The following is a 71,161-nucleotide window of genomic DNA, read 5'->3' on the forward strand; positions in this document are numbered from 1 at the left end:
TTAAAACTCAACATTAAAAAAACTAAGATCTTGGCACCTGGTCCCATTCAGTTTAGTTCAGTTTAGTCACTCATTTGTGTCCGACTCTTTGCAACCCCATCAATCGCAGCATGCCAGGCCTCCCTGTCTATCACCAACTCCCAGAGTTTACCCAAACTCATGCCCATTGCGTCAGTGATGCCATTCAGCCATCTCATTTTCTGTCGTCCCCTTCTCCTCCTGCCCTCAATTTTTCCCTGCAACAGGGTCTTTTCAAATGAGTCAACTCTTTGCATGAGGTGGCCAAAGTATTGGAGTTTCAGCCTCTGTCCTTCCAATGATCACCCAGGACTGATCTCCTTGCAGTCCAAGGGAATCTCAAGAGTCTTCTCCAACACCACTGTTCAGTGCTCAGCTTTCTTCACAGTCCAACTCTCACATCCATACATGACCACTGGAAAAACCATAGCCTTGACTAGATGGATTGTTGTTGGCAAAGTAATGTCTCTGCTTTTCAATATGCTTTCTAGGTTGGTCATAACTTTTCTTCCAAGGAGTAAACGTCTTTTAATTTCATGGCTGCAGTCACCATCTGCAGTGATTTTGGAGCCCCAAAAGATAAAGTCTGACTCTGTTTCCACTGTTTCCCCATCTATTTCCCATGAACTGATGGGACCGGATGCCATGATCTTCGTTTTCTGAATGTTGAGCTTTAAGCCAACTTTTTCACTCTCCTCTTTCACTTTCAGCAAGAGGCTTTTTAGTTCCTCTTCACTTTCTGCCATAAGGGTGGTGTCATCTGCATATCTGAGGTTATTAATACTTCTCCGAGCAATCTTGATTCCAGCTTGTGTTTCATCCAGCCCAGCATTTTGCATGATGTACTCTGCATATAAGTTAAATAAGCAGGGTGACAATATACAGCCTTGATGTACTCCTTTTCCTATTTGGAACCAGTCTGTTGTTCCATGTCCAGTTCTAACTGTTGCTTTCTGACCTGCATATAGGTTTCTCAAGAGGCAGGTCAGGTGGTCTGGTATTCCCATCTCTTTCAGTATTTTCCATGATTTATTGTGATCCACACAGTCAAAAGGTTTGGCATAGTCAATAAAGCAGAAATGGATGTTTTTCTGGAACTTGCTTGCTTTTTCCATGATCCAGCAGATGTTGGCAATTTGATCTCCGGTTCCTCTGCGTTTTCTAAATCCAGCTTGAACATGTGGAAGTTCACAGTTTATGTATTGCTGAAGCCTGGCTTGGAGAATTTTGAGCATTACTTTACTAGCATGTGAGATGCGTGCAATTGTGTGGTAGTTTGAGCATTCTTTGGCATTGCCTTTCTATGGGATTGGAATGAAAACTGACTTTTTCCAGTCCTGTGGCCACTGCTGAGTTTTCCAAATTTGCTGGCATATTGAGCGCAGCACTTTCACAGCATCATCTTTCAGGATTTGAAATAGCTCATCTGGAATTCCATTACCTCCATTAGCTTTGTTGGTAGTGGTGCTTTCTAAGGCCCACTTGACTTCACATTCCAGGATGTCTGGCTCTAGGTGAGTGATCACATGATTGTGATTATTTGGGTCTCGAAGCTCTTTTTTGTACAGTTCTTCTGTGTATTCTTGCCATCTCTTCTTAATATTTTCTGCTTCTGTTAGGTCCCTACCATTTCTGTCCTTTATTAAGCCCATCTTTGCATGAAATGTTCCCTTGGTATCTCTAATTTTCTTGAAGTGATCTCTAGTCTTTCCCATTCTATTGTTTTCCTCTATTTCTTTGCATTGATCGCTGAGGAATGGTTTCTTATCTCTCCTTGCTATTCTTTGGAACTCTGCATTCAGATGCTTATATCTTTCCTTTTCTCCTTTGCTTTTCGCTTCAACAATACTTCATTTAAAAAAGAGTTAAGAAAGAAAGACCAAGAGGAAGTAACCAGTAAAACTGATAAAATAAAATGACTTGAGTTTGTACTATTTTATGCAAATAAGTTGGAAAACCTGGGTGAAACTGATAGCAATACAGTACAGTACAATACAATAAAATACTTTTGATCAAAGTTGTGCTGAAGAAATAAAGCAAAGAACTACTCTCTGGAAAAAGTAATTAATAAGTTCAGATGATTTCATAGGAGAGTCAAAAGACAAAAGAGAAATTTGCGGAAATAGAAAAATATCCAGTTTTCCCTACATAGAAAATGTTACATTTGTGGCTGAATCTGAGAAAGACTGTGTAGAAAAGGAAAAGGAAACTATAGATGAACTTCCTTATAAATATTGATACAAAAATATTAATTAAAATATCAGCAAATAGAATCCAACTGCATTATGAAAGCAATCCACCATGAACAAATGGGATTATCCAGTGAATGGAAATGTGGTTCAGTTATGTGAAATCTTTCATTTAAATCACCAAATTAACAGATCAAAGGAAAAAAATAACATTTTTTCCAGTAAAAAGGCTCTTGCCACCAATTGTCCATAAAGCGCTCAAATAAGAACTGATTGTAATTGATATGTGTACTTCATTCCTAAAGCCAGCATCTTACTTAAGGGGTAAATAGTAAACAACTACCATCAAGATCAGAAATAAGGCAAGAGTGTTCATTGCCTTAGATTGTGTCTGCTCAGAACCAGATCCTGAGTCGAGAATTTGAAAGGTCAAATATTACAACAGTAGTCCATTTTCTGCAGAGTGCCTCTGAAGATCATCTCAGTTCAGTTCAGTTCAGTCACTCAGTAGTGTCCGACTCTTTGTGACCCTATGAACTGCAGCACGCCAGGTCTCCCTGTCCATCACCAATTCCTGAAGTCCACCCAAACCCATGTCCATTGAGTCGGTGATGCCATCCAACCATCTCATCCTCTGTCGTCCCCTTCTCTTCCTGCCTTCAATCTTTCCCAGCATCAGTGTCTTTTCAGATGAGTCAGCTTTTTGCATCCGGTGGCTGAAGTATTGGAGTTTCAGCTTTAATATCAGTCCTTCCAATGAATATTCAGGACTGATCTCCTTTAGGATGGACTGGTTGGATCTCCTGGCAGTCCAAAGGACTCTCAAGAGTCTTCTCCAACACCACAGTTCAAAAGCATCAATTCTTCGGCACCCAGCATTCTTTATAGTCCAACTCTCACATCCATACATGACCACTGGAAAAACCATAGCCTTGACTAGACATGGGAGGGCTTTCTAAAAATGGCTGAATCTAGAGGCCTAAGACTTCACTTTAGGCCTTTCTCTTACCTTATTTAGATCCTGCTCTTCTCCTCTTCACTGGTCTGGTTCTTTCTATTTTTGTGTTTAATATGTATTTATTTGGTTGCGTCTGGTCTTAGTTGCAGCATGTGGGATCTTTTGTTGCAGTAGACTGACTCTCTAGTTATGGCAGGCAGGCAGGCTCAGTATTTGCTCCAAGGCATGTGGGATCTTAGTTCTCTGGCCAGGAATAAAACCTGTGACCCCTGCATCTCAAGGCAGATTCTTAATCACAGAACCACGAGGGAAATCCCTGGCCTGGTTCTTTCTTCTGCAGAAGGCTCTGTTCATCTGGCTGGGAAGATGGCACAGTTCAGTTCAGTTCAGTCGCTCAGTCATGTCCGACTCTTTGCAGATGGGGAAACAGTGCAAACAGTGGCAGACTTTATTTTGGGGGGCTCCTAAATCACTGCAGATGGTGACTGTAACCATGAAATTAAAAGACGCTTACTCCTTGAAAGAAAAGTTATGACCAACCTAGATAGCATATTTAAAAGCAGAGACATTACTTTACCAACAAAGGTCCATCTAATCAAGGCTATGGTTTTTCAGTGTTCATGTATGGATGTGAGAGTTGGACAGTGAAGAAGGCTGAGCGCTGAAGAATTGATGCTTTTGAACTGTGGTGTTGGAGAAGACTCTTGAGAGTCCCTTGGACTGGAAAGAGATCCAACCAGTCCATACTGAAGGAGATCAGCCCTGAGATTTCTTTGGAAGGAATGATGCTGAAGCTGAAACTCCAGTACTTTGGCCACCTCATGCGAAGAAGATCATCTAGACAGATAGCATCTCCCAAGAGGAATAGAAAGCAGGTATGCTGAATATGAGAGGTAATTTAGATAGACAGCCTAAAGGCTGTTATTTGCATCATTCCCTTGTCCATTCTTCTGGATGTAAATATGGTCCCAGGCACATAGGTTTGTAAGTGAACTCTGACATAACCATGTCACAAACAACACTACCTTGAGATCTGCCTCTTAGTTTTTAGTGGAACAGCATTATCAGATCATTCACAGAAGGAAGAGTCTCCTTCCTCAAACATTATCATGCAGTTTGGGGATCCAGAGGTGTGGGATGGTCATGATCAATTAACTTTCCCCAATAATGGGAAAGCAGGGAGCGCTTCACTGGTGACTCAGATGGTAAAGAATCTGCCTGCAATGCAAGAGACCCAGGTTTGATCCCCGGGTCAGGAAGATCCCCTGGAGAAGAGAAAGGCAACTCACTCCAGTATCCTTGCCTGGAGAACTCCATGGACAGAGGTATAGTCCATGGGGTCTCAAAGAGTCAGGACCTGACTGACCAAATAACACTTTTACTTTTTCACTTTCAAGAGCAAAAATGGCCATGGTGGTGGCATTAACTCTTTCCTCTTGTAGTAAACGTGAAATTATAGATATGTGGTTATTACTGTATTAGTTATCTTCCCTGTGTAACAAATTAGGCCAAATTAGCAACTTAGACAACAACACTTATTATCTTACAGTTTCTGATTGTCGGTGGGGTGAGGGCAAGAAGGTGGTCAGGAATCAGGAGATGGCTTAACTAGGTGCATCTAGCTCAGATTGTCTCACAGGTTGTGATGAAGGTGTTGGCCAGAACAGTAGTCATCTGAAAATTCATTTGGAGGAGGATTTGCTTCCAAGCTCACTCACATGGCTGGTGACAAGCCTCAGAAGATCCACTTCCAGGCTCACTCAGAGATACAATTTCCTTGCCATGTGGATCTCTCCACAGGGCCACCAATAACATGACTGGCTTACCTCAAAACCTCAGAAAGAGTGAGAAAGACAGCAAAACAAAATGGGCAAGTTGGAAGGCACAGTCTACTGGTAATTTAACCTTCAAAGTTACATTGCACCATTTTTGAAGCTTTCTACTCATTAGAAGTGAATTATTAGGTTGAACCCAGACTCAGGGCTTCCCTGTTGGCTCAGCGGTAAAGAATACATTGCCTTCTCCATAACACACAGTTAGAAGTATTTAAACAGTGAAGCCCAACATGAGTCCCCAGGCAGAATGCAGGAACTGAACAGAGAAGTGGACTTTGAGATATTAAGTATGCTATTGGTGTGAAGAGTTCTTCAAAAAGCAAAATAAATTATGAGTGCTAGAATTTGAATCATGACTCCGGTTTACTATTTTTGTAACCTTCTATATACCCTAATTTAATGTATAAAATATAGATGTAATAATGGTAGCTAAGTTCAGAGGGTTGTGAAAATTGAAAGAGATTTTTGAAAAATGTTTAGCCGAGTGCTTGGAATATAATAAATCTAACTAATCTTGGGCCTTCTGTTTTCCTTTCAGAATGCACTCTATTCTAACCCTTTAAGTATCCTCTGAGGACTTGAAGAAACAAAGACTCTTTAACCATTAGGCATCTGTCTCTCCCTGAAATCTGGAACACTCTAGGGACCAGAGCACAGACAAAAGTCTGTCTCTGGAGGAGTTACAGTGTTTGGCTGCTGGGCAGAGGCCACGGGAAACTGGGGTGTCCAGGGGAAAAGCAGGATGATAGAGAATCTAAACTGGGAAGAGGGCCCCGTTTAGGCCCCCTCTTGACCATGGGAGTCAAGAGACCCCCGTGGGAGGTCTTTGAAAGAGACAGCACTCCTCACTATGCCTCTGTGTTATTCATATTTGATCTTGTGTTGCTTCTCCTGATGGCTCCTGTATAAATCCCCTTTCTTTTGAATGAAAGAAATATGGACCACTATAGGAAGTCAAATAGAGCAAACTCCAGGGATGTGAGTAACTAACCTGGGAACTGGGTGTTGGGCTTGACAAAGTCTCAAAGCAGGGTCACCCTAGAAAGGAGGATATAAGCCTTCAGTGTGTTAGTCACTCAGTTGTGTTTGACTCTTTGCAAACCCATGGATTGTAGCTCGCCAGGTTCCTCTGTCCATGAGATTCTCTAGGCAATAATATTGGAATGGGTTGCCATTTCCTTCTTTAAGGGATCTTCTTGACACAGGAAGAGAACTCAGATCTCCTGCATTGTAGGCGGATTCTTTACGAGAAGACCATGAGCCCTCATCCCAACTAAAAAGGGCTGGTCAGTGGGTACTGCTCATACCAAGATCACATCTGGAAGTGACAGGACAATTAGGGAAGGAAAAGGAACAGGAATACATGACTATTTTGGTTCAAAGCCGAGAGAGGAAGGGGTAAGTCTAACCTTGAGGTGATGGAGAGAAGGTTTTCAGGGACTGAGGGGTTTGAGAGAGTAGAAACTGAGAAGTAGGGCTGATTTTGGTCACATGCTATGATTTTGGTCACATGCATGTGCTTTTGGTCACATGCTATGATTTTGGCCACATGCATGTGCTTTTGGTCACATGCTATGATTTTGGTCACATGCATGTGCTTTTGGTCATAGAGGAGAGGCATTGTTTATCATAAACACAAAGGTTCCATTCGACCGAATTATGCATTACTACTTTTAGCTTTTGATGTTTTTCAGTCGCTAAGTCCTGTCCAACTCTTTGCAACCCCATGGACTCTAACCTGCCCAGCTCCTCTGTTCATGGGATTTCCCAGGCAAGAATAGTGGAATGGATTGCCATTTCCTTCTCCTGGGGATCTTCGTGGACCAGGGATTGATCAAAGACTCTGCTCCTGCATTGGCAGGTGGATTCCTTACCACTGAGCCACCACAGAAGCATGCTTTTACCTTTAGGACAATTTTGACTTGAATTACTTCCCATCCTTTAAATAGGAATAAAAAAATCTTCATATACCCTATGATTTAGTTAAGTGACTTGTTTTAGTTTTTCTCTAGTAATTGACTTTCCAGATCTTCCGTGAATGTCTCTGCAAGGTTGAAGGCAGAGACAGGTTCTGGGCTGGAAATGTCTTAGGAGAGATCGGCTAGACCTTTCTGAAGAACAGTGTATTTCAATAACCAGAAAGCAATTGTGTCTGTATATTGATCTGGGTAGTGGCCATGAGGATGTGTTTATGTGCTGACTTTATAAAACTTTATCAACTACAAGTCTTCTGTGCATTTTACAGTATGTATATCACATGCTGTGTGCTCAGTAAGTAGCTCAGTAGTGTCTGACCCTTTCAGACCCCATGCACAATAACCCACTAGTCTCCTCTGTCCATGGGAATTTTCTGGGCAAGAATACTGGAGTGAGTTGCCATTTCCTATCCAGGGGATCTTCCCGACCCAGGGATTGAACCCACATCTCTTGCATCTCCTGCATTGGCAGGCAGATTCCTTACCATTGTGCCACCTGGGAAGCCCATGTATATCATACTTCAAAAACTTAACCAAAAATATTAGAGACCAAGCAGTGATGTTAAGTGTTTGGATAGGTCAAGTAGAGTAAAGACTGAAAAGAAAACACTGGATTGGCAACATGTCACTGATGGAGATGATTGTTGAACTTAGCAAGAAAATTTTCAGGAGCAGTAGATTGAAGAGTAAAAAAAAGGCCAGCCAAATCAATTATCCTGTCATTTGAAAGGACTAATAATGTATGTGAACATCTAGCAGTGCTAATCAAGAAGGAAAAGGAATGAGGGGGGAAAATCTTTCAAAAGAATGAAAGGTATGACTATAATTTGCCAGAGTTAGAGAGAGGAAAGATGGGCAAGCGTTAGTTCAGACTGCCCATAGAAGAAAGGAAGATTTATACAGAGCAGAGATGCAGAGAGGAAGACCTTGGATGAGAGGTGGGTTAAGGGAGGAAGAATTCTGGTTCCTCAAACTCTTTCTTTGACTATTTGAGGAAGGATGCTCAACCTTGAGTTTATAGCATCCAGGAAACATACAGAAATCTTAAGGATATCCTGAAAAACTTTTTTTTTTAAACTCTGCATTATTTTTCTACTTCAGAAAGCTTTCCCTTCTCCTCTCATGATCTATCACTGAAGATGTTTCAGTGGCTAGACACAGCAAGGTTCTCTGATCATGAAACATACCATTACATCACTCATTCTGTTTCATTATAAGGCATTTCTTATGTTCAGGGTTTTAGTTTGTCTGTTTAAACAAACACTACAGTTTGCAATCATATATATCCCAGAAATATGGCTTTTTAGAAAACTTCAGAGGACTCTCATCAAGGCTGCTGTTGGCACCTCAGTGTGGAATCAGTTAGTGGTAGACACTCTAGGGGATAAATGGAAGGGTAACATATATTTACATGTTACCTGGTTAGACTTGAGAACCAGGTAAACGTTTGTCTAATGAATTATAATTTTACTTGCTCCGTCATGTCTGACCCTTTATGACCCCATGGACTGTAGCCTGCCAAGTTCCTCTGTCTATGAGATTTACCCCTTCTCTAGGAGATCTTCCTGACCCAGGGATCAAACCTGGGTCTCCTGCTTTGCAGGTGGATTCTTTACTGTCTAAGCCATGAGGGAAGCCCAATGTTCGTTTAGTGCTTGGCTAAAAAAGAAAATGGTACAGTAGCTGATCAGATTCTGAAACCAGTACTCCATCAATCTTATCTACTTAAATCTTTAGGGAAAAGCCAGTCTGATGAGAAATCCAAGAAGGGTCAAGAATTCAAAATCATTGCAGATAGTGACTGCAGCTATGAAATTAAGACACTACGTGCTCCTTGGAAGAAAAGCTATGACAAACCTAGACAGAATATTAAAAAGCAGAGACATTACTTTGCCAACAAAGGTCCATATAGTCAAAGGTATGGTTTTTCCAATAGTCACGTATGGATGTGAGAGCTGGACCATAAAGTAGGTTGAGTGCTGAAGAACTGATGCTTTTGAACTGTGGTTCTGGAGAAGACTCTTGAGAGTCTCTTGGACTTTAAGCAGGTCAAACCGGTCAACCCTAAAGGAAATCAACCCTGAATATTCATTGGAAGGACTGATGCTGAAGTTGAAGCTCCAATACTTTGGCTACCTGATGTGAAGAGCTGACTCATTAGAAAAGACCCCGATGCTGGGAAAGATATAAAGCAGGAGGAGAAGGAGATGACAGAGGACAAGATGGTTGGATGGAATCACTGACTCAATGGACATGAGTTTGAGCAAGCTCCAGGAGTTGGTGATGGACAGGGAGGCCTGGTGTGCTGCAGTCCATGGGGTTGCAAACAGTGGGACATGACTGAGCGACTGAACAACAACAAGTGAAGGCAGTGTCCAGGGATATGGAAAGTTCTTAGCCTATATGCCCCTGACTGAGGGGAGGGATAGGAGGTGAATGATAACAATAGGCTAGTGTTCAGGGTTAGTAAATAACCACACTTCATATGAGATTGCCTGGAAAGAGTCCTCAGGCTATAAATGACTATCGTAAAGTAAACACACTCACACAATTGGTGCGGTAAACCACTAGCTTAATGTCTTGAGAAATGCAATATTAGGGCACTGAGAGGTTGAGGAAGGAAAAGCTACAAAATGTTACCTGTTCAATCTTAAGAAGTTTCACACAACAATTATTAAATATTATGAACTGAACATACAAAAGTAAAACAAAAAACCTTTCTTTTGTTTCTGTTTCATCCATCCATTCATTCAACTGTTTGCTATAATGAGTACATATATCTACTTTTAATGGATGTGTACACAACAGCTGTGGGTCACACTCTTGGCATAAGGGATAAGGTCATGAGCAAGACACACATAACTGAATATAAGAAAATCACAGGTAGAGTACTTAAAAGGTCAATTTAGGTCCCTCTGAGGTCAGCATGGATGAGTCCCTCTATGTAATTTAGGTTTGGCATGGGATGGGTCAGGAAGTAGAGAAGACTTCCCAAAGGATGTAACTCAAGATCTTTGAATAATGATAGACATTAGTAAAGCAACGAATACTGAGAATGATGGAAGGTGGAGCAGGAAAACTTTGTCACATGTCAGTTCCTTAAATCTGTGGCCCACTGAGTTGAGAATAATATCAGGCTCTTTTAACACCAGAGCTGGGAACACGTCATACAGGATTGTATCCTTTTCTTACCTAATTTTATACATTAACAGGAAAGCAGTCTCATCTGTGATGCTGGGGTCACCCTACAACCATACAGCAGAAGCCCCTGCCACCTTCATCCTGGTGGGTATCCCAGGTTTGCAGTCCTTTCATCTTTGGCTGGCTCTCTCACTGAGCACCATGTATACCACAGCCCTGTTAGGAAACACCCTCATAGTGGCCGTCATCTGGGTGGATTCCACTCTACAGGAGCCCATGTACTGCTTCCTGTGTGTTCTGGCTGCCGTGGACATGGTTATGGCCTCCTCGGTGGTGCCCAAGATGGTGAGCATCTTCTCCTCAGGAGACAACGCCATCAGCTTTAATGCTTGTTTCACTCAGATGTATTTTGTCCATGCAGCCGCAGCTGTGGAGACGGGGCTACTGCTGGCCATGGCTTTTGACCGCTATGTGGCCATCTGTAAGCCCCTACACTATAAGAGAATTCTCACACCTCGAGTGATGCTGGGAATGAGTGTGACTATCATCATCAGAGCTATTATGTCGATGACTCCACTGAGCTGGATGGTGAGTCATCTGCCCTTCTGTGGCTCCAACGTGGTTCTCCATTCCTACTGTGAGCATATGGCTGTGGCCAAGTTGGCTTGTGCTGACCCCAGGCCCAGTAGTCTTTATAGCCTGATTGTTTCCTCCATTATTGTGGGTTCTGATGTGGCCTTTATTGCTGCCTCCTATATCCTGATTCTCCAGACAGTATTCAGTTTGTCCTCGAAGAATGCTCAGTTAAAAGCATTAAGTACATGTGGCTCCCATGTGGGGATTATGGCTCTGTACTACCTGCCTGGGATGGCATCCATCTATGTGGCCTGGCTGGGGGAGGACACAGTGCCTTTGTGCACCCAAGTGCTATTAGCTGACTTCTATCTGATCATCCCACCATCTTTGAACCCCATCATCTATGGCCTAAGGATGAAGCAAATACGGACGCAAACCTGGGGTCTGCTGATTCACTGCCTCTTTAACCACTCCAACTTGGGTTCAGGAACTCAGGCCCTTGAGCAAACCAGACAACTTCAAAGATGCCCTAGCTAACCTGGACAGTTTGGTTCACCTGACACCATACAAGGTCTAAGTAAAGAAGCTGTGAAGTTTAACTTTACCTAACTATTCAATTTTAGCAAGGATGTCAATGAAATGATTTATTTTCTGATGAATATAATGGTTTGAATAAACTAGTATTTGAATCAGAGATAAGTCTGAGCAGAGAATATAGATTTGGATTTTTCCTTCCTTAGATTCTGACCTACATTTCCAATGTAATATCCTACCAGACCCTCTGCAGAAGAAACCAACTGTTGGGTGCAATGTCTGATTGATTTTCTCACAACTGTTCTCCTTATATGATTATATGCAAGCAACTGTTAATATATAGTACACTGACCTCTGGGCTATTGATTAATCCACTCAACTTGGATCATGTGCTCATACCTGGAATGGAGTCTGTCTCCAGTTAAAATGGATTCCAGCTTATCTGAGAAGATATAAACTTGGAATCACTGATGGTGGACATTTTCTAACACATGTACTTGGAAAGTGAAATCTGTTCAAAAATTGGTTCTTTGGTTCTAATTCATTTTGAACACACAAGTAAATCCCTGTTATTATGTACTATAAGATGTACCTCTATTCCCTATGTACCTAGTATTGTACAGGAAGTTGCAATGGTGTCCTAATCACCAGCTTTTTGTTTGTAAACAATGGAAGCTAAGGCAATGTGAGTTTGCTTTTATTTTCTCCTTTCAGAAAGTTTTAATTTCTATAGTCAGTATATGTTAAAGAGAAAGGGATTTCATATGTAAGAGATACATATATTTGACTCTGGTGTATTGGAAAGTCTTAATAAAATATAGTTTCCAAATAAGAGTTGATGGCAAGTTACTGTATCTGTGTCTTAAAATTTCCTTTGTACTGATGGGGAAACAATGATAATTATAAAATGCATTGAAGATTAAATTTCAAAATGAGCACATAGAACAATGCCTTGTATACATGCTGTGCATACTTTAAAATATACCCAATAATATGTAATTTCATAATTTTAAGGGGTAGTCATAGGTACTGTTGATATTGTAAACCTGAGTAGATAAGCATGTACAAAGTAACTGTTCCAAAGAGATCTGATGTTCAACCACCTAGCAGCCATCAGTTCAGTTCAGTTCAGTTCAGTCGCTCAGTCGTGTCTGACTCTTTGTGACCCCATGAATCGCAGCACGCCAGGCCTCCCTGTCCATCACCAAATCCCGGAGTTCACTCAGACTCATGTCCATTGAGTCAGTGATGCCATCCAGCCATCTCATCCTCAGTCGTCCCCTTCATCTCCTGCCCCCAATCCCTCCCAGCATCAGAGTCTTTTCCAATGAGTCAACTCTTCGCATGAGGTGGCCAAAGTACGGAGTTTCAGCTTTAGCATCATTCCTTCCAAAGAAATCCCAGGGTTGATCTCCTTCAGAATGGACTGGTTGGATCTCCTTGCAGTCCAAGGGACTCTCAAGAGTCTTCTCCAACACCACAGTTCAAAAGCATTAATTCATCGGTGCTCAGCCTTCTTCACAGTCCAACTCTCACATCCATACATGACTACTGGAAAAACCATAGCCTTGCTAGATGGACCTTAGCCGGCAAAGTAATGTCTCTGCTTTTGAATATACTATCTAGGTTAATCATAACTTTTCTTCCAAAGAGTAAGCGTCTTTTAATTTCAACCTAGCAGCCATAGATTTTCCTAATATTGCTATTATTTACTTGCTTAGAATGAATTCTATTTCTGAAAATCAAACAAGTAGGAATCAATCTCTAAAAATCAGATAAACTTATTTTGGGCCTTGTTTTCTTTTCAGAATATGCATTATATTCTTCTATTAGTTATCCTCTGAGGACATGAAACAAACGCTCTTCCACTAAGCACCTGTCTCTCCCTGCAATCTAGAAAGCTCCCTTGGGCCAGAGAACAGGGAAATATCATTCACTGGAGGAGTTATAGTGTTTGTCTGCTGGGCAGAGGTCAAGGGAAGCTGAGGTGTCCGGGGGAAAAGCAGGGTGACAGAGAATCTGAAGGGAAAGAGGGCTCCCAACGGGAGGGCTCTGAAAGTGGCAACACTCCTCGTCGTGCCTCCATGTTGTTCATGTTTGATCTTGTGTTGCTCTTCCTGAAGGGTCCTGTATAAATCCCCCTTCTTTTGGGTGAAAGAACCAGAGGAAGTCAAATAGAGAAAACTCCGGGATGTGAGTAACTAACCTGGGGACTGGGTGTTTGGCTTGATGAAGTCTCAAAGCCACGGTCACCCTAGAAAGGAGGATATAAGCAACTCCACTACAAAGGGCTGGCCAGGTCTCGTGGGTACTGCTGATACCAAGATCACATTCTGGAAATCATGGGACAACTGGGGAGATAAAAGGAACAGGATATACATGATTATTTTGGTTCAAAGCTGAGAGAGGAAGGGGTGAGTCTAACCTGGATTGAAGGCGAGAGGGTTTTCAGGGACTAACAGGGGTTGAGAGAATAGAAACTGAGCAGTAAGTCTGATTGGGAGCATGTGCTTTTGGTCATAGAGGGGAGGCATTGATTTATCATGAACACAAAGGCTCCATTTGACTGAATTATGGATCACCATTTTACCTTAAGACAATTTTCATTTGAATTATTTCCCATCCTTTAAATAGAGATAAAATTTCCTGACATATCCTATGATTTTGTTATTGAATGAAGTGTCTTGTCTAAGCTTTTCTTTAGTATTGGCTCTCCAGCTATTCAAGCGAATGTCTCTGCAGGGTTGAAGGCAGAGGCAGATTGTGGTCTGGAAATGTTTTAGGAGAGCTTGGCCAGAGCTTTCTGAAGAACAGTGCACTTCAAGAACCAGGAAGCAATTGTATTTCTTGATCTTGGTAGGTAGTGGCCATGAGGGTGTGTTCATGTCTCACAGATAAAACTTAGACTGTCCATTTTACCATATGGATGCTATATTTCAATCAAAAGTTAACCAAAAAATAAGAAGCAGGCAACAGTGTTAATGTTCTGGATAGGTCAAGTAAAATAAAGTCTGAAAACACTGTACTGGCAACATGTCAGTGATGGAGGTAATTGTTGGTCTTAGCAAATTTTTTCAGTAACGGCAGACTGAAGAGTAAGGTAGTAATAAACAGACCCACCAAACCAAATGTTCTGCCAGTGGGCCAGACCATTAATACATGTAAATCTCTAGCACTGCTAAGCAAGAAGAAAAAGGAATGAGGGAACTAAAACCTCATAGAAATGAAAAGTATGACCTGTGACAACTTGCCAAGGCTCGAGAGGAGGGATGGGCAGGCACTAGATGAGACTTCTCTCAGAAGAAAGGTAGATTTATACAGGGGGATCCAGAGAGGAAGATCGCGGATCAGAGGTAAATAGCAGGAGGAGCCATTCTGATTCCTCAGATTCTCTTCAACTCTTTAAGGAAAGATGCTCAGTCTTGGCTTTATGGCATCCAGGAAACACATAGCAGTCTTAATGATATCCTGAATAATTTTCTTTTCATGCTACACTATTATTCTACTTTAAAAAGCTTTCCTTTATCTTCTCATGATCTTCTCACTGAAGATGTCTCCCCCAGTGGTTATATGCAGTTAGGTTCTCTGACTATAAAACAGAGCTCATTAGTTTATTCAGTCTGTTCCATTATAAGGCATTTCTTATGTTTAGGGTGTTGTTTTTTTGTTTCAATAAAGACCATAATTTTCAATTATATCCCATAGTTTGGCATCTTAGAAAACTTCTGAGGACTCTCATCAAGGTTTCTGTTGGTAACTGGGTGTGGAGTCAATCAGTGGTAGGCTCTCCAGGAGGTAACTGGAAGGGACAAAGGTGTGTTGGCTGATTAGCACTGAGAACCAGGTAACTGTTGGTTTAATGCTCTGACTACTGCCATTGATGGGATTCTGAAGTCAATTCTCCCTCAATCTTACCTACTCAACTTTTTAGGGAGGAGCCAGAAGTGATGAGAAATCCAAGAACGATCAAGTGAAGACAATGTCCAAGGATCTGGAAAGTTCTTAGCCTTTTAGCCCCTGACTGAAGGAAGGGACAGGAGGAGGTGATAACTAACAACTGGCTAGTCTAGAGGCTTGGCAAATAAGCACTCTTATTTAAGGTTGCCTTCACACCTGGGAAAGAGTTCTTGGGCTTTATTTGAGTACCGTAACGTCAACATAGTCACACAATCAGTGTTGCGACCCACTAGCCTGGGGCCCTGAGAGATGTAGTATTAGGGTAGTGGGAGTTTCAGGAAGGAGAAGATGAAAAACCTTACATGTTAAATCTACGAAGTTCATTGTTTCACTCAACAATGATTATATATTAGGAACCGAACATTCAGAACTAAAAGAAACATTCTTTCCTCTGATTTTTCATTCATTCAACTTTTTGCTATTATGAGCACACATATCCTCTATTAATGGACTTGTGCACACACATCTGGGTCACACACTTGGTATAATTTATAAGTCCATGAACAAGACACACATGATTGAATACAATAAAGTCATAGGTTTGGTACTGGAATGATCAGTTTAGGTCCCTCAGAGGTAAGTATAGATGAGAGCCCATAAAAGCTTTGAAGCTACCTAATTTAGTTTTGTCATGAGATGGGGCAGGAAGTAAAGAGGACTACCCAAAGGAGGTAACTCATGGTCTTTGAACAATGATAGAAATTCATAAGGTAAAGAATACTGAGAATGATGGAAGGTGGAGCAGGAAAACTTTGTCACATGTCAGTTCCTTAAATCTGCGGCCCACTGAGTTGAGAATAATATCAGGCTCTTTTAACACCAGAGCTGGGAACACATCTTACAGGACTGTATCCTTTTCTTACCTAATTTTATACACTAACAGGAAAGCAGTCTCATCTGTGATGCTGGGGTCACCCTACAACCATACAGCAGAAGCCCCTGCCACCTTCATCCTGGTGGGTATCCCAGGTTTGCAGTCCTTTCATCTTTGGCTGGCTCTCTCACTGAGCACCATGTATACCACAGCCCTGTTAGGAAACACCCTCATAGTGGCCGTCATCTGGGTGGATTCCACTCTACAGGAGCCCATGTACTGCTTCCTGTGTGTTCTGGCTGCCATGGACATGGTTATGGCCTCCTCGGTGGTGCCCAAGATGGTGAGCATCTTCTCCTCAGGAGACAACGCCATCAGCTTTAATGCTTGTTTCACTCAGATGTATTTTGTCCATGCAGCCGCAGCTGTGGAGACGGGGCTACTGCTGGCCATGGCTTTTGACCGCTATGTGGCCATCTGTAAGCCCCTACACTATAAGAGAATTCTCACACCTCGAGTGATGCTGGGAATGAGTGTGACTATCATCATCAGAGCTATTATGTCGATGACTCCACTGAGCTGGATGGTGAGTCATCTGCCCTTCTGTGGCTCCAACGTGGTTCTCCATTCCTACTGTGAGCACATGGCTGTGGCCAAGTTGGCTTGTGCTGACCCCAGGCCCAGTAGTCTCTATAGCCTGATTGTTTCCTCCATTATTGTGGGTTCTGATGTGGCCTTTATTGCTGCCTCCTATATCCTGATTCTCCAGACAGTATTCAGTTTGTCCTCGAAGAATGCTCAGTTAAAAGCATTAAGTACATGTGGCTCCCATGTATGTGTTATGGCTCTGTACTACCTGCCTGGGATGGCATCCATCTATGTGGCCTGGCTGGGGGAGGACATAGTGCCTTTGTGCACCCAAGTGCTATTAGCCGACTTCTATCTGATCATCCCACCATCTCTGAACCCCATTATCTATGGCCTAAGGATGAAGCAAATACGGACGCAAACCTGGGGTCTGCTGATTCACTGCCTCTTTAACCACTCCAACTTGGGTTCAGGAATTCTGGCCCTTGAGCAAACCAGACAACTTCAAAGATGCCCTAGCTAACCTGGACAGTTTGGTTCGCCTGACGGCATTCAGTTCAGTTCAGTTCAGTCACTCAGTCACGTCTGACTCTTTGGGACCCCGTGAATTGCAGCACGCCATGCCTCCCTGTCCATCACCAACTCCCGGTGTTCACTCAGACTCACGTCGATCGAATCAGTGAGGCCATCCAGCCATCTCATCCTCGGTTGTCCCCTTCTCCTCCTGCCCTCATTCCCTCCCAGCATCAGGGTCTTTTCCAATGAGTCAACTCTTCGCATGAGGTGCCCAAAGTACTGGAGTTTCAGCTTTAGCATCATTCTTCCAAAGAAATCCCAGGGTTGATCTCCTTCAGAATGGACTGGGGGGATCTCCTTGCAGTCCAAGGGACTCTCAAGAGTCTTCTCCAACACCACAGTTCAAAAGCATCAATTCTTCGCTGGTCAGCCTTCTTCACAGTCCAACTCTCACATCCATACATGACCACAAGAAAAACCATAGCCTTGCTAGATGGACCTTGTTGGCAAAGTAATGCCTCTGCTTTTGAATACGCTATCTAGGTTGGTCATAACTTTCCTTCCAAGGAGTAAGCATCTTTTAATTTCATGGCTGCAGTCACCATCTGCAGTGATGTTGGAGCCCCCAAAAATAAAGTCTGACACTGTTTCCACTGTTTCCCCATCTATTTCCCAAGAACTGATGGGACCAGATGCCATGATCTTCGGTTTCTGAATGTTGAGCTTTAAGCCAACTTTTTCACTCTCCTCTTTCACTTTCGACAAGAGGCTTTTTAGTTCTTCTTCACTTTCTGCCATAAGGGTGGTGTCATCTGCATATCTGAGGTGATTGATATTTCTCCCGGCAATCTTGATTCCAGCTTGTGTTTCTTCCAGTCCAGCGTTTCTCATGATGTACTCTGCATAGAAGTTAAATAAGCAGGGTGACAATATACAGCCTTGACGTACTCCTTTTCCTATTTGGAACCAGTCTGTTGTTCCATGTCCAGTTCTAACTGTTGCTTCCTGACCTGTATACAGATTTCTCAAGAGGCAGGTCAGGTGGTCTGGTATTCCCATCTCTTTCAGAATTTTCCACAGTTTATTGTGATCCACACAGTCAAAGGCTTTGGCATAGTCAATAAAGCAGAGATAGATGTTTTTCTGGAACTCTCTTGCTTTTTCCATGATCCATCAAATGTTGGCAATTTGATCTCTGGTTCCTCTGCCTTCTAAAACCAACTTTATTGCCAGTCTATGTCTGACGCAGGATACAGCATGCTTGGGACCTGTGCATGGGGATGACCCAGAGAGATGTTATGGGGAGGGAGGTGGGAAGGAGGTTCATGTTTGGGAACGCATGTAAGAATTAAAGATTTTAAAATTTAAATAAATAAATAAATGAATAAATAAATACCTTGTTAATATGAGAAAAAAAAATAAAACCAACTTGAACATCATGAAGTTCACAGTTCACGTATTGCTGAAGCCTGGCTTGGAGAACTTTGAGCATTACTTTATTACCATGTGAGATGAGTGCAACTGTGTGGTAGTTTGAGCATTCTTTGGCATTGCCTTTCTTAGGGATTGGAATGAAAACTGACCTTTTCCGGTCCTGTGGCCACTGCTGAGTTTTCCAAATTTGCTGGCATATTGAGTGTAGCACTTTCACAGCATCACCTTTCAGGATGTGAAATAGCTCAAGTGGAATTCCATCACCTCCACTAGCTTTGTTTGTAGTGATTCTTTCTAAGACCCACTTGACTTCACATTCCAGGATGTCTGGCTCTAGATGAGTGATCACACCATCATGATTATCCGGGTCATGAAAATCTTTTTTGTACAGTTCTTCCGTGTATTCTTGCCACCTCTTCTTAATGTCTTCTGCCTCTGTTAGGTCCAGACCATTTATGTCCTTTATTGAGCCCATCTTTGCATGAAATATTCCCTTGGTATCTCTAATTTTCTTTCAGAGATCTCTAGTCTTTCCCATTCTGTTCTTTTCCTCTATTTCTTTGCATTGATCACTGAAGAAGGCTTTCTTATCTCTTCTTGCTATTCTCTGGAACTCTGCATTCAGATGCTTATATCTTTCCTTTTCTCCTTTACTTTTCACCTCTCTTCTTTTCACAGCTATTTGTAACTCCATACACAGTCTAAATAGAGAAGTTGCAAAGTTTAACTTTACCTAACTATTCAATTTCTAGCAAGGATGTCCAAGAAAAGATTTATTTTCTGATGAATATAATGGTTTGAATAAACTAGTATTTGAATCAGAGATAAGTCTGGGCAGAGAATATAGATTTGGGATTTTTCTTTCCTTAGATTCTGACCTACATTTCCAATTTCATATCCTACCAGACCCTCTGCAGGAGAAACCAACTGTTGGGTGCAATGTCTTATTTTCTCACAACTGTTTTCCTTATATCATTCTATGGAAGCAATTGTTAATATGCAATACACTGACCTCTGAGCCACTGATGAATCCACTCAACTTGGATCGTGTGCTCATACCTGAAATGGAGTCTGTCTTTAGTCAAAATGGATTCCAGCTCATTTGAGGAGATGTAAAGTTGGAATCACTGATGGTTTCCATTTTCAAACACGTGTACTTGGAAAGCGAAATCTGTTCAAAAATTGGTTCTTTGGTTCCAATTCAGTTCGAACACACAAGTACATCCCTGTTATTATGTACTATAAGATGTACCTCTATTTCCTATGTACCTAGTATTATTCAGGAAGTTGCAATGGTGTCCTAACCACCAGCTTTTTGTTTGTAAACAATGGAAGCTAAGGCAATGTGAGTTTGCTTTTATTTTCTCCTTTCAGAAAGTTTTAATTCCTATAGTCAGTATATATTAAAGTGAAAGGGATTTCCTATGTAATAGATACATATATTTGAGTCTGGTGTATTTGAACATCTTAATGAAATATAATTACCAAATAAGTGTTGATGGCAAGTTACTGTATCTGTGTCTTAATATTTCCTTTGTACTGATGGGGAAACAATGCTAATTATAAAGTGCATTGAAGATTATATTTAAAAAAGAGCAATACCTTATATACTGTGCATACTTTAAAATATACCCAATAATTTGTAATTTCATAATTTTAAGGGGTAGTCAGAGGTATTGTTGATATTGTAAACCTGAGTAGATAAGCATGTACAAAGTAACTGTTCCAAAGAGATCTGATGCTCAACCACCTAGCAGCCATAGATTTTCCTAATATTGCTATTATTTACTTGCTTAGAATGAATTCTATTTCTGAAAATCAAACAAGTAGGAATCAATCTCTAAAAATCAGATAAACTTATTTTGGGCCTTGTTTTCTTTTCAGAATATGCATTATATTCTTCTATTAGTTATCCTCTGAGGACATGAAACAAACGCTCTTCCACTAAGCACCCTGCAATCTGGAAAGCTCCCTTGGGCCAGAGAACAGGGAAAAATCATTCACTGGAGGAGTTATAGTGTTTGTCTGCTGGGCAGAGGTCAAGGGAAGCTGAGGTGTCCGGGGGAAAAGCAGGGTGACAGAGAATCTGAAGGGAAAGAGGGCTCCCAGTGGGAGGGCTCTCAGTGGCAACACTCCTCGTCGTGCCTCCATGTTGTTCATGTTTGATCTTGTGTTGCTCTTCCTGAAGGGTCCTGTATAAATCCCCCTTCTTTTGGGTGAAAGAACCAGAGGAAGTCAAATAGAGAAAACTCCAGGGATGTGAGTAACTAACCTGGGGACTGGGTGTTTGGCTTGATGAAGTCTCAAAGCCACGGTCACCCTAGAAAGGAGGATATAAGCAACTCCACTACAAAGGGCTGGCCAGGTCTCATGGGTACTGCTGATACCAAGATCACATTCTGGAAATCATGGGACAACTGGGGAGATAAAAGGAACAGGATATACATGATTATTTTGGTTCAAAGCTGAGAGAGGAAGGGGTGAGTCTAACCTTGGAATGAAGGCGAGAGGGTTTTCAGGGACTAACAGGGGTTGAGAGAATAGAAACTGAGCAGTAAGTCTGATTGGGAGCATGTGCTTTTGGTCATAGAGGGGAGGCATTGATTTATCATGAACACAAAGGCTCCATTTGACTGAATTATGGATCACCATTTTACCTTAAGACAATTTTCATTTGAATTATTTCCCATCCTTTAAATAGAGATAAAATTTCCTGACATATCCTATGATTTTGTTATTGAATGAAGTGTCTTGTCTAAGCTTTTCTTTAGTATTGGCTCTCCAGCTATTCAAGCGAATGTCTCTGCAGGGTTGAAGGCAGAGGCAGATTGTGGTCTGGAAATGTTTTAGGAGAGCTTGGCCAGAGCTTTCTGAAGAACAGTGCACTTCAAGAACCAGGAAGCAATTGTATTTCTTGATCTTGGTAGGTAGTGGCCATGAGGGTGTGTTCGTGTTCTCACAGATAAAACTTAGACTGTCCATTTTACCATATGGATGCTATATTTCAATCAAAAGTTAACCAAAAAATAAGAAGCAGGCAACAGTGTTAATGTTCTGGATAGGTCAAGTAAAATAAAGTCTGAAAACACTGTACTGGCAACATGTCAGTGATGGAGGTAATTGTTGGTCTTAGCAAATTTTTTCAGTAGCGGCAGACTGAAGAGTAAGGTAGTAATAAACAGACCCACCAAACCAAATGTTCTGCCAGTGGGCCAGACCATTAATACATGTAAATCTCCAGCACTGCTAAGCAAGAAGAAAAAGGAATGAGGGAACTAAAACCTCATAGAAATGAAAAGTATGACCTGTGACAACTTGCCAAGGCTCGAGAGGAGGGATGGGCAGGCACTAGATGAGACTTCTCTCAGAAGAAAGGTAGATTTATACAGGGGGATCCAGAGAGGAAGATCGCGGATCAGAGGTAAATAGCAGGAGGAGCCATTCTGATTCCTCAGATTCTCTTCAACTCTTTAAGGAAAGATGCTCAGTCTTGGCTTTATGGCATCCAGGAAACACATAGCAGTCTTAATGATATCCTGAATAATTTTCTTTTCATGCTACACTATTATTCTACTTTAAAAAGCTTTCCTTTATCTTCTCATGATCTTCTCACTGAAGATGTCTCCCCCAGTGGTTATATGCAGTTAGGTTCTCTGACTATAAAACAGAGCTCATTAGTTTATTCAGTCTGTTCCATTATAAGGCATTTCTTATGTTTAGGGTGTTGTTTTTTTGTTTCAATAAAGACCATAATTTTCAATTATATCCCATAAGTTTGACTTTTTAGAAAACTTCTGAGGACTCTCATCAAGGTTTCTGTTGGTAACTGGGTGTGGAGTCAATCAGTGGTAGGCTCTCCAGGGGGTAACTGGAAGGGACAAAGGTGTGTTGGCTGATTAGCACTGAGAACCAGGTAACTGTTGGTTTAATGCTCTGACTACTGCCATTGATGGGATTCTGAAGTCAGTTCTCCCTCAATCTTACCTACTCAACTTTTTAGGGAGGAGCCAGAAGTGATGAGAAATCCAAGAACGATCAAGTGAAGACAATGTCCAAGGATCTGGAAAGTTCTTACCTTTTAGCCCCTGACTGAAGGAAGGGACAGGAGGAGGTGATAACTAACGACTGGCTAGTCTGGAGGCTTGGCAAATAAGCACTCTTATTTAAGGTTGCCTGGACACCTGGGAAAGAGTTCTTGGGCTTTATGTGAGTACCGTAAAGTCAACATAGTCACACAATCAGTGTTGCGACCCACTAGCCTGAGGCTCTGAGAGATGTAGCATTAGGGTAGTGGGAGTTTCAGGAAGGAGAAGATGAAAAACATTACATGTTAAATCTATGAAGTTCATTGTTTCATTCAACAATGATTATATATTAGGAACCGAACATTCAGAACTAAAAGAAACATTCTTTCCTCTGATTTTTCATTCATTCAACTTTTTGCTATTATGAGCACACATATCCTCTCTTAATGGACTTGTGCACAACACATCTGGGTCACACACTTGGTATAATTTATAAGGCCATGAACAAGACACACATGATTGAATACAATAAAGTCACAGATTTGGTACTGGAATGATCAGTTTAGGTCCCTCAGAGGTAAGCATAGATGAGAGCTCATAAAAGCTTTGAAGCTACCTAATTTAGTTTTGTCATGAGATGGGGCAGGAAGTAAAGAGGACTTCCCAACGGAGGTAACTCAAGATCTTTGAATAGTGATAGAAATTCATAAGGTAAAGAATACTGAGAATGATGGAAGGTGGAGCAGGAAAACTTTGTCACATGTCAGTTCCTTAAATCTGTGGCCCACTGAGTTGAGAATAATATCAGGCTCTTTTAACACCAGAGCTGGGAACACATCTCACAGGATTGTATCCTTTTCTTACCTAATTTTATACACTAACAGGAAAGCAGTCTCATCTGTGATGCTGGGGTCACCCTACACCCATACAACGGAAGCCCCTGCCACCTTCATCCTGGTGGGTATCCCAGGTTTGCAGTCCTCTCATCTTTGGCTGGCTCTCTCACTGAGCACCATGTATACCACAGCCCTGTTAGGAAACACCCTCATAGTGACCGTCATCTGGGTGGATTCCACTCTACAGGAGCCCATGTACTGCTTCCTGTGTGTTCTGGCTGCCATGGACATGGTTATGGCCTCCTCGGTGGTGCCCAAGATGGTGAGCATCTTCTCCTCAGGAGACAACGCCAACAGCTTTAATGCTTGTTTCACTCAGATGTATTTTGTCCATGCAGCCACAGCTGTGGAGACGGGGCTGCTGCTGGCCATGGCTTTTGACCGCTATGTGGCCATCTGTAAGCCCCTACACTATAAGAGAATTCTCACACCTCGAGTGATGCTGGGAATGAGTGTGACCATCACCATCAGAGCGACTGTATTCATGACTCCACTGAGCTGGATGGTGAGTCATCTGCCCTTCTGTGGCTCCAACGTGGTTCTCCATTCCTACTGTGAGCACATAGCTGTGGCCAAGTTGGCTTGTGCTGACCCCAGGCCCAGTAGTCTTTATAGCCTGATTGTTTCCTCCATTATTGTGGGTTCTGATGTGGTATTTATTGCTACCTCTTATATCCTGATTCTCCAGGCAGTTTTTGATCTCTCAAAGAATGCTCAGTTGAAAGCATTAAGCACATGTGGCTCTCATGTGGGGGTTATGGCTCTGTACTACCTGCCTGGGATGGCATCAGTCAATGCGGCCTGGCTAGGGGAGGACATAGTGCCTTTGAGCACCCAAGTGCTGTTAGCTGACTTGTATCTGATTATCCCATCAACCTTGAATCCCATCATCTATGGCCTGAGGACCAAGCAAATAAGGAATCGAACATGGAGCTTGGTGATGCACTGCTTCTTTAACTTGGGTTCATGAACACTTTGTCTGTTGAGCCCCTGAAGATTCCAGCCAACTTAAAAGGCTGTCTTAGAGTTCTGTGGATGTTGTTTGGTTCACCTGGTAGCATAGAAATTCCAAGATGAAACTGTGGAGAGTATTTTTGCCTACCTTTTCAATTTCTACCACGGATGTAGATGAAATAATTTTCTGACAATGCTTTTTATGATTTTAGTCACCTAGTAACTGAATCAGAGATAAGTTTGGTAGATTATATAGAGCTGTGATTTTTTTTACTTAGATTCTGACCAACATTTTCAACTTAGTATGTGACTGGACCCTCTGCAGAAGAAACCAACTGTTGAGACCCCCATACCTGACTGGTTTCCTCACAATTGTTCATCTTGTGTGATTATGTGGAAGCAACCATTAATATATAGGCCACTAACCTCTGGCCATTGATGAATCCACTCAACATGGGTCACATGCTCACACCTGGACCAGAGTCCATCTCTAGTGAAAATGGGCTTGATTTCATCTGAGTGGATATAAATATGGGATCCCTGATGGTGGCCATTTTCTAACATGAACTTGGAAAGAGAAATCTGTTCCACAGCAAGAGAAGCAGATGAGCAAAATGAGATGAGGAAACTGAGTCTCTGGTTATCTGGTTAGAATTAATTTGGACCATCCAGGTACATATCTCTTATTAAGTTCTATAAGACATATGTCTATAACCTTTAATATATCCACTATTGTAAATTTCCCTGTAGCTCAACAGGAAAGAGTCTGCCTGAGAGGCAGGAGACCAGGGTTCGAAACCTGGTTTGGGAAGTTCCTCTGGAGAAGGAAATGCCATGGAGTCACAAAGAATTGGACACGACTGAGTGACTAACACACATTGTTAAAGCTGGTTGGAATACTAGATTAGGTTGGTACAAAAATAACTGTGATTTTGCACTGTGAATTTTAAGTCATTATAGCTAGACTAAAATATATCTTTATTAATCAAAATAAGAACCATTATAATCAATACATTTTTACCAAAGAGAAATGTTTGTTTATTCCTGTAGTGTAAAAATCTGTGCTTCAAGAGTCAATGAACTCTTTAAAACATCTTCTGCCTCCTGCTGGTTATAGAACTGTCTTCCCTGCAAAAAGTCATCAAGATGCTTGAAAAAGTGGTAGTCAGTTGGAGAAAGGTCAGGTGAATAAGGCAGATAAGGCAAAACTTTGTAGACCAATTTGTTCAACCCTTGTAGCGTGGTTGTGTGACGTGTGGTTGTGCGTTGTTGTGGAGTAGAATCGGGCCCTTTCTATTGATCAACGCTGGCTGCAGGTGCTGCAGTTTTCAGCACATCTCATCAATTTGCTGAGCATACTTTTCAAATGTAATGGTGTTGCCAGGATTCAGAAAGTTGTAGCGGATCAGACCGGCAACAGACCACCAAACACTGACCATGACCTTTTTCTGGTGCAAGTTTGGCTTTGGGAAGTGCTTTGAAGCTTCTTCTCGGTCCAACCACTGAGCTGGTCTTCACTTGTTGTCTATGAAACCCACTTTTCATCACACATCACAATCTGATCTAGAAATGGTTTGCTGTTGCGTAGAATAAGAGAAGACGACACTTCAAAACGATGATTTTTTTGATTTGCTGTCAGCTCATGAGGCACCCACTTATAGAGCTTTTTCACCTTTACAATTTGCTTCAAATGCAAATGACTGTATAATGGTCAATGCTGAGTTCGTTGGCAACTTCCTGTGTAGTTCTAAGCGGATCAGCTTCAATGATCCTCTCAATTGGTTGCTGTCAACTTTTGATGTCTGGCCACTATGCTCGTCATCTTCAAGGCACTCATCTCCTTTGCAAAACTTGAATCACTACTTCACTGTACATTTGTTAGCAGTTGGGTCAAATGCATTGTTGATGTTGTGGGTTATCTCTGCAGCTTTATGACTCATTTGAACTTGAATAAAAAAGTCCCTTGAATTTACTTTTTGTCTAACATTAGTTATATAGTCTAAAATAAATATAAGCAGCAAGTAATAACTCGCAAAAAATCATAGTAATAAATGTACATTAAAATGATAGATAAAATAACCACATTTAAGACTGTATCCCAATATCAAATGGTAAATTTCAACAATGCAAAACCCCAATTATTTTTGTACCAACCTAATATGCTTTTGAACTGTGGTGTTGGAGAAGACTCTTGAGAGTCCCTTGGACTGCAAGGAGATCCAACCAATCCATTCTGAAGGAGATCAGCCCTGGGATTTCTTTGGAAGGAATGATGCTAAAGCTGAAACTCCAGTACTTTGGCCACCTCATGCGAAGAGTTGACTCATTGGAAAAGACTTTGATGCCAGGAGGGATTGGGGACAGGAGGAGAAGGGGACGACAGAGGATGAGATGGCTGGATGGCATCACTGACTCAATGAACTTGAATCTGAGTGAACTCCGGGAGTTGGTGATGGACAGGGAGGCCTGGCGTGCTGCGATTCATGGGGTCACAAAGAGTCGGACATGACTGAGAGACTGAACTGAACTGAACAGTTATCACCAGCTTTTTGTTTCTAAGCAAGAGGCTAAGGCAGTGTGAGTTTGTTTTTATTTTCCCCTTTCAGAAAATCTTAAACTGAATAAGTCCGTATATGTTAAAAGAAAGATATTTCATATGTAAGAGATATATATATTTGATTCTGGTACATATGAAAATCATAATAAAATATAATTTACTAATAAGTGTTGATGGCAAGTTATTGTGTCTGAGTCTTTACCTCCTTTCTATTAATGGGGAAATATTGCTAATTCATAGTGGGTATTGAAAATTAAATTAAATTAAAAATGAGTGGAAATCACATAAAACAACACTTGAAATACTGTATATATTTTAAACATATACCCAATGTTTTTAATTTCATACTTTGAAAGGGTAGTCCTAGGCACCGTTTAAATGTATTTCTGTATAGATCAGGATTCATGTCGAAACTGTTCCAAAGCGAAGTGATGCTTAACATCTTAGCAGCTATACCTTTTTCTAATATTATGTACTTGCTTAGAATGTATTTTATTTCTGAAAATCAAAGAAGTAGGAATCCACCTCTAAAACTCAGATCAACCCCTTGAAACCCCATAACATAAAACCATCAAGATGGTGTGATGGTTAAGCGTGTTTCGTAAGATTTCCATTTTGACCAGACATACTGTTCTCTCTCCACAAGCTACCCAGTGACTTAGTTATGCCTATTAAATCAAAGAATTATTAGATGCACTAAAGAATCTGATGGAAAGTGACAAAAGGATAGTCCAGCCTGCATGCAAAACAGAAATTTTTTTTCTGGCATTTCCATAAGAACCCTGCCCTACCAGCTTTATGTTTCATTCACATTGGTATTCCCTGAAGCCAGATGAGATGTTCTCAAATATTGAACTTCATACTTCCCAAAGTGGGCTGGGTCCCTGCCATGGTTACCCCAAACAGAAAACCCTGTGCTTCTTCTAGTATATTCAGATAGGACCTTTGTCCTAGCAGAAGAACATATGCTTATTTAACTAGAGACTGGGACCCTCAGTAGACTCTGTTAGAATTTTAAGAAATGACAGCCAATCTTGCTTGAAAAAAAAGGGATATTGGGTTTCCTGTGGAGTGTTAGAAACTCAAGGATTTTCCCTCTGTCCAGATTTTGTAGAATCCAAAGGTTTTACCCTTTGAATAGCCTTTTCTCTCAAGGGCCAGACATTGCAACCCTTGGTTTCTATTTTCTCTGGCAGCAAAACAAAGATAGGCAAAGCTCATCCCTGGCTTGTAGTGAATGATCACACCAACATGGAGGTACAACCCTAGGCATTCTAGGAGCAGTGCAGGCACTTTGCCCTCCACATGGCCACCAGCCTCTTCTCCTTCTGGACTACTTATATAATTAGCCATCAAATAAGTTTTTGAATGGGATTGCAATTAAGTAATATTCGGTCTTTCATGCCCCTATGGGGCAAGAAGAGCTTACTTTTGTTTTGATTCTAGGTATATAGAAGAAAATTCACTGAACTTAAATATTTACAAAAACATATTCAGTGTCAGAATGGAGCTACAATGGTGAACTGAACAAATAAGACCCTTATTCTTAGAAGATTATTGTCGGCAACTACCCTAGAGAAAAGGGTTGTCAGATACTTAAGACCTTTTATCTTGCTTGGTCTTAAAAATCAGACATTATGATTAACACATAGTATGTTTAACCTTGTAATTCTTCTAACAAGTAACCATGGCACCCAAATTAGCTTATAAATATAAAAACGGAAACAAAACAACAGTCCAAAGAGCACATTACAAACGAACACATTCTACTCCTTATTTCATCCTAAGTTTGACGGAATTCACCCAGCAATTCTTTTTCTAGGAGCCTTCCAAGGTTTGTCTTAAGAAAACCATAGTAAAAGAACACCAGTGTTTCAGTCCCTAGCATCTCTGAGGAGCTTCCATGGACATAACTGGAAGCACTTTCTGCATATCGACTTCTCATGCGTATACACACACTTACCCAAGGAATTCCCCTGCCCGGCCCCCCTATACACACACAGTCTTCCTCATGTAGATCAGCTCAACCCTTTGCCAGGACCAGGTGTGTGACTTACCAGTTCATTCCCTTCCAGGCAGATGATGGAAAGTTCTCCCACTCTGCACTAATGCTCAAGGAGCAACTTGGAAGCATGGTGGGTAGAATGAGCTTATTTCTCAGTTTCGGCCTGCTTCACCTCCTTTACATGTGAACAGCCAATACAATGAAGTCAGAAAGACAATTTATACTAATCTTTATTACAGGAATTATGTTGCTTCTGCATGTATCTCACCCGTGTCTACTTTGCTGCCCAATCCTAACTCAACAGTCACCACCTTCAAGCTTAAACTACATCAGAGGTTGTGTTACACAGCATCAATGTGACAATACATGTACCTTGTAGCTCCTGAAATAGGCAAAGCCCACAGTTTTCATACGCTTGTCTCGCAGTTTGATTCCAGCACAACTGTTCCCACTTCATACCCTGAAGACCTGTAATGAATTAATTTCGCCACACACAACAATAGCCCAGATATAGTCTTAATTCACCTTCATTATAATATATAGCTTTTTGTGCCTAGTCCTATTCTTTATCCCCACGCTTTCCTCCTGCTTTCATTTGTCACAGATTTAGAAAAGATAAAGGCAGAATATTATGTAGTTACTAGAACTATGAACATTCCCTTGGTGACATACAAAGATCCAAATTTTTGCCCAAGGAGGTTACGGGTGAGCCTTCCTTTCAGTGCATTTGTTTTACATTTTTCTTTGTATTATTTCTAGTCTCTACCCTGATGTCACAGTCCCTGTTCTAATCCAAAGACAAACACATATCGATGTTGAATATGTTACTGTGGCCTGAAGTTTCCCAGGCGGGGCATCTTTCTATTGAAGGGCAGGACTGTCAGAAGAGGTGCTAGGAAACTAAGGCAGTGCTGCAAAGATGCTGGGAAAAGGCAAGATGGGAAGGTCACCACAGGCAAAAATCCATGGCTTGCCTTCCTTGTCCCTGAGAAAGGAACAAACGTTCAGGCTGGATCTGAGATCTTCACAACGACTCTGTGAGGTAGGAGAGGATGCAGTTACTACACCCACTTTCCCGTTGAGGACACTTAAAATCTTTCAAAGACTGGGGTGTTCAGACCTGAATGTAATGAATGATATGCAGACGTGTGACCTGAGAAGTGAGCTCATCAACTTTGTTTCATTTGAGTGTGAGAAATATTTATATTATCCATGTACTCTTCTCTCCACACCTCTGTGAGAAATAACTGGCTGTACTAAGGCCGTTTCAGTTTCTTCATCTATGAAGTGAAAATAGAAACAAAGGTTCATAGGTTTCTGATCCTGATGTCTGGAGAAAAGGGCAGGAGTAGGACACAGGTTTACTCAGAATCTGAGATAGTGACTCGCCCAGCTTGTGCTCAGAGAGGGGACAGCCACTGTGGGGGATCTGGGCAGTCAGTGACACCTTTCTCCAGTTGGGAGGTCAGAGTGCTGGGGTCAAACATGGGTGCTCAGAGGTGGCAAACCTCAGGTGAAGCATCCTCCTGCTGGTGTTGGCACAGTAACCAGCTCTGGAGACGGACAGGATTCTTCTGGTTATTGGTAAACCTGACCCAGTGGGTTTCCTGAAGGTGAGATCTACTTCATTATCCTCATTGAATTATGGTCCTGACACAGATGTAGACGAGGGGTGTGACCTGCAGAAAGGACTGTCCTGATCCTTAGGACCACTGTGATCCTCACCAAAAGCCTTGTTACACTTCCTGCAGGGCTGCAATGCTCCTCTGACCAAGCCTCAGCTTTTTAACATGAGTGGTTTAGTGGGAGACATTGGCCCAGGAGTGAGAGACCACTGGGTCAGGCAGTGGAATCCCTGGGTTCCAGCCTCAGCTCAGTTCTCTGGGCAGGATCACCTCACCAGGGGCAGGGTCCTCCCTGCAGACCCCTGCAGGCCAGGTGAAATTCCAAGGCCTCTGGCTAAAACATTGGCTTAGTCCTCCCCATCCAGGGAGCAGATGGCGAGGGGAGCGGTGTTGTTGGCTCCGATGCTGTAGCAAGGGCTAAAATAGGGCAGGAGGCGCCCAGGAAAGGGGTAGTGGGGGAAAGTGAAAATGTGGGAGCCGTTGTCAGTCACGTTGTAGAAGGAGATGTCATGAGCCTCATAATCCAGGAAGACTCCCACCCGGCGGGGAGGGACGGGCAAGGATAGGAGGGGGTACTCGTCAGTGCCTGCCCGGTACTCATTGCCCTTCCTCAGCCTGATCACCCAGAATCCATAGTGGGGGGATAAGAAGACCACCTCCTTCCGGTCTACGTTCTCCTTGCACACGCCCAGGCCCCATTCGGACCTGTCTCCCACCTCCACCTCCCAGTAGTGCCGGCCCGAGGAGATGCACTGACTGCCCAGGACAATGTTGTAGCGGTAAAATCTTTCAGGGTTGTCGGGCAGCTTCTGCTTGGTGTCTCCATAGCGCACACATTTCCTGTCCTCAGACACGATGAGGCGAGAGTAGGCAGTGTCTGGATCCAGCCGCACATCCGCTGAGGAAAAAGGTCTTGGTTGGCACCCTGACACAGAGTGAGGGGGCCTGGGTGACGTCTCTGTGACAGATACAGCCATGGATTTCCTCCATGACGGGTGAGGGTGAGGACAGATGGGGCATCCAGAGGGCACTGGAAGATTTCATTCCTCGGGGAGGGGACCCACTCCCCACAAGCCTGCCCTGCACTCGTTACCTGCATATGTCTTCAGGATCTCTCTGAGCCCCAGCACACGGCAGCCTGTCTTCAGCTCCAGGGAGACTGGTTCTGGTCTCTGCAGACTCCAGGACTTGCTCCTGGTAGATGGGGAAGGCCTTGGGTTAGTAATCCTGGCTCTGCCAAAGGGTGGGGCCTTCCCTTAGTACAGGGAAGGGGGCTTGGCTAGGGATGGAGTCAGTGAGCGGCCCCTCCTCACAACACCAGGCAGAACAGGGAGGTGATGATTATCTGACTGGGCCAAACAGTCTATGGCACAGAGAGATAATCACATTCCCGGGCCATAGGAAGGGTTAGGTATGACTCTGACATTAGGAGAGGCAGAGGTGCACAGCAGAGGAGAAGGGCTGGCACGCAGACTCAGAGGACCTATGCTCATGCAGACACCTGCAGGCACTCCCTCTCCTTGGGCCACTTGCTTAGGCCACCACACATTTTACAGCTCTCACCTAAATTCTTATTGGTAACGGTTGAAATGAATTTGACCAAGCAACAATACAAATTAAAAAAAGAAAGATGTTCAAAGCTTCTTTATACAATACAGCAGAACAGGGAGAAGGTTACAGACCAGCACCCACTCTTCTGTAGGTACTTGGTCTATGTTCCTTCCCCATTTCTAGCTCTGGCCAGGCCCCACTATCCCAAAGACGGAAACATACCTGTTTAAGACTTCCTGAATACCCTGGAAGGAGAAAAAGAAAGGCAGCATATGAGTATGCCCTATTCCTCAATGGGACCAGACAGACACAGAGGTCTCTCTATGGAGAGAGAGGCAGAGAGCTTGAGAGGAGGCATGCAGGGGTCGAGGGGAGAAGCCTACAGGAGTGGGCAGGGCAGCCCTAGCCCTCTTGCCAGGCTGGCTGACCTCGGGCTCCATCTCAACTCTCTGGCCAGAGGGGAGGAATAGGTATGATGCAACAGCTGCCTAAACGATGCCCATTTAGGAGGCTGCGAGGCCATTCACCAGATCAGGGTATGGGAACAACCAGGATTGGTGGTGGGTAACAAGATCCGTGCTGGCTGGCCAAGTGCTGACAGGCCCTACTGAAGACTAGGCAATCCCCTCTCTCAGAATGCCAGGCTACCTTCAGGTCTGGCTCAGACATCCCAGGAAAACCTGCTCCTCACCTGCAGCATCCAGCGGACAGGCCTCTGAGACCTCTCTTCCAGCTCTGCAATCATCCTCCATAGGACCCGGCTCTGCTGAATGAGTGCCTCATGATTCAACTCCAGTTTCTGCATGGTCTCCCCTTCCTCCTGCTCCAGGCTGGCCAGAGCTGCAGCGGCCTCCACCTCCAGCCGCCGACCTGGTGGCTGTTTTTTCTTTAGTAATCGCCGATATTTCTCAAACTCCCATATGATGCTCTGCTTTCGGGTTTCCACCTGTATCTGCACAGCCAGGATCCGAAATCAGCACAAAAAAATCCCAAAAGTTAGTAGAAGGAAAGAAATCATAAAGGTTAGAGCAGAAATAAATGAAAAAGAAATGAAGGAGACAGCAGCAAAGATCAATAAAACTAAAAGCTGGTTCTTTGAGAAGATAAACAAAATCTGACAAACCATTAGCCAGACATCAAGAAAAAAAGGGAGAACACTGAAATCAATAAAATTAGAAGGAAAAAGGGGAAGTTACAACAGACAGCACCAAAATACAAAAACCATAAGAGATTACTACAAGCAACTATATGCCAATAAAAAGGATAACCTGGAAGAAATGGACAAAGTCTTAGAAAAGTATAACCTTCCAAAACTGAACCAGGAAGAAATAGAAAATATGAACAGATGAACCACAAGCACAGAAATCAAAACTGTAATAAAAAATCTTCCAACAAACAAAAGCCCAGGGCCAGATGGCTTTACAGGTGAATACTACCAAAAGTTTATAGAACAGCTAACACCTATTCTGCTCAAACTCTTCCAGAAAATTGAAGAGCAATAAAAACTCCCAAACTCATTCCGTGAGGCCACCATCATCCTGTTACTAAAACTAGACAAAGATGCCAATAAAAAAAGAAAATTACAGGCCAATGTCACTGATGAAGATAGATGCAAAAATCCTCAACAAAATTCCAGCAAACAGAATCCAACAACACATTAGAAAGATCATACTTATGATCAAGTGGGCTTTATCCCAGGGATACAAATCAATCAATATGATACACCATACTAACAAACTGAAAGATAAAAACCATATGATCTCAACAGATGCAGAGAAAGCTTTTGATAAAATTCAACACCCATTTATGATAAAAACTCTCCAGAAAGTAGGCACAGAAGGAACATACCTGAACATAATAAAGGTCATATATGACAAACCCATAGCAAACATTCTTAATGGTGAAAAACTGAAAGCATCTCACCTAACATCAGGAACAAGACAAGGCCACTCTTGCCACTATTATTCAACGTAGTTTCAGAAGTTCTAGCCACAGTAACCAGAGAAGAAAAACGAATAAAAGGAATCCAGATTGGAAAAGAAGAAGTAAAACTGTTTGCAGATGACATGATACTATATCTAGAAAACCCTAAAGATGCCACAAGAAAATTACTAGTGCTAATCAATGAATATAGTAAAGTTGCAGGATATAAAATTAATACACAGAAATCTCTTGCATTCTTATACACTAACAATGAAAAATCAGAAAGATAAATTAAGGAAACATTCCCATTCACCACTGCAACAAAAAGAATAAAATACCTAGGAATAAACCTATCTAAAGAGACAAAAGACCTGTATGCAGAAAACTGTAAGACACTGATGAAAGAAATCAAAGATGCCAAACAGATGGAGAGATAGACCATGCTCTCGGACTGGCAGAATCTATCTTGTGAAAATGATTATACTACCCAAACAATCTGCAGATTCAACGCAATCCCTATCAAACTACCAATGATATTTTCCACAGAACTAGAACAAAAATTTTCATAATTTGTATGAAAGACCCCAAATAGCCAAAGCAATCTTGAGAAAGAAGAATGGAGCTGGAGGAATCAACCTTCCTGACTTCAGATTATATTATAAAGCTACAGTCATCAAGACAGTACAGTACTGGCACAAAAACAGAAATACAGACCAAAAACGGAACAAGACAGAAAGATGCACACACCCATGGGCACCTTATATTTGACAAAGGAGGCAAAAATATACAATGGAGAAAAGATAGTCTCTTCCAGTAAGTGGTGCTGGGAAAATTAGGCAGCTATATGTAACAGAATGAAATTAGAATACTTCCTAGCACCATACACAAAGATAAACTCAAAATGGATTAAAAGACCTTAATGTAAGACATAAACTATAAAACTCTTATAGGAAAACATAGGCAGAACACACTCTGAGCTTGCTTTTATTTTTATATTTATCTTTCACATTCATAATTATCACAGCAAGATCCTCAAAGACCCACTTTCTAGAGTAATGGAAATAAAACCAAAATAAACAAATGGAACCTAATTAAACTTAAAAGCTTTTGCACAGCAAAGGAAATTATAAACAAGGTGAAAAGACAATCCTTGGAATGGGAGAAAATAACAGCAAATGAAACAACTGACAAAGGATTAATCTCCAAAATATAAAAGCAGCTCATGCAGCTGAATACCAGAAAAAACAACCCAATCAAAAAGTGGGCAGAAGACCTAAACAGACATTTCACCAAAGAAACACACAGATGGCTAATAAACACATGAAAAGATGCTCAACATCACTGATTATTAGAGAAATACAAACAAAACAACAATGAGGTATCACCTCACATCCGTCAGAATGGCCGTCACCAAAAAATCTACAAACAATAAATGCTGGAGAGGGTTTGGAGAAAAGGGAAACTCTCTTGCACTGTTGGTGGGAATGATACAGCCACTATAGAGAAGAGTATGGAGATTCCTTAAAAAACTATGAATAAAACTACCAAATGACCCAACAATCCCACTACTGGGCATATACTCTTAAGGAAACCATAACTGAAAAAGACACATGTACCCCAATGTTCATCGTAGCACTATTTACAATAGCTAGGATATGGAAGCAACCTAGATGTTCATCGACAGATGAATAAAGAAGTTGTGGTACATATATACAATGGTATATTACTCAGCCATAAAAAGGAACACATTTGAGTCAGTTCTACTGAGGTGGATGAACCTAGAGCCTATTATACAGAGTGAAGTCAGTCAGAAAGAGCAAGTATCATATATTAATGCATATATGTGGAATCTAGAAAGATGGTACTGATGAACCTATTTGCAGGGCAGCAACGGAGATGCAGACACAGAGAACAGACTGGCGGACACGGTCATGGAAGAAAAGGGTGGGATGGATTGAGAGAGAAACATTAAAACATATACATACCATATGTAAAACAGATAGCCAGTGGGAATTTGCTATATGAAGCAGGGAGCTCAATCTGTGGGTGCTCTGTGAGCAGAGGGGTGGGATACAGTGGGAAGTAGGAGAGAGGTTCAAGAGGGAGGGGACATATGTATACCTATGGGTGATTCATGTTGATGTATGGCAGAAACCAACACAATATTGCAAAGTAACTATCCTCTAATTGAAAATAAAATAAAATAAAATAAAGAAATCAGCACAGATACTGGTCATATAAGGGCCACCCAAGATTGAGGACACTGGCATGTGCATATAAACACACTCTGAAATGTTTTGGTACCAACTGTGTGCCAGGCACTATAAAAGCAAAGATAAAGGATATTTTTCCTACTTTCCTATTCCCACAGCTCCAGGACATGCTCCTTAGTCCCTATTACTAACTCTTATTAACCCCAGTAGGGCTCAGGATACTATCTTGGCACTCTATGTTCTAGATTAGTTTCCATTTTCAGAATAATATATTCTGTTTTCAGAAGCATTACCCTTAAGCCTCTAAGACAGTGTGAAATTACACTGTTAGTTGCTTTTGTTTCTTACTGGTATTGTATCAATTCTTCATGTTGTTTTAGATTGATTCAATGCTACCTCCCGTTGACTGAGATAGTTTGACAGTTACGGGCCTCGAGTTTATTTCCAAGCTGATTTTCCAATATTTTAATTACTTAACTTTTAGTAAATATGCTTTAGCTGAGGAAAGAGAAACAGAAACTATGCTCTACTAAGCATTAAACAAGTCACACCTCTGTGAGCTAAAGTACATGTGAGGTGTGCACTTTTCCTTTCTCACTTATGAGGATGTAAGCCCAGAGGTTGTCCCTACATGACATTCAAGGACCTTAAAAGCAAGTGGTTCCAAGGTTTGCTTAAAGCTGCACATCTGGTACAGAAAGCTGGTATGAGGACCCCAGGCTTTCTGACCTCAAACCCCACATTCTGCCTCACAGGGATAAGGAGGGGGCTACAAGGAAGCCAGCTTCAGGACAACACAGGGACCACACAGATTCTTTTCATCAAGGGGCAACTTGCCTTCCAGTTGGCAGTTCGTTTCCTCTCACCAACTTCCAGCTTCCAGGCATCTTCCTGCTCTTTCCTCAGATGTTCCAGAGCCTCATGGAGTTTCCACTGAAAGAGATAAAAACCTCATGAGGCCACCTCGGGCAGCCTGCGTGGATTGCCAGGCTTCCAAGCATTGGCAGGTGATGGGAAAACAAGCAACCCTCAGAGGATGGGCCAGAATGGGAGAAAAGGGAAGCCACAGAAGATTCCTGCCCAGATGAGAGCCAAGGTCTTTCCATCTGAGAATCATTTAATCTCCCACAGTCTCCAAGTTTCTGTACAGTAGAAGAAAAGATCTGTTTCCAACTTTGCCAGAAAACTACCTTGGACTTTTCCTATGCATGCCTCTTTTCATACTCTCCTGCCTTGTTACCCTATAGCCTCCTAAACATTGTTATTCAAAGTGTGGCCCAAGTGTGTCAGCAGCATCAGTATCACCTAAGATCTTGTTAGCAATGCAGGACCTTGGGCTTCATCCTAGACCTCCCTGAATCAGAATCTGAATTTTTGCAAGATCCTTGCATGGTTTATATGGACATTAAAAGAGTACTATCTTAGATACTAATGCAAGAGATTACTACTGGAAAGCATAAGGTAATATCATAACAATATTAACCATTTTATTAAAGATTTACCAATAAAACTGAGGCTTAGAGAGTGATCTATTCAAAGTTATTCAGCTGGTAAACGGCTGGGCTGGGATTTAACTTAGCTCTTTAATTCTTGTGTATAAGGTATATTGCCTCCCTATTCTAACACTTGCAAAACAACATAAACACTTAATTTCTCAGAAATTCTCTTTGCAGAAGAAAACAGCTAAATCAGGGATTCATCTAACACTTTTGCCTTCTAATGTCAACTTTAAGAATTAAGACCAGTAGAGGATCAATGTATCACAGAATCATTGGGATAATGATTCCGATAAAGATGTCAGTCTGGGTGTTCATTCGAAGGACTGATGCTGAAGCTGAAACTCGAATACTTTGGCCACCTGATGTTAAGAGTTGACTCATTGGAAAAGACCCTTATGCTGGGAGGGATTGGGGGCAGGAGAAGGGGACAAAAGAGGATGAGATGGCTTGATGGAAACACCGACTCGATGGACATGAGTTTGAGTGAACTCTGGGAGTTGGTGATGGACAGGGAGGCCTGGCGTGCTGCGATCCATGGGGTCGCGAAGAGTTGGACACGACTGAGCGACTGAACTGAACTGAACGGATGGACATCTAAGGAAAAAGAAGTTAGAAGTCAATAAGGATAGCTATAAAAAAGGAGCAGTCTGTCTGTCAGAGATGGCTTTCCCAAAAGTCCGCCAATAAATGAAAGGTAAGGAGAAGAGAAAGAACACTAGGTAAAGAGAAAGAAGACCTGAGTTCCAGTCTGATCTTCCTTTCACTAACGTAAGTCAGAAGGGACCCTACAAGATGAGATCAGACAACCTAACTCAATCCTACATGACTCTGCCATGGTCCTTTCTAGCTCTAAAACCAATGATCATGATCTCAGATTTCCAAGTCTTCATTTCTGTCTATAAAATGAGGAGTTTAAAGTGACTCACCTGATATCAAAAGATTATTTGTGGCATTGCTAGGAATTTGCAGGTTCTGATACGTACAGTCTTGATGAACTCATCCAAGGCACCCAGAACCCTAGCTAACCCAAATTGGTCTCCCTCAAATTCTCAGTAGGGAAAGCAAGTTTGGGTTAGGCATTAAGGCCTGTAGGATCAAGAAAGGGGTGGGGGTAGGTTTGGAAGTGGGAAGGAAGGAAGAAAGGTCATAAAAGCACAGAGAGGTACAGCTCATTGGATCAGGCACCCAGCACCTGGTGGTGTGAGAAGTCAAAGGAATCAGTTCTCATCTTGTCTCTGGGGCCCCCTCTCAAGTTCTTGATCTAGAGATAGCCAAGTGAGGGGCAGGGGAGAAATTGGATTGGGGACGGGGGCTGACCTCCATCCCCCACCTTATAATCCCAGGCGACATCCTCCATGGGCACGACACTGTGGGCCTGATGCTCGGGGGACTGGCTGCAGGCCTCGCACACGATCAGGCCATCCTCTTTGCAGAACATCTTCAGCTGTTCTCTGTGGGGCTCACACACGTCAGCCCTCAGCCCCATTCCAGGATGCAGCCCCAGCCGGCGGACTTTTTCCACAACATTGGCCAACTGCCAATTAGGCCGCAGGTTCCTGGGCTGGATCGGAGCCCGGCACAGGGGACACGAGTAACCCCAGTTCTGGGATTCTCCTGGGACCTCCCAGAGTCCTGAGAGACAGCTGTGGCAGAAGCTGTGGCCACAGTCAATGCTCACAGGCTCCTTCAGGAAGGTCATGCAGATGGGACAGGCCACTTCTTCTACTACAGCTTCCATCAGCGCTGCGGGATCCATGGTTCCTGTCACCCCTCCGCAGAACATGAACAAAACCAGGCGGAGGCACTGAAGGCTGAGAAGGGAAGAAACACAAATAAGAGAAAAAGGAGAAGAGCAGCGAGAGCAGTAATAGGAATAGGTAGTGACTGAAAGCAACAGCTGCCTCATCCGGATCTTTCATGGTGGTGGTTTATCACCAAGTTATGTCTGACTCTCTGCAACCCCATGGACTGTAGCCTGCCAGGCTCCTCTGCCCATGGGACTTCCCAGGCAAGAATACTGGAGTAAGTAGCCATTCCCTTCATGGACCCTGTTTAATAAGCACTGGCCTTCCCAACTGAATCTGATTGAGTCACGTTTCTCACATCACAGAAGGGGCATCTGGGGATGCCTGAGAGTTGAGATGTTGAGAATTCTGTTTCCATTCGCCTGATCATCTCTGACCTCCTTGGGGTTCACTGGCCAGACCATTCTCACTCTACCTCTATCATGCTCTGCAGAGTAACACTATTCCTCTTCAACTTGGGTGAATTCAAGAGAACTTAGCCATGTGGTATTTCAGTAGCCAAACTAAGGCCAGAAATACCCCCAGCCTCCCTGGTGGCTCAGATGGTAAAGCGTCTGTCTACAATGTGGGAGACCTGGGTTCAATCCCTGGGTCGGGAAGTTCCCTGGAGAAGGAAATGGCAACCCACTCCAGTACTCTTGGCTAGAAAATCCCATGGACGGAGGAGCCTGGTGTCCATGGGGTTGCGAAGAATCGGACACGACTGAGTGACTTCACTTCACTTCACTTCACTCTCCAGGATGTTTCTATGTATATTTACATCAAGATGCAGAAAAGTTAATATGCCAGAAGCCCATTGCCTATAGGCTCATTTTGTTTTCTTGTGATGCACACTGAAGTGTAAGGTATAAGGAAACCAGCAATACTTCCCCACCTCCTGTAAATCTCTGCCCACTTTTCCAGTACTAACATCCACTAAGATGCCAAGACAATCTCCTCAGTGATATGTTAGAAGCAGATATGGACAAATAGCCCTTGGAAGATAAAAACAAAGGTCATCTGATGATAATTAAACCCATTATTGATGAATTCACTACTCCAGCAAGAGACCTGAGATTTCTGCCCAGGCTATATGTGTGTACAAAGGAACAGTGGTAGGCTCTTGGTACAGTTGGCAATATGTATTTGTTCACTGTGCAAGTATGTATTACCCGCTAGTCTATAAAGGGAAGAGCCCTGATGGTCTTAGTCATCATTGTATCCTGAGGGCCTAAATAGTGCCTGCCCTGCAGTACTGCTGAATATATACTTGACCGAGACATAGAAAATAGTTCCTAAACCCAAAATGCTTTTATAACTAGTTAGGGAGTTGAGGGAGAAGGCAATGGCAACCCACTCCAGTACTCTTGCCTGGAAAATCCCATGGATGGAGGAGCCTGGTAGGCTGCAGTCCATGGGGTTGCGAAGAATCGGACATAACTGAGCGACTTCACTTTCACTTTTCACTTTCATGCACTGGAGAAGGAAATGGCAACCCACTCCAGTGTTCTTGCCTGGAGAATCCCAGGGATGGCAGAGCCTGGTGGGCTGCTGTCTCTGGGGTCTCACAGAGTTGGACACGACTGAAGCGACTTAGCAGCAGCAGCAGCAGGGAGTTGAGAGCATACTATACGTTAGTAATAATAGCAAACACTCCTTGAATACACTATATGCCAGGTATTCCTTTGAGCTTTTTAAATGAACTGACTCAATGTATTTCACAACCCTAAGTAGAAATTATTACTCTACTCTTTTCATATTACAGATGCTTGGTTCTGGGCTCCATCATTCTATCCTGGGCAAAGTATCTAACCTCTCTAGCTTCAGGGATAATAAAAACTCAAGAGGAGAGAGAGATCACGGTGGTTTAGGGTAGTTCAGTAAGGCTTCCTGAAGAAGTGGGGCAATAAGTAGATTTTGAAGGACTGTTACAGGCAAGCAGCAGGTGGTGCCTTCTCACTGGCCTCCTTGCCTCTTGCTTTTCCTCCTCCCACTGTCACTACCACACTGTAGGATCAGCACCCTAAAAGCTTGTCTTACTGTCACTAACCTATCGAACAGGCTATCCTGGTTCTCCAGCCCTCATTCCAACAGGAAGCTCCCTCTTGACCCTGAAACAGCCCTGTCAAGTAAAAGGGGAAATTTCCACTTTCTTGCAGACCCCCCCATATCCATTCTTCCACCCCACTTGGATTCCTGCTGTCCTTCCAGCTTGAAATGACCTCCAAATTCCTGCTCTGAATGTCATTTGACATCTATGTGTCTTACTTCCCACAGTACAAGTTTCATGAGGATAGGGACATAGTCTGTTTACTACCATATCCTCAATGCCAAAAACAGTGCTCAAATATTTTTGAATACATGAGGATTAAATGTAAATGTTGAGGTCCAGCTGTTAGAAGGCTGTATATGGAAGAAATATCAACATCCTCATCTAAAACGGAGGGGCACCAAGAGATACCAGCTACACAACAGACATTGATATCTATGATTTATCACAGATAAACGAACAAATGTGGACGAACAAATGAATAAAAATAGCTACTGAAAACTCAGAAGATGGTAGCAAAAGGGAAGTCGGGTAAATACCAAAATGATAAATCAAGAAAATAGGATGGAAGCATATTATTTAGAGAGCCATAAAAAGCTCTAAACATAAAAAAGTTAAGTGATGGCCTCTGCTGCTGCTGCTGCTGCTAAGTCGCTTCAGTCGTGTCCGACTCTGTACGACCCCATAGACGGCAGCCCACCAGGCTCCCCCGTCCCTGGGATTATCCAGGCAAGAACACTGGAGTGGGTTGCCATTTCCTTCTCCAATGCATGAAAGTGAAAAGTGAAAGTGAAGTCGCTCAGTCGTGCCCGACTTCGCGACCCCATGGACTGCAGCCTACCAGGCTCCTCCATCCATGGGATTTTCCAGGAAAGAGTACTGGAGTGGGTTGCCATTGCCTTCTCCGGATGGCCTCTGCAAGTCTCTGCAAAAAAGGATTTAGGGCTAGTAGCTATTGCCTTATTATTTTGTTTTTTTATACACAAATTACTCGGACAAAACTTTAATTATCAAACGTTTAATTGCTTCAACCTTGCGTTTGGCAGAGCCGGGCCCTCAAGGAAAGACGTTTGAGGGGAAAGGGGGAGGAGCCTGAAAGAGACTAGAGACGTGGGGCCAGAGAGGGAGGTGCGGAGGCGGTGACCTCCGCGATTCGACAGCAGAGGGGGATGGTAACTTCCGGGGCACAGGCTGCCAGGCAGAGCGCCAGGGCACAGGGCGGGTGAGGGCAGAGTAAGGCTGATCGCTTGCAGGACCTCTGAAGAGGCACAATTGTCTACCCACCTCCTTCGTCAGCCGGAACTAGCGCTCCGAGGCGGAAACCGAAAATGGAGACGCCCAGTTAGTTCCCATGGTCGAGTCTCCGCAGCGTCGGAAGCGCTTGGCCCTGCCAGAGAAGCACTTACCGCTGGCCCGGAGACGAAGACCCCAGCAGCGTCCACCTCCTCAGCCGCCTTTCCCGCAGCGCTCTGAGGCCCCGCCCACAGGGAAGGAGCCAATGAATGGCGTGCAGGACCTGGCATCGGGATACGCCCCGCCGGCGGCATCTTTGGGGAAGCAGCCAATCACAGATAGGGATCGGGAGAACCCTAGCCAGTCGGAGCAGGGGACAGGGCTGCGCCCACCTCTCTCTCAGACGGCGTATTTTCTGTTTTTCTGGCCCCTTCCCTACTGAGAATCCTTTAAACTGTAGAAGGGCCCAGGAGTCAGTCGAGGACCGGTCGAAGGGGTGAGACTCCAGGATGAGGCGGTTCAGGCTAGGCAGTAGCAGAAGCTCAGCCAGCCCCCGGGTCAAAGAACCCCTTGCGTCTTAGCTTCCGCTCTGGATGACTAGTGGTTCCTCTGCGCGAACCTTGTTCCTTCCAGGGTAGCCCTGGACCTAATAGTATTCCTTAGCAAGTTTTCTACGTTAAACTCAGCACCCTATGAGATCAACCAGGTCTGGTTCTGTGACCCAATTTAGTGCAGGGCTGGGCACTGAAAATGCAGTGGACTTTGTAGTTTCCTGCAAGATGAGCGACCTCTCCTGGCTCTAGATGGTGGTTTCTCATTAAAAAACCCTGGGTTTTCAGGCAAGCTCTTATCCTTCTGTACTTCAGCAGGCAGCCTCTCACCACTATTGCCACAACCCCGCTTTAGAATTAGAAACAGATGGTGGGAACTGGCGGAGTGTACGTGGAATTCCTCTTTCGAAACTGCTATGGAAATTTGAAAAAAAAAAAAAAAGGGGGTGCTCGACCCTCAAGAAACACATAGACTGCTACTTAAGCCGATGATTTCTTTGTAGTCTCTGCACCTTGTCCTTTTCCTGATACTTCAGTGTTTCCTGGATAAGCAAATAAAGGGACACACTGTTTGCATTGGAAATAACCAGGAAATCCTCCCAGTTGAAGCTTAGTTCAAAATGATTTTCTTGTTGGGACTAATAGACTGGATCTTCATGCCAAGTCAGGGCTCAGGACGTGGTTTAAATTCTGAAGGGTGAGGCCCAGAAAATTCCTGAAACTAATGAGACCATGAACAAAAAAAGAAAAAGAGAGGTAGTTGAGGTCTGAGCTGTACCGTACATCTCACTTGGGTCTGGAGACATGGCTGCCTAACAGAATAATAAATGGATTAATTGAAACAGGACACTTTCAACATTTTTTGACCACTCACTTTTTATACTTTATGCTGGGTTCTGGAATTATAACCATAGGCCACAGACTCTGTTCAAGAAACTCCAAATCAAGCTGGTTGTAAGTTGGCCTTTAAACATTGCAGAGGCCAACTGTACAGTCAAAAATCTGTATAATTTTTGACTCCCCCAAATCTTAATTGCTAGTAGCCTACAGTTGACCTGAAGTCTTACCAATAACATAGTCAATTAACATATTTTGTATTATATACTATAATCTTATGATAAAGTAAACTAGAGAAAAAATGCTATTAAGAAAATTATAAGGAGGAGAAAATGCAGTTATTCTATGCTATATTGATTGACATCATAACTTTACATCTGTTTACAAGATGAATTATCACTATAATAACAATTCATGCATGGATAACAAAGAAGCAGCAATATGATTGTTTTTTGGTAGACTGGTGTAATTGATTGCTTCACTGTAGCCTATACACTAATGAATGAATTGTTATAAAATTTTCATAGCATACAGTATTATAGTCATATTAATAATACAGTATTGGAAATTTATGTTTTACAAAACTACTTACCTGTGATGATAGGCTTATATGCAGTTTCTCTATTTAAGAGAGAGAGACATACTGTACAGTAATGTAAGCAAAGTTATGAAACAGCAAGAAAATGCGTTATTTTATATAAAATATTACTCACCTTATGTCTATGTGAGGACAGACTAGTATCTACATATAATTTATGCATTCATGATATACCTAACTTTGTCTTATTTTTTCAGTATTTCCAGGCTACATGGTTCACCTATGAAATTTTTCAAATTGTTGTAAATCTCTAAAACATTTTCTAATATGTTAATCAAAAAGCATCCTCAAGTAAGTGGACCCACACAATTCAAACTTGTGTTGTTCAGGAGTCAATGGTACTTGTCTGGAGCCTCTGTAAAGTTAAAACAGTTAAAGGGAAGATCTTTTCGTTTATAACTTGGCAAGATTTCCATAACTATGATTGACTCTCAAGGACCCTGGTGAAAGGACACATTAGTGTTGCTGGGGAAGGGGGTTTGTGTTCACTAAGAGAAAGCTGGATGGAGCAGTTCTGAAGACAGATCAACACACTGCACAGAGACAGCAGCTCTCCTTCCTGGCATCCATCAGGGTGTTTTGTTTGCTGTGAGAGGCAGACAGGTGTTCCGGGTGATGCTCTGTCTTAAATACATCCCATGATTGTAACTATAGATCCCATCCCTCTGCCTTAATCCAAGGTGGACCAGGACAAGTTGAGTGACTCACTGTGGAATAGGCTCTATCTGTGCTAAGGGAGACGAGTGACAAGAGTCCCAGCTTTCCATGGTGATAACCTGCTTGATAATATACACTTTATTGACTTTCTTTCCTTCCCTTTCTCATTCCCACCACTCCTACTATTTTGTCTTGGGAACTACTTGAGCTCGGATTCAAGTTTCCAGTTTGTTTTGGGGGCACTCAAACTAAGACAAGTAAGATTATCTGCTAAGACAATTCTCAATTATTTTCTCCATGTTATCATAGTAATTATGAAAATGTCATATTGGTGCAGGGTACCAGTGGCCCATTGAATAGAAATAAAAGCCCAGGCATACATCTGCTCATATATGGCCAATTGTTAAGTGACAAATGGAGCAATAAGGAAAGAAGGATATTTTCAATAAATGGTACTGGAAATACCAAACAACCATATGGAAAAAATTAAACATGAAATCTAACCTCATACTACTCACATATGTATTGTAGATATAACAATAAAAGTCAAAACAATTAAACTTTCCCAAATAATAAAAAGAATATTTTTATAACCTCAGGTAGAGATTGATTCCTTAATGCTAGCTAATTCATCCATGACTATTTATTGAATGTCTACAATGTAATAGGTACTCTTTCAAGTGATCAGCAATATATCAGTGGACAAAAATAGGAAAATGCTTTTGTGGAACTTACATGCTAGTTGGTATAACTTGGCATTACTTTGTAGGCATATTTGTCTAGATGCATACAGGATAGTTTATTTTTTATTTGAATTTAGAAATTTCATCTGAAATTAAGTATATATCTTTTATGACTGAATGAACATGGAATATCTTAAGACAGGTTTTGAGCTTTGGGGAATTTTCTTCTAGTTATTTCCTTGATTGTTGATTTTACTCTGTCTGCTCCACCTCCTCCTTCCCTTCCTTCTGGAATGCCTGTATTTTCCCTCCATGTCTTTTACCTTTTCTTGCCTAAGTCTGTATATTTGCTGAAGAACAAAGAGCTATGTGTGGTTAACTTGAGAGGTTCTCCCAGAACATTGGGCAGAGAGACAACAGGTGCTCTGTTTCTATTCAGTGATTTGGTTTTGTTGTTGCTATTGTGTTTTCATCGTGGGGATTAAAGGATTCAAGAAAACATTCATCTATCTTCCCCTTCTTGGTTAAAAAACAAGCAACTTGCCCCCACCATATTTATATACTCTGTTTTTATTATTATTTCAAATTATTATTATTATTATTTTTTGCTTGCACATTTCTTTTCTTTGGTAGCAATATGTTTTTAACACAACAGGATTTTCTCAGTTCTCACCGATGCTATAAAATTTTTTCTAAGTTCTCTCATTTCTGCCCTGTTTTTTTTTTTTTTTCTGGGCGTTTGATCTTATTTCTCAAATTTATTCCCTTCCATGAAGTTCTGATACTTTTCACATTATTTATGTCCTTTGTTTGCTCATGACTATGAGTGATGGTTTAGTAAGTTACTGTTCTTAGCTGAATGTATGTTCTCATGGACTTCTGCCTTCTTCTCAGTGAACTGTAGGTTGGGTGTCTTCTTAGGAAGATTATAAGGAATGGCACAGGTCAGCTAGCCAGCTCATGGAGACATGAAGTAGAACTCTTTCCACAAATACTGGAGGCTCTGATGTGAGGGCCTACTAGCATGGTTTTATGAGAGCTTTCTTCCAAGAGAGTTGCTTTTCTCCTTATTCTCAAAAGATTCACAAGAACCCCAAATTTCAAGGAGAATTTTTGCTCTCTCTGGTGATGGAACTGTAGATTCTTACTGAATTTTATCTTCTTAGTTGAGTTTTTTTGACACACAAAACTAGAGAGTTAAAGATATATTTCAATACTTCCAGAACCTTCCTGAGTGTAATGTTGAATCTTTTGTTACCATTACTTCATACCAAAATTTCTTTTTGCCATATAGCCTTGCATGGGCCCAAGATATACAGATGGATAAACAGAAATATCAGGTGCAAGCTTGGTGTTGAGAGTACACATATCCCTTATTATCATTTCAGTTTAAGTTGAACAGGCACAATAATAAAAGAAGCAATCAGTAAAATAAAAAGGCAACCTATGGAACAGGCAAAAAGTATCTTCAAGCTATCTATATGATGAAGGGTAATATATACAACTTAATAGCAAAACCAAAACCAAAAGAATCCAGTTAAAAACAACTTGGGCAAAAAAAAAAAAAAGAAGACATTTTTCTAAAAAAGATTAAAAAAATGGCCAACAGGTAATGAAAAGATACTTAACATCACTAATCATAAGGAAATGCAATAAGATATTACCTCATACCCATTGAGATTGCTGTTATCAAAAAGACAAGAATAACACGTGTTGACAAGGATAAGAAAAAAAAGCCCTCCTGCACCGTTAGTGAGAATGTAAATTAGTACAGCTATCATGGAAAAGAGTACAGAGGTTCCTCAAAAATTAAAAAAAAAAAAATAGAATTGCTACATGATCCAGACATTGAATGGTTTGCCTTGGAAATGAACAGAGATCATTCTGTCCCTTTTGAGATTGCATCCAAGTACTACATTTCGGACTCTTTTGTTGACTATGATGGCTACTCCATTTCTTCTAAGGGATTCTTGCCCACAATAATAGGTATAATAGCCACCTGAGTTAAATTCACCCATTTCAGTCCATTTTAGTTTGCTGATTCCTAAAATGTCAATGTTCACTCTTGCCATCTCCTGTTGACCACTTCCAATTTGCCTTGATTCATGGCTCTAACATTCCAGGTTCTTATACAAAATTAAGAAGAGGTGGCAAGAATACACAGAAGAACTGTACAAAAAAGATCTTCACAACCCAGATAATCATGATGGTGTGATCACTCATCAAGAGCCAGACATCCTGGAATGTGAGGTCAAGTGGGCCTCAGAAAGCATCGCTACGAACAAAGCTAGTGGAGGTGATGGAATTCCAGTTGAGCTGTTTCAAATCCGGAAAGATGATGCTGTGAAAGTGCTGCACTCAATATGCCAGCAAATTTGGAAAACTCAGCAGTGGCCACAGGACTAGAAAAGGTCAGTTTTCATTCTAATTCCAAAGAAAGGCAATGCCAAAGAATGCTCAAACTACCGCACAATTGCACTCATCTCACATGCTAGTAAAGTAATGCTCAAAATTCTCTAAGCCAGGCTTCAGCAATATGTGAACCATGACCTTCCAGATGTTCAAGGTGGTTTTAGAAAAGGCAGAGGAACCCGAGATCAAATTGCCAACATTCGCTGGATCATGGAAAAAGCAAGAGAGTTCCAGAAAAACATCTATTTCTGCTTTATTGACTATGCCAAAGCCTTTGACTCTGTGGATCACAATAAATGGTGGAAGATTCTGAAAGAGATGGGAATACCAGACCACCTGACCTGCCTCTTGAGAAACCTGTATGCAGGTCAGGAAGCAGCAGTTAGAACTGGACATGGAACAACAGACTGGTTCCAAATAGGAAAAGGAGTACGTCAAGGCTGTATATTGTCACCCTGCTTATTTAACTTCTATGCAGAGTACATCATGAGAAACGCTGGGTTGAAAGAAACACAAGCTGGAATCAAGATTGCCAGGAGAAATATCAATCACCTCAGATATGCAGATGACACCACCCTTATGGCAGAAAGTGAAAAGGAACTAAAAAACCTCTTGCTGAAAGTGAAAGAGGAGAGTGAAAAAGTTGGCCTAAAGCTCAACATTCAGAAAATGAAGATCATGGCATCTGGTCCCATCAGTTCATGGGAAATAGATGGGGAAACAGTGGAAACAGTGTCAGACTTCATTTTTTGGGGCTCCAAAATCACTGCAGATGGTGATTGCAGCCATGAAATTAAAAGACACTTACTCCTTGAAAGAAAAGTTATGAACAACCTAGATAGTATATTCAAAAGCAGAGACATTACTTTGCCGAGTAAGGTCCGTCTGGTCAAGGCTATGGTTTTTCCAGTGGTCATGTATGGATGTGAGAGTTGGACTGTGAAGAAGGCTGAGCGCTGAAGAATTGATGCTTTTGAACTGCGGTGTTGGAGAAGACTCTTGAGAGTCCCTTGGACTGCAAGGAGATCCAACCATTCCATTCTGGAGGAGATCAGCCCTGGGATTTCTTTGGAAGGAATGATGCTAAAGCTGAAACTCCAGTACTTTGGCCACCTCATGCGAAGAGTTGACTCATTGGAAAAGACTCTGATGCTGGGAGGGATTGGGGTCAGGAGGAGACGGGGCGACCCAGGATGAGATGGCTGGATGGCATCACTGACTTGATGGACATGAGTTTGGGTGAACTCCAGGAGTTGGTGGTGGGCAGGGAGGCCTGGTGTGCTGTGATTCATGGGGTCGCAAAGAGTCAGGCATGACTGAGTGACTGAACTGAACCTGTTACACATGCCTTGGTTGAAGTAACTGAATTGTGAGCTATGAGTGAACATTGATGAAGACCAATAATTTCTGCATGAAGAGTGAATGAAAGAGTACTCTGTAAATCTCCCCTTTTAAATATGCACATTAGTGTCCATGTCCCCCCTCCAAAAATAGGAGGATACGATCTACTCAGAATTATGGAGACTAATTAATCTCATAATGTTGAAGGCTTTATTTGAAAGAGAGGGAAAAAGAGTCAAGTGATTCTGTCAAAATTAGGCCCCAGGAAAGAATCTTTCTAAGGAAGGAGGTTTAAATAGATTTCTCAAAGCTAAAACTTAATGAAAACAGGGAGGAGGGTAAGTATTTTTCCCATGAGGGAAAATATGTGAAAATTAAAGGGTGAGAGAAAGCATGGCACTTTGAAGCAGGGGACCAGTTTCAATGTGTCTAGGACTTGGCACTCAGAAAGGGAGGTAGAGTGGTTAAGGATGGGATGGGAAAGTGCACTGAGATGGCACATGAAAGCTTTAATAGCTATATTATGAAGTGTGAATTTAAACTTCCTATTCTAAAATCAATGGGAAGATGTTGTGAACTGATGTGTGTTTGGAAGATCACACTGGTGGATAATGAATTGATGGCAAAGATAGTCTATGAGGCTGGCAGGTGAACAAATGATTCTGATGATCTAGGCAGAGATTATCTTGGTTAGGAGGCAAAAGACATGGATAAAAAGAATCTGATTCACAAAATTTCCAGGAAGTAAATTAAGGAGAATTTGATGACTGATTGGATGGGATCAGAGAGAAGTAAGAGAGAGGGAGAAGGCAGAGATGATGGATTCTAGGTTCCGGACTGAGGCAGCAGACACCGGAACTGAAAACATGACTGGAGGCATAGACTGAGGATCAGAGATAGTGAAAGTGATTGAAAGCATTGAGTTTGAGATGCCTGAGGGATGCTTAAATAATGTCCAGTAGGCATGACCATGTCTGGAGTTCAGGGTGTTGGTTTGGACTGTTTGGGGGATGATATGGGAGCAATTAAGATTTCCCATGGTCACTATATAGAGGGGCAAGGACAGAGGGTCTACCTGCGTCACAGCATTGAAAAACTTCACTACGAATATGTGAAATAAAGGACTCTCTGCTAATTGGCAACCCACTCCAGTGTTCCTGCCTGCAGCAGCTACTAATTCCATCCTGTTGACATTTACTTGTGTCTAATCTCTTTAAGCTTCAAATTTGTAGAAACTCTCTCTTGAGCTATTAATACTTCATGTATAGTCCATTTCATTCCTTCTCTTCACACGCTGCTGCTGCTGCTGCTGCTAAGTCGCTTCAGTCGTGTCCGACTCTGTGCGACCCCAGAGACGGCAGCCCACCAGGCTCCCCCGCCCCTGGGATTCTCCAGGCAAGAACACTGGAGTGGGTTGCCATTTCCTTCTCCAATGCATGAAAATGAAAGGTAAAAGTGAAGTCTCTCAGTCGTGTCCGACTCTTCGAGACCCCATGGACTGCAGCCCACCAGGCTCCTCCATCCACGGGATTTTCCAGGCAAGAGTACTGGAGTGGGGTGCCATTGCCTTCTCCGCTCTTCACGTACAAACATCAAAATTGTGGTCTACAGCCACTTTCTTCATTTTTTCCCAACTCACTCTTCACTCTGCTGTATTCAAGATTCCATTCCTACCAACCACCTCAACAGTTCTTCACGAGGTAACCAGGGACCTTTCATTTTCAGTTCTCCAGCTACTTGATCTCTCAGCAGCCTCCAGCCCTGCTGTCTACTCTTTCTAATGTATTTGCTTCCTTTAGCTGTTCTAACACTACCTCAACTAGATTTTCTCCTATTTTGTTGGCTTTTCCTGTTGTTTTGAGCAATAATAATGAACATTTGAGCAATAATATGAACATTCACTGGAAAATGGCTAATCGTTGTTATTGTTCAGTCACTAAGTCATGTCCGACTCTTTTCAACCCTATGACCTGCAGCATGCCAGGCTTCCCTGTCCTTCACTATCACCTGGAATTGCTCAAACTCATGTCCATTGAGTCAGTGATGCTATCCAACCGTCTCATCCTCTGTCACAATCATTCACTGGAGAATTGCTAGCATCTCATTTTATTTTTCACTTCAAACTGAGACTAAGAATGGTAAGTGGTTGAGCTCAGATTTGGACGTAAGTTTGTTCCTTGATAGAGCCCCATATTTAAATAGACTTTCTACACAGTCTCATTTTGGATGGGGAGGTGGGGACAGGAGAGTATTATTATCAGCCTGAGGAATAAAGAATTGGCTTATTAGGGAGAGGAGAAAGAGCTTAGGGGCAGCCGTAGCGCAGTAATAGGAGCTCAGATACAAGGTAAGTTAGGTCCTCAGTTCATCGTCCTCAGAGTCTGAGCAAGCAGCGATGAGACTGCAATTCGCCTATATTACCATAAGGGGGCACCATCGAGAAGCGAGAGGCAGTGCCTTAGCCCAGCTCGGGATCCCCAGGACTGCGTCCGGGCAGAGAACAAGAGTATTCACATCTGTGTGCTTTTAAGTGCACGCCCTCACCTCCATTCCAGTAACTCTTTTCTTCCAGTGCCGGTCATCTCTCACCTCCACTGTACTCCCTCTTTCTCTAGTCTCCTGAGGGGCCTTAAAATAGTAACATAGTGCAGCCCCCCGAGGTAGGAGTCGGGGTTCGGCTTTCCTTGGGTGCCTGAGCCGAGCGGTGCTCCCAGGGAGTCTGGCGAAGTTCACTGCTCATCATCCCTCAGGCTCCCTAGAGCCCCCAGAGAAGCTATATAAGGGCAGTTGCCTGGGGCAGCGTCAATGTAGGAAAGTGTGCCAGGCTTAGGTCAGGGTGGGGAGGGGAGGGCACGGGAAGGGAACCTTGCCCAGGTCCTGGGAAGTTCGCGGAGACCGGGAAGGGAGGGCACATTGCCTGAGGAAGCCTGCCCTTTGCTCACACAGCCTGCCAGCGCGCCCTGTTCAGGAACCCACCTTCAGGATCCCAGACCCTTTTCAGTGACCTTCCCAAAGAGGAATTCCTTCTAACCAATGTGAGGCTCATTCCAAACTTTGTCTACCCCTGTGCCAGGAAACCCCTCAGTTCTAGCTTCTCACCTTTCACTGAAACATGAGGCAAGGGGAATTAATTTACCCAGAGAAAAATATTTGGGTATGTTGGTGGTGGTGGGTGGCAACGGGTAAATGAAGAAACAAATTGAGAAGCTTGGCAGGAAAGTTAAGTGGGATCCATACTGGGAAGGGCTTTGAATGCAGACTGTTGGATTTCAATTTGATCTTGAAGGCTATGGGAATCACCTGTAACTTGCCAAACAGGAGCCTGACATATCCAGTTTTTCTGTTTAGATGTCAGCCACGTGGAAGGTGGATTGAAGAATCTGATTCTGGAAGCAGGGAGGTGAGTTCGGAAGTTCTTTTCATACTCAGAGCAGAATGAATGATATAATGAGGTTGTGGGGGAGGGAGGACGTGTTGAATAAAAAGAAAGCTATGATAGATTACTAGGAAAAACAAAATCACAGTAAAGGGGAAAGAGCAGAGATGGGTCTAGCTTCCCTGACCAGGATGACATGAGTGACTCACTGATACTATTCAGAGGGGTCCTATTTGGGACAAAATAAGTATGAAACTCTTGGATTATCCAAGTAGAAATATGAAGAGGAAACATGTTATATGTGTTTGGATCTCAGGACAGAGGCTTAGAACAGAGTGGTCTGTGTAGAGGAAGGAAGTTGAGCTTGTTCTGTGTTCACCAGGGAGGGTAATGAAGGAAGGAGGCTATGCCTGTGGATACCACATAGCACTGGCAGCGATGCGGACTGATTTGTCTTTTCATGTCTCAGCTGCATCTGGTTTCCATGTCACACTCCAGCTAAGCAAATCTGAGGATGACTCTCATGTGGGCCTTAAGAGAACCCACTGAAAGACTGTTTCATTCTTTGTTAAGGGCTGGAATCTCCCTATCTCCCAGAACACCAGAACAACTTTTCCTAAATTTCTCTGATTAAAAAAAAAAAAAAAATCACTGGGACAGAAGAGATTTATTGTTCTTTTTAACCAGATTTCTGGACCCCTCCCCTGGAAAATCCGATTCTCTGGGTCTGGAGTAGAACCTGAGAGACAGTGTTTTCAATAACAGCTTTAGCTGATTCCATCAGTGAAGTCTGAGAAATGGTACTCAAGCTGAAACACAAACCTATCTCTTGAAATTGAATCTCAGATGGACATTCCCACCCCCACCTTACTTCCTGCCCTGAAGTCAGTTGAGAATGGATTTTAAAAGGCAACCAGAGACTGAGCCTCAAACTCTGAACCCAGACATACCCTAACCCTAACATGCACTAGCAAAGCTGAGTTCTGGCAGGATTTGTGCAAGTTTGGCAGTACTGGTTTAGAAGGGACCAAAAGCAGGATATGTGATCAGCAACATCAGCTCTGGAAATGAAGGGCATTGCACTGTATCCTGGGTGGGCTTCACACTGAGATTAATGGGACCCTCCAGAGACATGTCTATGACAAACTAGAGAAGATAATGTTACGTGGCAGCCTGAATGGGAGGGGAGTTTAAGGGAGGACATTTCAGTTTAGTTCAGTTGCTCAGGCATGTCCGACTCTTTGCGACCCCATGCACTGCAGCATGCCAGGCCTCCCTTGTCCATCACCAACTCCCGGAGTTCACCCAAACCCATGTCCATTGAGTTGGTGATGCCATCCAAGCAGCTCATCCTCTGTTGTCCCCTTCTCCTCCTGCCCTCAATCTTTCCCAGCATCAGGGTCTTTTCAAATGAGTCAGCTCTTTGCATCAGGTGGCCAAAGTATTGGAGTTTCAGCTTCAACATCAGTCCTTCCAATGATCACCCAGGACTGATCTCCTTTAGGATGGACTGGTTGGATCACCTTGCAATCCAAGGGACTCTCAAGAGTCTTCTCCAACACCACAGTTCAAAAGCATCAATTCTTCAGTGCTCAGCTTTCTTCACAGTCCAACTCTCACATCCAGCATGACCACTGGAAAAACCATAGCCTTGACTAGACAGACCTTTGTTGGCAAAGTACTATCTCTGCTTTTCAACATGCTATCTAGGTTGGTGATAACTTTTCTTCCAAGGAGTAAGCGTCTTTTAATTTCATGGCTGCAGTCACCATCTGCAGTGATTTTGGAGCCCAGAAAAATGAAGTCTGACACTGTTTGCCCATCTATTTGCCATGAAGTGATGGGACCAGATGCCATGATCTTAGTTTTCTGAATGTTGAGCTTTAAGCCAACTTTTTCACTCTCCTCTTTCACTTTCAACAAGAGGCTCTTTAGTTCTTTACTTTCTGACATTAGAGTGGTATCATCTGCATATCTGAGGTTATTGATATTTCTCCTGGCAATCTTGATTCCAGCTTGTGCTTCTTGCAGCCCAGCATTTTGCATGATGTACTCTGCATAGAAGTTAAATAAGCAGGGTGACAATATACAGCCTTGACGTACACCTTTTCCTATTTGGAACCAGTCTGTTGTTCCATGTCCAGTTCTAACTGTTGCTTCCTGACCTGCATACAGATTTCTCAAGAGGCAGGTCAGGTGGTCTGGTATTCCAATCTCTTTCAGAATTTTCCACAGTTTATTGTGATCCACACAGTCAAAGGCTTTGGCATAGTCAATAAAGCAGAAATAGATGCTTTTCTGGAACTCTCTTGCTTTTCCAATGATCCAGCGGATGTTGGCAATTTGATCTCTGGTTCCTCTGCCTTTTCTAAATCCAGCTTGAAGATCTGGAAGGTCACGGTTCATGTATTGCTGAAGCCTGGCTTGGAGAATTTTGAGCATTTCTTTACTAGCATGTGAGATGAGTGCAATTGTGCGGTAGTTTGAGCATTCTTTGGCATTGCCTGTCTTTGGGATTGGAATGAAAACTGACCTTTTCCAGTCCTGTGGCCACTGCTGAATTTTCCAAATTTGCTGGCATATTGAGTGCAGCACTTTCACAGCATCATCTTTCCGGATTTGAAACAGCTCAACTGGAATTCCATCACCTCCACTAGCTTTGTTTGTAGTGATGCTTCCTATGGCCCACTTACCTTCACATTCCAGGATGTCTGGCTCTAGGTGAGTGATCACACCATCATGATTATCTGGGTCGTGAAGCTCTTTTTTGTACAGTTCTTCCATGTATTCTTGCCACCTCTTCTTAATATCTTCTTTTTCTGTTAGGTCCATACATACCATTACTATCCTTTATTGAACCCATCTTTGCATGAAATGTTCCCTTGGTATCTCTCATTTTCTTGAAGAGATCTCTGGTCTTTCCCATTCTATTGTTTTCTGCTATTTCTTTGCCTTGATGGCTGAGGAAGACTTTCTTATTTCTCCTTGCTATTCTTTGGAACTCTGCATTCAGATGCTTATATCTGTTCTTTTCTCCTTTGCTTTTCACTTCTCTTCTTTTACAGCTATTTGTAAGGCCTCCTCAGACAGCCATTTTGCCTTTTTGCATTTCTTTTTCTTGGGGATGGTCTTGACTCCTGTCTCCTGTACAATGTCACGAATCTCCATCCATATTTCATCAGACACTCTATCAGAACTAGTCCCTTAAATCTAAGGGAGGACAGTTACATGTGTATGTACAGCCGAGTTTCTTCGCTGCTTATCTAAAATTGTGAGATCATTGTTAATCAGCTGTACTCACAATACAAAATAAAAGATCTTTTAAAAATGTAAAAAAAAAAAAAAAGATTTAAAGCAAAAGGAGACTGAAGTTTTGGAATTAACAGGAGTACTTAGACATTCTGCTTGCAGCCCTCACTGTTTCAGTGCCCTTTCCTAAGTCCTTTCTCTCCGCTGAACCATGACTGAGCGATATTTTTCCTCTTCCCTTTCATAGACCTCGGACTTGGGATGCAGAAACCTCGGCTCTTTGTTCCTGCCATGACTGTGCCAAATGGAACTCTGGTCCACCCAGCATACTTCCTGCTGGTGGGCATCCCTGGCCTGGGACCTAACACCCACTTTTGGCTGGCTTTCCCACTGTGTTGTATGTATGCCTTGGCCGCCCTGGGCAACCTGGCCATTATCCTCATCATCCGTGTGGAAAGGCGCCTGCATGAGCCCATGTACCTCTTCCTGGCCATGCTTTCCACCATTGACCTAGTTCTCTCCTCCGTCACCATGCCCAAGATGGTCAGCCTCTTCCTGACAGGTGTCCAGGAGATCGAGTTCAATGCCTGTCTGGCCCAGATGTTCCTTATCCATGCTCTGTCAGCCATGGAGTCAGCTGTCCTGCTGGCCATGGCATTTGACCGCTTTGTGGCCATCTGCCACCCACTGCGGCATGCTTCTGTACTCACAGGGCCTATGGTCGCCAAAATTGGACTAGCTGCCCTGGCCAGAGGGTTTGTACTCTTCTTCCCCCTGCCCTTCATCCTGAAGCGGCTATCGTACTGCCGAAAGCACACGGTGACACACTCCTTCTGTCTGCACCAAGATATTATGAAGCTGTCCTGTACTGACACCACGGTCAATGTGGTGTACGGGCTCTTTATCATCCTCTCGGTCATGGGCGTCGACTCCCTCTTCGTTGGCTTCTCCTACGTCCTCATCCTGAGGGCTGTGTTGGAGCTCTCCTCTCGGGGGGCAGCACTCAAAGCTTTCAACACCTGCATCTCCCATCTCTGTGCTGTGCTGGTCTTCTATTTGCCCCTTATTGGGCTCTCCGTGGTGCACAGGCTGAGTGGCCCCACTTCCCTGCTCCATGTGATTATGGCTAATATCTATCTACTGCTACCACCTGTGGTTAACCCTATAGTCTATGGGGCCAAAACCAAGGAGATTCGTTCTCGGGTCTTCCATATATTCTCACAGAATGGCAGGTGAGCAGGATTTCCTCCCCAGTGTCCTTAGTCTCTACCAAAGATGGCAGGGTTCAGGTCCTGTTGAGCATCTTGGTGACTGGAACATCCAACCCACTGGGCTCTCTGCTCCAGGTTATCTAAGTAGATCTTCAATTTCTATCTCCAGAAATGGGTCACTTCAGAAGAACCAGTTTTGACAGGACATGCTGGATCATGATCACTCTACACTCCCTTCCTATGGTGACCTCACCTTATTTCTCTTTCCCAACTAGAAAATACATGTAATTTTGACATGCAAAGGCTGTAAATGATACACATCATGATTCATTCTGTTCTTGATGTATGATTTTTATTATTTTGCTCCCATGTATCCACATCAGTGAATATGTGTTAACTATAACTTCTTTCTTGGATCCCAAAGAGGTAACACAGTCATTTTTAAGGGTTAATAAAGGTATTTGTGTGATGGTGATTGAAGGGAGGGGAGGGAGATGGTAGTAAGCAAAGAGACAGTTCCCATGAAGTGTTTATGTTTCTATATATATGAGGGTGTATTTATGTGGAATCTGCCAATGTCATCTATGTGGTTCTACTGGAGATTATTTTTCCATGAGGGTGATGTTTATCTTGGTTGCAGCTGTGAGTATGTAGGTATGTTTGTGTGGCTATATGTGATTTTAGTCTGTGTGTGTGAGTACACAGAATATGTGCCAGCTGATATGCCTGGCAGCTGTGTCCTGTTATGTATAATATTTTGTGAACAATTCTATAATTCCACACTTCTTGTGTTTATGTGACCTCTGTTATTTGGTATATGATATGCATCTATGTGAGAATGGTTGTAGAACATGTGTATCTAATGAGAACAGATGCCTCCTTGTCCCCTCATGTTTGTAATATGTAAATGTAGAATGTAATATGCAAATGTAGAATGTAATATGCAAATGTAGAATATAATATGTAAAATGTAGAATGCATTAATAATATATAAATGGTAGGATGTAGAATGTTGCATGTTTGTAACAATGTAGACCATATAATACACATAAGTGTGTGGAATATGTAGTGTTGGGTTGGCTGTGTCTTTTGGCTTGTTTATCTTTGGGTGTATGCCTGTGATGCAAAGTATTTGTGATATGAAATCCATCTGTGTAATATATATGTCTTTAGTCATATATAGGTGGAATAATATCTGAAGGATATGTGTTTGCAAATGTGTGTGTGTGTGTATGTATTGTTTGTGATTACTATGTTTTAACACATATTGCACTCATTTGTCCAATGGGTATGGATTATAAGGCACAAGAGCGTGCCATAATGAACTTAAAAACTGTTAGGTCAAAAATATTCACAGTGAAGAATTATAGGTAGAAACCAATGTAGGTTTATTTGAGGGAGGTGAAAGAATACTGAAGTAAGACTTATAAGGTTAAAATCCCGGAAATATCATAAAATGGCATACTGTAAAACCTCTCAGGATCTCATTTCCTCTTCTGAATAATGAAGCTACAATGGCACTGATGCTGTAAAGCTTAAATCCTATGAACCTCCTATGTAAACTGAAAAGTGTAAACATACAAGAAATGATCATATTCATGGTTGTCTCATTGTACAGCTTTAGGAAACAACATCCACATCCATGGTCATGTGAATGGTGCTCCTATATTTTACAGTGCATCACCAGTTTGGCCTCATGTGGCCATCCTGATTTACTGTTATTAATGAAAACATTATTATTTACTATCTCATAATAAATTGTTTTCACAGAGCTTCAGACAAGTTGACATTTATTTTCCCATGCTGGTGTCTGATTTACAAGTGATCTGCAAATTTACAAATGAAATTCAAAGAAAGCACAACCTTGCCAAGAAGTTCCTTTAAACATGGTTGATAGCTGTATCAGGAAAAGACATTGTGGGGTGGGCATTAGAGTCAATAGAGGTTAGGATCACTAGCTTAAATATTTGGGCTCATTGCTTAGCCTACTGTACCTCAGTAATTTTGGAAATTGTAAGTGCTGTAAAAAAGGAAATATAATGTACCTCCTGTTGGGTGGTTGTGGGGGTTAAGTAGAATAACAGATGTGAAAACATATGGAAAATAGACAGTGATCAATACACATTGGTGGTAGTGGTTTTAAATAATAAAATTGATTAAATGAGGTATATTTATTTCATTTTAGGGAATATTCAAACAAGAGACTTCAGCTTTCATAAGGCCCTGCTGTGCCAAGGCCAGAAGCTAGTCTCTTATCCAGGCTACAGTGTCTTTGGTTTTAGATTAACTCATGGCCTTCTTTCTCAGGAGATCTTGCGAAATCTTGGAGTCCTCTAGAATCTCTTTATTTTGATAAATGATGATGACTTGGATAATTGTCACTGGTTTGAAAACTTGGCTAAATGCCAGACTATATTAAGGGCTTCCCCAAGGTTCCCACAAACTGTTTCCCTTGATCATAAACTTTAAAGCTTTATTTTCCAACTGGATGTTTATCCCTCTGTCATAGAGCTTAAATAGTTTTATGATAGCTGTATGTTTATCTTCCATCAGTGCAGTTCAGTTGCTCAGTCGTGTCCAACTCTTTGCGACCCCATGAGCTGCAGCAGGCCAGGCCTCCCTGTCCATCACCAATTCCCAGAGTCCACCCAAACCCATGTCCATTGAGTCAATGATGCCATCCAACCATCTCATTCTCTGTTGTCCCCTTCTCCTCCTGCCCTCAGTCTTTCCCAGCATCAGGGTCTTTTCCAATGAGTCAACTCTTTGCATCAGGTGGCCAGAGTATTGGAGTTTCAGGCTCAACATCAGTCCTTCCAATGAATGCCCAGGACTGATCTCCTTTAGAACTGAAATATCCTTATACATAGTTGTCTGTCTCCCTTGAGGACAAGGACTAGACTTCTCTGTCTCCAGGGCCTGACATACTGTATGCTCAATGGCTATCTGTCTGGGACTTCTCAGAGCCTGAGTGGGTTCTGGTTTACTTACTTAAGATAAACCAAATTCACTCATCCCTCTCCAAACCCCCTCCAATCCCCATCTACACTCATCTCTTGTTCCTGTCTCTATAAATTATAGTCCTTAGTTTGGCTGGTTCTATTTTATAAAGTCAACAAAGTACTTTCCTTACTCATTAATGATCAGTTATGATCTAAAATCCACATGATACTGCAGATAATATCTGGTTAATTATTCCCCACTACAGAGACAGGATCCTTCTGTATTCTCTTCTCAGTGCCCTATGAATCTTGAAGTTCTCCAATCTGGCAGGTTGGAACACTCGCTATCTGTGACCCTATGTGAACCCTGGGTGGGGATGCCATCGCTAATTTTTCCAGGTGGCTCTGTCCCCAGTCTTAAGTAGCTTGTTCACGTGCATGTGGGCTCAGTACTCAGCTGGATTTTTGCAGAGGAATCTCTACATGTCTTTAGAGTTCTCTCTCTCTCTGTAGATCTCTCACCTCCAATACCTCGTCTTCAAATTCTAGCTAGCTGGGTCTTCCTGGACTATCAGCTCTACATCTTTAACTTAAGATGTCCTCTGGACTCTGCATTCTCCTTCCCTAGACGGCAGCAGGGAACCTCCCAAGGCAGTAAGCTGGGGAAACCCCAGGTTCACTTCGTTTGTTTTCCATGCCTCAGGGCTCATTGTCCTTCATTGCCTGATATCTAGTAGCTTGCAAACTTTTTTTTAATGTATGCTGTCTATTTTAGGTTCCTTCAGGTGGGATGTTACCTCATGTTATTCTCTCTTGGCCAGAAGTAGAAGTCCCTGGGGTATCTTTCACCCCTTTTCAGTCTATGGGAGTTTGAGGGAAGCAACAGAGATGGCTCCAGGGTGATAGCAATGAATGACAGGCTGCAGGTTTACAGGTACCTGGAGATCTTGTAATCGCGAGTTTTGATATGGTCTGAGTTGGAATTGTCTGATTTGACATTGTCTAATTTTGCATAGCTTATATCAGATCGCCCTGTGTTGTGAATTTAAAACTTGCAGTTGTGAAATTGATCAGTAAAAACACCAGGAGAAGCCAATGAAAATTCACTTTGCTTTATTAATAGATTTATTAAAAATTATTTAAATATGTAACATACTTGGTTTCTCATTCCCACTGATCTCTAACCCTCTAAAATGTTCTCTCACTATTTTTGCCCTTAAGAGAGAAACCAGATGGCATTGGTCTTATATGGCTGGAGCTGGAGGTAGGGGAGGGCTAAGGAAACCACATCCTCCTTTCTCAACAAGAAGTTCAAGGCTAGGGAATAGAAGGCAGAGGCATGGTTCCCAGGGATCCCTGTTATGAATTAGCTAGAGTTGGGCCCTAGAACCTGGGGGATAAAGAAGACCCAGCCCTATAGCTTTTGGGAAAGGCAGATGGGTCCACTGGGATGGATGCAGGCCCAGCAAGGACCAAGCAGGCACCACTCATGGAAGGAAGGTGGAGGCCAGAGAAAGCTTCAGGCAGGTGATGAGTTGGCACCTAATCACAGAGTCTCCCTGAAAGCATATCCTGCTTTTCCCCTGGTTGAGTTTGATGAAGCTGAGGGAAATTTGGAGAAAGCCTCTCCCAGAGACCATGGCCACACACGTGAGTTTCTCTAGATTCTCCGTACTCATTTACTCTAACTTCACATTGGGAGCTGGCAGAAATACTCCAACTGGCACAGGGCCCATCTGGGGAGGACTCTAGAGACCCCTTACCCACTACCCCTCCTTCCTCATACCCCAAACACACCTTCTCAGGACACAGCAGCCCAGAAGGACATCAGTCCCACAGTTGGTATCTGCAGATAGACCCTCTGGGCAGCGCCCTACCCCCAGCAGGGAGAAGCCAAAAGAGGGGAGGAGATATGACAGAATAAATAAGCCTGACAAGGGAGGGGGCGGAGACTGAGAGGGCGGAACTATGGTGCAGCCTGCCAGATCACTGCTGGAAGGGTCCTGGAGAAAAGGGCACTCGTTCCTTCAGTGCAGTTTAGGTGAGTGTGGGAGACTGGAGGTGACTCCTGGGGTGTGGGTTTCCTGCAGCTAAGGGTCCCTCATTAGACCTGCTAAGTGAATGAGAGGGCAGGCTGAGGAGAACCAGAAGTAGGGAGTGGGGCCGGGGATGTGAAGGAGGCCCCGGACTCTAAGGATAGACGGCCTCAGCAATTTCTGTGCTCGTGTGGTAAATGCAACGTGGGTGGTGCTTGATGCTTCTTTTGCAGTTTTTAAGACATTTTCCTGTGATCAGTTTACTGGGGCACCCATCTTAAGCCTGGTGGGGATGGGGCTAAATGAAGGTAGTGGGGTTGAGAGCAAATGGGCCTGGGACCACTCTAGAGTTGGACTGGGGTTTGGTGTGTGAACAGGGCTGGTTCCACCCAGGTTGTTGGTGTGGCTGAAGCTCAGTTTATGATCAGGGGTCAGATTATAGCCCTGTGTGGGGTGTGGGCTCTGAATGGGGTCTGGGCTCATGCTGTATTTTACATCAGGAGTCAGGCTGTGCTGAGTCTAGAACTTAGCACAATTCCTAGGGTTCCGATCCTGACCCAGTCCAGGTCTAGGATCAGGGTTCAGTCTTCAGCCCACTTAAAAAACTGGATTTTGTGTCTACACTGTGACTTCTCCTGCCTTGAACTCTTTAGGCGCCCCTCTCCCCTACCACCACCCGCCTCCCCCCCCACCCCCCGCCCCACCACCACACACACACATATGCACACACACTGAACCACTTGCAGCTTTTCAAACAGGGTGTGTTCTCGTTCTCTCTGGGTCTTTGCATTTGTAGAATGCACTTCTGAAAACAAATTAGATCAAGTCTATTGCTTAATTTCTCCCAAGTCACTGAGAATTAAATCAAAGCTCCTGGCCACGTCCTGCAAGTCCCTGCATGAGCTGTCCCCTCCTCTCCTCTCTGACCTCATCTCCTACAACTCTGCTGTGCTCCTGATCCTCTGGCCACCTTTACCTTTTTCCTCCTGTGAGTCCCCAAAGCAGACCTTTTCCTCTTGCCTCCTCTGCCTGGAGAGCTCTTTGCCTCGATCTTAGAACGGCTGGTGTTTTCTCATCACACATCTCTCAGTTGGTATGTCACCACCTCAGAGAAGCCTTCACTGACCCCCCTGTCTCAAACAGGGCTGTCCTGCACCTGTCCTTTTCTATCCCATCACTCTGTCTTATCTTCAGGGCACTTATCTTTATCTGAAATATTCTTGCTTATTTGTTTCTTTTCTATTATGGCTCTCCTAGTGCTTGAGCTCCATAGAAGCACTGATCTTTTCTGTTGTATCCACTGTTTTATTTCCAGTTTTGGGCACATTGATGTGTTTTGTCTTCTAACTGAATGCTGCTGGCCCCGTGTTCCCAACCCTGCTAACTGTGACTGGCCCTGCAAGTCTTGGCTCAGATGTCATCTCCTCAGAGCCTGACAAGTTGGTGAACTATTGTCTGCTTTGTTCTGAGCCGCTTGTACTTACCCCTGCCCTAGCATTTATCATAACATGTTATGATAGCTGCATATTTGTCTCAATTTCTCTCCCCACCCCAACCCCGCCCCCCCACCCCCCCGCCCGCCCCACGCACACTGGAAGGCTGAAACATGACTTGTTTACTCTGTGTTTTAGTATCTCTGGTGCTTAGTCTGGCATAGTCTGATATTTGAAAAAAAACAAAAAAATGTATATTAATCAAAGTCCAAGTTCAGGCTATTCTGCTGCGTATAGATGATAATCAAAGAAGCTCTGAAGGTCTCTGATAAGGATCAAATGTGAAGGTGTGTGGGAACCTTATTGGCTCTGGTCCTATGTGGGAAGTGGAGGGGCATGGCCATGAATGCTTGGAGCTCTGACTGTGGTTGATTTTGGAGGGACAGACTGGATTGAGTGAGGAGAACAGGGATGGGAGGGAGAGTGGCGATGGGAGCCTCACTCTGCCTTTTGTGAGTCAGAAATTGTACTCTGTCATCCAGTCTCTTTATGGCCATTCTAAAAAGAATGGCCAAGGCCCTCTAAGAGTTTATCTGCATTATAAAATACCAGCAAGGTATGAGGGGCAGAAAATGCAGATGACTTGGATGGATGTGATATTCTTCTAGGGTCTTCCCTGGTGGCTCAGCGGTAAAGAATATGCCTGCAATATAGGAGACACAGGTTCAATCCCTGGGTCAGGAAGATCCCTGGAGGAGGGCATGGCAACCCACTTCAGTATTCTTGCCTGGAGAATCCCATGGATAGAGAAGCCTGGTGGGCTATAGTCCATTGGGTCGCAAAGAGTCAGACATGACTGAAGTGACTTAGCACGTGTGAATCATACCATTATAGTGTATGAAGAGAAGGTTCCCTCTCCATGAATTGAGTGATGAGCCCTGGTAGTCCTGCCAGTCACAGTAATATCCCTGAGGACTGCCTTCCCTCTATGGCCTGGCAGTAACAGTCAGAGGTTCCCAGGTATTCCTGGGCTTCCCTCCAAGGACATTTTCTTCCAGATGTTCCCACAGATGCTGGTAGGGGCACCAGAGGCCCCTACCCCACTGTTCTAGGCACAGAATATTCTGTGTGTTTAAGTAAGAGCAGTGATCACAAATCCCCTCTTCCATTCCCTCCTTGTCCCCCTTCCCCACTGAACCCAAGTGTGGATAGCTGGTCAGGTGTCCTGAGTCCTAGAGAAGCCCTCTGTACTCATGGTTTTTTAAATTTTGGATTCCTTGGAGATTAACCTTGAAATAGTCCTTAAAAATCATTCAAAAGGATACTAGGAGAGAGGCAGGGCAGTAGTTTGGCATATTGGAAAGCACATGGATATGATGCTGAGAGCTCTAATTAAGCCTCAACATCCCTGTATGCAAAATGGGATTGATGATGTCTGCTTGACAGCTTGATGAGAGGGCTGTATTGAATGAGAAGGAAGTACTCAGTAGAGGGTAAAGATTTTTACTTTCCACTGTAGGCCCTGCCCAAGTCACAGCCAAAATTGGGGCTGAAGAGCAGGAAGTGCCCAAGTCCCAGTCCAGGAGGGCCCTCTTAGTTTCTCTTCCAAGGATCTAACTGGGCCAGGTGTTCTACTTGCCTCGCCCCCTTTCTGCTTTGCCTCTGGGGCAGATATGATTAGCTTTCAGAAGGTACAACACAATTAAAGACAGTTAAAAGGGAAAACGTACAGGTGTTGGAATTGAACAGTCTAGGTCAAGTTTCTGTTTTACCGGTCAACTATTAAACCTTGGGAATATTTAACTTTTGGGGGGGCTTCAGTTTTCTCACCTATAATGTAGACATGATGCATAAAAGTCTTATTATGGAGAAACATTCCCGAGACTTGTTAAAATGGTGTGATTTTTCAGAGAAAATCTCAAGCATAGAGCTATCCCCTGGGGGTTTAAGGCAGTGTTCATTTCAGTTTAGTTGCTCAGTCGCGTCTGACTCTTTGTGACCCCATGACTCACAGCACACCAGGCCTCTGTCCATCACCAACTCCAGGAGTTCACTCAAACTCATGTCCATCAAGTCGGTAATGCCATCCAGCCATCTCATCCTCTGTTGGCCCCTTCTCCTCCTGCCCCCAATCTCTCCCAGCATCAGGGTCTTTTCCAATGAGTCAGTGTAGGCTTTCTGAAAAAAGAAAAAGACCTTTTCTTTGTTTATTTTTCCTTGATTATGTTCTGTTTTCAAAATAGAGTGATTTAGCTCCAATTTCCTTCAGAGGCTCCAAATGTTATCTGAGTGTGTGTCGTGATTCTAATTACTAACTGCTGCTCAGGCTGGCAGTCGGCTGGCAGGACTGTGGGAGACTGGGGTGCTTCAGGGCTGAGCAGTCTGAAGGGTGACACTCGGGTTGTTGGTTTGGCTCCCCCTCCAGTCCTCCATTTCTCTCTTGCTGCTGCCATCTGAGGTCCAGCCCGATTCCACCTCAGCTAGCTGTCCACTTTCTGCTGTCGAGGCAGCTCTCTTCTGGGCCAGCTAAATCCTCCTCTCCCGGATTTCTGGTGTCTCCTCAGTTCTCAGTCTTTGCCTTTGGGAGAGATTGGCTGCCAGTTAGTGCGCGTGTGTCTGTGAGGATGTGCTTGAGGTAAAGTGGAAATTAAGGTGACAAATGCGGGGGTGGGGGCAGGTGATAAAAAGTTTTTGGAAACCTCAGACATTTTCAGAGCCCTTATTCCCCATCTTTATGCAAACGTGAAAAAAAAAAAACCACTTTGTACACTGTGATGCTGTTTTATGATGTCTTTTGACATTCCTGACCTCATTGATTTTGCAACAGCACAATGAGGTTATTATCATCCTCTGCATTTACTTGGACCCAGAACTTGTATTTGCAGTCCCAGGGCTCCACTCAACACATGAGTTTACCCTCTAGGTAACAGGACTGAATGTGCCAACCCATAATTGCTTCTCAGTATATTTCCTAAGACAGCGCATCTTTATCCTGGGAACTGCCCAGTTTTGCATTGTCTATCCATGTGAAATTTCTGGATGGTGTTGATATCTGGCCCTCTGGAGCACTAGAGCCTTTCTGCTGACATCTCCAGGTCGGGGGTCCTTGGTCACCCTCTCTCCTAGGTACAAACCGTGCTGCAATCATCGCCGAGTCCAAGCTCATTCTGCTCGTCACACGATAGGCCAATAAATCCGGGAGATGAGGTGTTGAGGCAAGTGATATGACTTTGGAAAGCTGACTGACTGAGAAAATGTCAGACTAGTATCTCAAAATAACTGTATTGTTCTGGATGCCAGGGCTTAGATGCTAGGTTCTTTTATGGATCAGAGATGGGGGGAGATGAGGAAACAAAGTAAAAGATCATTTAATGCTTGCAAATGTCTCCTAGAATGGCAAACCTTAGGCAGGGGGCTGTGTTAGTTTCACTTCCTTACAGTCATTTCACAGGTGGTATGAAATGGAGTATCTCCTGTCATATCAATAAACAAATATGCCGCAGCTATCTGTGGTTCCGGCCCTCCACATGTGAATTTCTGAGCCAAGCTAGTAAGCAACAGACAAAGGACACCATTTCCCACACAAAGAACTCAAGGATGTCCCGGTCTTTCACAGGTGGGCAGGGTCAGGTTATCTACCTGTGAGTGAAACAAAGGGACCATAGCCCAGGGCTCAGGCAGAGGTGGGCAGGCAGGGTTCCCTGAGGCAGGCTGTTATGAATGCCTACAAAGGGGCTTCCCTCATAGCTCAGTTGGTAAAGAATCTGCCTGTAATCCCTGGGTTGGGAAGATCCCTTGGAGAAGGACAGGGGTTGGGAAGATCCCCTGGAGAAGGAAATGACAACCCACTCCAATATCCTTGCTTGGAGAATCCCATGGACAAAGGAGTCTGGTAGTACAGTTCATAGGGTCACAAGAGTCTGACAGGACTTATCGACTAAACCACATAGTAACAAAATCGGCAAAATAAGATTTAAAGTCACAGAAGCAGATCCAGTATGGAATCAGATTTAACCCTTCCCAGTTAAATATGTCCATTTTGCATTTATTTAGAGTCAAGGCTTTGCTTTTGCCCTGTTCTCCATATATCCATTCTCATGCCCTCTGGATCCCTGAATGAGAAAGATCTTTTCTGTTTGTTCCTAAAAATTCTTGTTCTGAACTTACAACACCCTGCTATGAATTTCCAGTTTTTATTTTTTCTCAAAAATCTCTATAGTTCAGACAATTGGCAGTTTTTCTTATCCCCTTGGCTGTGCTACCCTCATTAGACATTTACTGAGGAATTCTTGTGATAAAACTCTTTTTTTTATTTTCACCAAACATTAACTAAACACAGGATTGGGTCCCTGCCATTTAGGAATTAAAAATTTAGTGACAAACAAACATAGCAATAATTCTAGTTCAGGATGGTGAATGCATAAAAAGAGATCTAAACAAAGTTCTTTGGGAGCACAGAACAGAAAACATTGAATTATACCCAAGGGGATCAAGGGGAAAGAGGTTCAGGGAAGTGCATAGGAGAGAGACAGTAAACCAGGATGTGGAAGATGTGATTTTGCCCAGTGGGAAGAAAGGAGGGAGATTTAGGAGGAAAGTGACAAAAGAGAAGTAAAAAAAAAAAGACAAATAGACACAGAGGCACAAAATCAATGCTACATTTATGAAATGGTGTGTATTCCAATGTGCCTGGAGTACAGGGGCCATGGGAAGAGTGGTCAGAGAGAAACTAGGGCTGGATGCTGAAAGGGGGAGCTTTGCCACACCCTAGTAGCTCTGTCTTTATTCCAGAATTAATTTGAAGTTTTAAAAGGCACTTTTAAAACAATAAATGGTGACCTGATTTCATTTGGGTAGAAGATTCTTGGGATTGTGCTGATGACAAAGTTAACACTAGGGGCATGGCTATGAGAATCAGAGTATTTAGTTTATGTGTCTGTTTGCTAAGTTCTTTCAGTCGTATCCAACTCTTTGCGACCCTATGAACTGTAGCCGGTCAGGTTTCTCTGTCCATGGGATTCTCCAGGCAAGGATATTGGAGTGGGTTGCCATGCCCGCCTCCAGGGGATCTTCCCAACCCAGGAATTGAACCTGGGTCTCTTATGCCTCCTCCATTGGCAGATGGGTTCTTTATCATTGGCACCACCTGGGAAGTCCTGTGTCTGTTTAGGCCACCATAACAGAAAAAGGGAAACACTACAGGAAAACAGTTAACAGCAACACATATAATATTTTTTTGGTGCAGATTGACTCTGTTCCAGGCATTATGTTAAAAGCTTTAACACTGATCATCTCAGTTAATCCTTACATTGATTTCTATTAAGCAGGGACCATTATCCTCATTTTAGCGATGAGGAAACTGAGGCTTATAAAGGTTAAATGATTTTCCCCAGATCGTACAGCTTACAAAGTTGTTGCCTGGGATTTAAACCCAGGCTCGATGTAAATCCAGTCTTAACAGCTGTACAATACTGCCCTTGGAAGACCTTGATCTTTGGACATGGAGAGTTTGATGCATTTCAGAGACAACTAGGTTATTACTGCCCTTGGAAGACCTTGATCTTTGGACATGGAGAGTTTGATGTGTTTCAGAGACAACTAGGTTGTTTTTTTAAGTAACTTTAGAATTATGAATCTGGATCACAAAAGATAATTCAGGCCTTCCCAAGAATATTTGGGAATCAACAGTTTACTGAAGGTTTACTGAAGTGGGTGAGATGGCTCAGGGAATGTATGTAGATTGAAAAGAGCTCTGAGGATATAATTATGAGAGCATTATCATTTAAAAGCATGCTTAAGGGTCAAGTGAAGGAGACTGAAGATCCAGAAAGAACCAAGAACTAATGGTCAGAGAGAGATGAGGAGAAGCAGAAGGATCAAGGAGAAGTTTTAAGAAGGAGGGAAATAATCACAGTGTCATATGCTATGGAGAGATCAGTACAGAAGATTTAAGTGACTTTGGAGACTTTGGAGACTTTGGTCTCTTAACCTGAACTTCTTCATTAAGCATGACTCCTTAGGGCTTCTCCCTCCAGTGTTTGGAATTAAACTCTGTCCCTCTCTGTTCTAAAACTCATGCTCTTAGTGTTTCCCCCTTTGTGTCTGGCCCGAGGGAACCTCTGGGTGACAGATCAATGGTGGAACAAAAACCATCAACACATTCTGAGCCCAGTGAATGGTGTAAGCCCCTCCTGATGCTGGCTGTGAGCTCTTCTCTGCATTCAACTGCTGTCTGGTAGCCCATGCAGAAGCCCCTACTTTAGTTATCAAGGACCAAATCTTAAGAACCTAGTCCTTTTTTCTTGCTTTGCTGTGCTTAGTCACTCAGTCATGTCTGACTCTTTGCAAACCCATGGACTGTAGTCTGCCAGGTTTCTCTGTCCACAGAGATTCTCCAGGCAAGAATACTGGAGTGTTGCCACACCCTCCTCCAGGGGATCTTCCCAACCCAGGAATTGAACCCAGGTCTCCAGCATTGCAGGTGGATTCTTTACCGTCTGAGCCACCAGGGAAGCCCCTTTTTTCTTACCAAGATAAAATTATCTTAAACATACCCTAGCAAAATGGGAAGAGGAGAAAGCCTATATATATAATATATATATCACTATATAGTGTCAGTTCAGTTCAGTTCAGTTCAGTTCAGTTCAGTTCAGTTCCGTCGCTCAGTCGTGTCTGACTCTTTGCGACCCCATGAATCACAGCACTCCCTGTCCATCACCAACTCCTGGAGTTCACTCAAACTCACATCCATCGAGTAGGTGATACCATCTCATCCTCTGTCGTCCCCTTTTTCTCCTGCCCCCAATCCCTCCCAACATCAGAGTCTTTTCTAATGAGTCAACTCGTCGCATGAGGTGGCCAAAGTACTGGAGTTTCAGCTTTAGTATCATTCCTTCCAAAGAACGCCCAGGACTGATCTTCTTTAGAATGGACTGGTTGGATCTCCTTGCAGTCCAAGGGACTCTCAAGAGTCTTCTCCAACAC

The 71,161-nt window shown here is 43.0% G+C and overlaps 6 protein-coding genes across 9 annotated transcripts in view; 5 read left to right on the forward strand and 1 right to left on the reverse strand.

Moving 5' to 3' along the window:
* LOC102173954 (olfactory receptor 52I1-like) lies at positions 10,193-11,230 on the forward strand. The gene has a single exon (XM_005689938.3). The coding sequence runs from the start codon at positions 10,208-10,210 to the stop codon at positions 11,228-11,230; it is 1,023 nt and encodes a 340-aa protein (XP_005689995.2). The 5' UTR covers positions 10,193-10,207.
* On the forward strand, positions 16,026-17,109 carry LOC102173403 (olfactory receptor 52I1-like). The gene has a single exon (XM_005689936.2). The coding sequence runs from the start codon at positions 16,087-16,089 to the stop codon at positions 17,107-17,109; it is 1,023 nt and encodes a 340-aa protein (XP_005689993.2). The 5' UTR covers positions 16,026-16,086.
* On the forward strand, positions 23,450-24,483 carry LOC108637633 (olfactory receptor 52I1-like). The gene has a single exon (XM_018058964.1). It carries the CDS (start codon positions 23,465-23,467, stop codon positions 24,425-24,427), a length of 963 nt encoding a protein of 320 aa, XP_017914453.1. The 5' UTR covers positions 23,450-23,464; the 3' UTR covers positions 24,428-24,483.
* On the reverse strand, positions 29,186-43,114 carry TRIM68 (tripartite motif containing 68). Of its 3 annotated transcripts, none has more exons than XM_005689840.3 (7): positions 42,903-43,100; positions 39,115-39,595; positions 37,123-37,218; positions 32,841-33,101; positions 32,372-32,394; positions 31,692-31,792; positions 29,186-31,496 (listed from the first exon to the last, which is right to left on the reverse strand). In XM_005689840.3, exons 2-7 carry the CDS (start codon positions 39,565-39,567, stop codon positions 30,946-30,948), a joined length of 1,485 nt encoding a protein of 494 aa, XP_005689897.1. In that variant the 5' UTR covers positions 39,568-39,595; positions 42,903-43,100; the 3' UTR covers positions 29,186-30,945. The 3 variants fall into 3 exon arrangements, with proteins under 3 accessions (XP_005689897.1, XP_005689896.1, XP_013825195.1); XM_005689839.2 differs by having other exon boundaries at positions 43,025-43,092; XM_013969741.2 differs by lacking the exon at positions 39,115-39,595 and having other exon boundaries at positions 43,025-43,114.
* On the forward strand, positions 56,817-58,032 carry LOC102184740 (olfactory receptor 51D1). The gene has a single exon (XM_013969695.1). It carries the CDS (start codon positions 56,817-56,819, stop codon positions 57,789-57,791), a length of 975 nt encoding a protein of 324 aa, XP_013825149.1. The 3' UTR covers positions 57,792-58,032.
* The window catches only part of LOC102184170 (olfactory receptor 51E1), an 11,698-nt gene continuing 3,191 nt past the window's right edge, over positions 62,655-71,161 (forward strand). Inside the window, exon 1 of one of the 2 annotated variants that reach the window (XM_005689838.3) lies at positions 62,655-62,749. The gene's annotated coding sequence lies outside the window, so the exon portion shown is untranslated. Of the gene's footprint in view, positions 62,750-63,816; positions 63,838-71,161 lie in introns of those variants that run through there. The other variant, XM_018059441.1, reaches the window with a different exon arrangement.

The sequence above is a fragment of the Capra hircus genome, chromosome 15 (genome assembly GCF_001704415.2).
Source record: "Capra hircus breed San Clemente chromosome 15, ASM170441v1, whole genome shotgun sequence".
NCBI classification, from domain to species: Eukaryota; Metazoa; Chordata; class Mammalia; order Artiodactyla; family Bovidae; genus Capra; species Capra hircus.

What these genes read in the sequence shown, in the direction of transcription:
- LOC102184740 (XM_013969695.1), top strand. Translation starts at nt 56,817, where the DNA reads ATGCAGAAACCTCGGCTCTTTGTTCCTGCCATGACTGTGCCAAATGGA.
- TRIM68 (XM_005689840.3), bottom strand. Translation starts at nt 39,567, where the DNA reads ATGTTCTGCGGAGGGGTGACAGGAACCATGGATCCCGCAGCGCTGATG. An exon ending in AACGAACTGCCAACTGGAAG is followed by an intron (nt 33,102 to 37,122) that starts GCAAGTTGCCCC and finishes CTGGCTGTGCAG; the next exon opens with ATACAGGTGGAAACCCGAAA. An exon ending in GATCCTGAAGACATATGCAG is followed by an intron (nt 31,497 to 31,691) that starts GTAACGAGTGCA and finishes CTTTTTCCTCAG; the next exon opens with CGGATGTGCGGCTGGATCCA.
- LOC102173954 (XM_005689938.3), top strand. Translation starts at nt 10,208, where the DNA reads ATGCTGGGGTCACCCTACAACCATACAGCAGAAGCCCCTGCCACCTTC.
- LOC108637633 (XM_018058964.1), top strand. Translation starts at nt 23,465, where the DNA reads ATGCTGGGGTCACCCTACACCCATACAACGGAAGCCCCTGCCACCTTC.
- LOC102173403 (XM_005689936.2), top strand. Translation starts at nt 16,087, where the DNA reads ATGCTGGGGTCACCCTACAACCATACAGCAGAAGCCCCTGCCACCTTC.